We start from the raw sequence: 72,089 nt of genomic DNA on the forward strand, positions 1-72,089 counted from the left end.
ACAAGAGGCCCCATAGGCTCAGGTACGCCTCAGTGCGGCAGCAGGTGGAGGCGGAGCAGCGCGGCAGAGCGACGACAAGAGGCTCCATAGGCTCAGGTAGGTCTCAGTGCGGCAGCGGGTGGAGGTGGAGCAGCGCGGCAGTGAGACTACAAGAGGGCCCAGAGGCTCACGTTGGCCTCACCAATCTTCAATCTCAGGCAAGGAGAGAGGTAAAAAGTATTCAAAGTGAGACGTCACCACAAAACAGGTAGGTGATTGGTTGGAGTATTTCTCTCGTTTTAAAACTTTAAGTCTGTGGTTTACAGATTTTAAGGTTGCTGTGGTGTACCAAGGCCTTTCTGGTGTAGAGTGACTGTTGGTAAACCATTTAACTGGTGTAACTAGAGGGATTGATTTAATTTAAATCCAATTAATGAAAGGGGATACGAGCATCTAAAATCGGGCAGAGGGTGTCCATAACTAACAATAAAAAATTTAATTAATTACATAGAATGGAGCAGGTGATCTGTTACTGTTGCGAGATGTGGGAGCCGGTGAACACCTATTGAGGCTCACGGTGATTACGTCTCTGACAAGTGTCTGCTGCTCAAGGAAGTCCAGCTCCGTATTGATGAGCTGGAGTCTGATCTTCAGACACTGTGACACATCAGGGAGGGGGTGAAGTACCTGGACACTGTGGATCAGGAGGTGGTCACACCTATGAAGTTAAGTAATTCAGATGTAGCCCATGGTCAGGGACAGGACGGGGTGACTACGAGTGAGGCAGGTACGGGGACCCAGGAGGTAGAGCTGGTGGAGCCGCAGCCCTTGCTCTTGACCAACAGGTTCGAGGTTCTTACTCCCTGTGGGGGTGGGAGCAGGGACTGCAGGTAGGATGAGCAACCTGGCCACAGCACCATGGAACGGGGGGCCATTCAAGAGGGGGGAGTAACTCGGAATGTTGTAGTGGTGGGGGATAGTATTATTAGGGGGATAGATAGAGTTCTCTGCAGCCGAGAGCGCGAGTCCCGAAGGCTGTGTTGCCTACCCGGTGCCAGGGTTAAGGACATCTCCTCTGGGCTGGAAAGAAACTTGCAATGGGAGGGGGTGGATCCAGTTGTCGTGGTCAATGTTGGTACAAACGACGTAGATAGGACTCGTAAGCCGGTTCTGTTAAAGGAGTATGAGCAGCTAGGTGTCAAATTAAAAAAGAGAACCTCAAGGATAATAATCTCTGGATTATTTCCTGAGACACGAGCGAATTTGGCTAGGACAAATAAAATTAAAGAGTTAAATGCGTGGCTCAAATACTGGTGTGGGAGAAATGGGTTTTGCTTCCTGGGACACTGGCACCAGTACTTGGGCAGGAGGGAGCTGTTCCGTTAGGTTGGGCTTCACTTGGCCAGTGCTGGGACTTGAGTCCTGGCAGATCATATAACTAGGGCTGTAAAGAGGGCTTTAAACTAACTAGTGGGGGGGAGTTTCCTAGAGAGCAAACAATAAAAATGAAAACAAAGAAGGTCATAGATTAGGTAGCAGTGGGGAAATTAAAAACCAGAGCGTGTCAGGAAGGGGCAGAAGGCATGGAGTAAAAGGTGAAGTAATAAAAAGGGCAAAAGCAGGAACTAAGTGTCACAAAACATATTTGAAAGTTCTCTATCTGAATGCACGTAGCATTCGTAACAAAATAGACGAGTAAATGGCACAAATAACTACATATGGCAATGCTCATGTGGCCATTACAGAAACATGGCTGCAGGGTGACAATGCCTGGGAATTAAACATACCAGGTTATTTAACGAACAGGAAGGACAGGCAGTAAGGAAGGGGAGGTGGGATGGCTATGTTAATAAAGGAAGGAATTACTGTAATACAGAGAAATTATATTGGGTCAAAGGATCAGGATAATGAAACAGTTTGGTTGGAGGTAAGGAATAATAAGGGGAAAAAACACTAGTTGGCGTAGTCTATTGGCCTCCGAACAGTTGCAACTCTGTTGGACGGAGTATCAATCAGGAAATAGTTTAGGCTTGTAATAAGGGATCATCTATAATTATGGGAGATTTTAACTATCATATTAAATGGACAAATCAAATTGGGCAGGGCTGCCTTGAGGATGAGTTCATTGAGTGTATTAGGGATGGGTTTCTTGAGCAGTATGTAACTGAACCGGCCAGGGGGCAAGCAAGCTTAGATCTGGTCCTGTGTAACGAGACAGGATTAATTTAAAATGTCCTAGTAAAGGATCCCCTTGGAATGAGTGACCATAACATGGTTGAATTCCATATTCAATTAGAGGGTGAGAAGCTTGGATCTCAAACAAGCGTGCTAAGCTTGAATAAAGGAGACTATGAAGGTATGAGAGAGGAATTGAGTAGAGTGGATTGGGACAATAGATTAAAGGGTCAGACGACACATGATCAGTGGTGTACATTTAACGAGTTATTTTACGACATCCAAAAAAAAATATTCCACTGAGAAGAAAAGGGTGTAAAAGAAAAGACAGCCATCCGTGGCTAAGTAAAGCAATTAAGGATAGTATTCGACTAAAAACAAGAGCATATAAGGTAGCCAAATCTAGTGAGAGGATAGAGGATTGGGAAAGCTTTAAAAGACAGCAAAAAATTACAAAAAGATTGATTAAGAAAGGGAAGATAGATTATGAAAGTAAATTAGCAAAAAATATAAAAACAGATGGTAAGAGTTATTATCGTTATATAAAAAGAAAAAGGGTAGCTAAAGTAAATGTTGGTCCCTTAGAGGATGAGACCGGGAAATTAATGGTGGGAAATATGGAGATTGCAAAAACACTGAATGAATATTTTGTATCAGTCTTTACAGTAGAAGACACTAAGAATATCCGAACACTGGACAAACAGGGGGCTATAGGGGAGGAGGAGCTAAACACGATCAAAATCAGTAAGGAAGTGCTACTCAGTAAAATAATGGGACTCAAGGCGGATAATCACGTGGACCTGATGGCTTACATCCTAGGGTCTTGAGGGAAGTGGCGGTAGGGATTGTGGATGCATTGGTAATAATTTTCCAAAACTCCCTGGATTCAGCAAAGTTCACTGCTAATGTAACACCCTTATTTAAAAAGGGCTGTAGACAGACGGCGGGAAACTATAAACCGGTTAGCCTAACATCTGTGGTAGGTAAAATATTGGAGTCCATTATTAAGGAGACAGTAACAGGACATTTGAATAATCATAATTTAAAAGGACAAAGTCAGCATGGTTTTATGAAGGGGAAGTCATGTTTGACAAATTTGCTGGAGTTCTTTGAGGAAGTAACATATAGGGTTGATAAAGGGGAACCAGTGGACGTAGTGTATTTAGAATTCCAACAGGCATTTGACAAGGTGCCACACAAAAGATTATTGCTTAAGATAAAAAATCATGGGATTGGGGGTAATATTCTGGCATGGATAGAGGATTGGATATCTAACAGAAGGCAGAGAGTTGGGTTAAATGATTCATTCTCGGACTGGCAATCAGTAACTAGTGGTGTTCCACAGGGGTCAGTGCTGGGTTCCCAACTCTTTACAATCTATATTAACGATTTGGAGGAGGGGACCGAGTGTAATATATCAAAGTTTGCAGATGACACTAAGATGGGAGGGAAAGTAGTGAGTGAGGAGGACATAAAAACCCTGCAATGGGACATAGACAGGCTAAATAAGTGGGCAGAGATTTGGCAGATGGAATACAATACTGGAAAGTGTGAGGTTATGCACTTTGGCAGGAATAATCACAGAGCAAGTTATTATCTTAATGGCAAGAAACTGGAAAGTACTGAAGTACAAAGGGATCTGGGGGTCCTGGTGCACGAAACACAATAGGTTAGTATGCAGGTGCAGCAAATGATTAAGAAGGCCAATGGAATGTTGGCTTTCATTGCTAGGGGGATAGAATATAGAAATAGGGAGGTATTACTTCAGTTGTACAAGGTATTGGTGAGACCGCACCTGGAATACTGCATACAGTTTTGGTGTCCTACTTAAGAAAAGACATACTTGCTCTCGAGTCAGTACAAAGAAGGTTCACTCAGTTAATCCCGGGGTTGAGGGGATAGACATATGAGGAGAGGTTGAGTCGATTGGGACTCTACTCATTGGAGTTCAGAAGAATGAGATGCGATCTTATTGAAACATATAAGATTGTGAAGGGGTTGGATCGGGTAGATGCGTGGAGGATGTTCCCGATGATGGGTGAAACTAGAACTAGGGGGCATAGTCTTAGAATAAGGGGCTGCTCTTTCAAAACTGAGATGAGGAGGATCTACTTCACTCAGAGGGTGGTAGGTCCATTGAATATGCTGCCCCAAAAAGCTGTAGAAGCTACATCATTGCATAAATTTAAATCAGAAATAGACAGTTTCCGAGAAGTAAAGGGAACAATGGGTTATGGGGAGCGGGCAGGAATTTGGACATGAGTCTAGGTTCGGAACGTTCCTGGCCCTGTGGATAGCGGAGCGGGCCCAGGGGCCGTGTAGCCTGATCCTGCTCCTATTTCGTGTGTCTAATTCTGTTAGATTCAGGAGATTGTTATGTGATAGTAGATTGGCGGTTTGGATCAGATCAGCCATGATCTTATTGAATTGCGGTACAGGCTCGAGGGGCCAATTGGCCTAATCCTGCTCCTATTTCTTATATTCTTATGTAAAACGGCCCCATAAAATCACAAATTACATCCTCTGTGACTTTGACCTTGGTGAATTGTTTTTCCTCGTCCATCTCAACCAGACTGCAGCCTTTGACATGGTTGGCCACTCCATCCACCTCCAACGACTCCCCACTGTTGTCCAGCGGGGTGGGACTGCCCTCTCCTGGTACTACCCTTACTACCTAATTGGAGCCGGTGAATCGCCTGTAATGGCTTCTCGTCCCACTCCAGCACCGTCACCTCAGGTGTCCCCCAAGGATCTATTCTTGGCCCCCTGCTAGTTCTCATCTACATGCTGCCCCTCGGAGAAATCATTCGAAAACACATCATCCTTTTCCACATGTACGCTGATATCACCACCACCTCTCTCGACCACTCCACTGCCTATGATTTGTCACGTTGACATCCAGTTCTGTCTGTGGAGAAACTTCGTCCTGTTAAATATTGGGGGGAAAAATGCCATTGTCCTCGGTCCCCGCCACACACTCTCTTCACTCGCTTCGGACGCCAGCTCTCCCCCTGGCCACTGACTGAGGCTGATCCACACTCTTCGCAGCCTCAGTGTTCTATTCAAGCCGAAGGTGAACTTCCGACCAAAATCTTACATCGCCCGACTCTGCCCCCACCTCAGCTTATCTGCTGCTGAAACCCTCATCCATGACTTTGTTACTTCTAGACTCGCCTATTCCAATGCTCTCCTTGCCGGCCTCCCATCTTCCACCCTCCGTAAAATTCAGCTGTTGTCCGTATCCTGACTGGCACCAAATCCCGTTCACGCATCACCCCCCTGCACTCGATGATTTACGTTGGCTCTCCGTCTGGCATCTCCTCGATTTTCGAATTATCTTTCTTGTGTTCAAATCCCTCTTACCTCCCTATCTCTGTAACTAGCTCCAGCACTCTGACTCTTGCAAACCTATCCGCTGCAGGCCTCTGTTCATCCCACTATTGGCGGCCATGCCTTCAGCCACCTAGGGCCCACACTCTGGGATCCCCTACGCCTCTACATCACCCGTTCCTCCTCTAAAACCCACCGCTTTAAACACAGCCTTCTGTCTCCCCTCCTCATATCTACTTCGACTGGGCTCTGATCTAATTTGTCTGCTTACTGCCTGGGGTCGTTTCGCTGTGTTCAAACCGTTGCAGACATCGAATTTCTTATTGTGGAGCCGTGGTGATTCTGGGCGGATCTCGAAGTGAGGGTGGGTATTTTGCCCTTGCAGCGCATTCCTATGCAGAGCTAGACAGGTAGCTAACAACTTGATATCTTCCCATAAAAATCACAAGGCTTGACTTTTCTTATAAAATTTACTGAAAGATTCTTATTGTGCAACTGAAATACAATACAGAAATGGAAGCACACATTAGTACACAAGCACATAACTGATATGCATACACAAATTTAGGTACGCCTGAGCAACACAGTACATTTGGCATGTAACTTAACAAAATGCGTGGAAACACAGCTTCCTGTGAATTTTCATTTAGCAAACTGAAAGACATTCTCTTACATTCACCTAAAGGAAGGCAGCACAGTGGGTGAGCAGGATATCGATAAGCAGGTTATTAGCCAGATTAACAGTGTGTGAATTATTGGTGAGCGGTTTAAGATTGATGATATTATTGATGATTTCTTCCATCACTTTACTATGGATTGGGAGTGGAATGATTGGGCAATGATTTATTCCTTTTATGTGGATTGGACATACCCGGGTAATCAGCCACGTTGTGGGGTAGATGAATCCCTGCCCTTCTGACTCAGAGGCAAGTGTGCGACCCACCAGCCACGGTTGACACTTGAGGTAATTTATTCAACAACGGATGAAGCGGCAAATGACTAGTCTGGATATAACACACCCGTGTATCCTTATCATAGAATCATCGAAATTTACAGCACAGAAGGAGGCCATTCGGCTCATCCTGTCTGTGCCAGGCGACAAGAGCTATCCAATCTAATCCCACATTCCAGCTCTTGGTCCATAGCCCTGTAGGTTATGGCACTTCAGGTGCACATCCATGTATTTTTAATGGTGATGAGGGTTTCTGCCTCGACCACCTTTTGAGGCAGTGAGTTCCAGATTCTGGGTGAAAATATTTCACCTCAGCTCCCCTCTCAACCTCCGACCATTTACTTTAAAACTATGCCCCCTGGTTATTGGCCCTCCTGCTAAGGGAAATAAATCCTTCCTATCCAATCTATCTAGGCCCCTCATAATTTTATACAGCTCAATTAGGTCTCCGTTCGGCCTCCTCTGTTCCAAAGAAAACAAACCCAGCCTATCCAATCGTTCCTCATAGCTAAATTTCCCCAGCCCAAGCAACATCCTCGTAAATCTCCTCCGCACCTTTCATAGTGCAATCACATCCTTCCTTTAATGTGGTGACCTGAACGGCACACAGTATTCTCGCTATGGTGTAACTAGTGTTTTATACAGTTCAAGCATAACCTCCCTGCTCTTATATTCTATGCCTCGGCTAATAACGGAAAGTATGCCCTATGCCTTCTTAACCACCTTATCTACCTGTCCTGCTACTTTCAGGGATATGTGGACCTGCTCTCCAAGGTCCCTCTGATCTTCTGTACTTCTCAGTGTCCTACCATTTAATGTGTATCCCTTTGCATTGTTAGCACTCCCCAAATGCATTACCTCACACTTCTACGAATTGAATTGCATTTGTCTCTGTTCTGCCCACCCGACCAGTCCATTGATAAATTCCTGCAGCCTGAAGCCTTGTACTGCCCACCCTCCTGTCCAGCATCTCGAAAGGGACACGGCACAATTCAAACACTGAACAATTTTATAAATATCGAGGCAGGGCCTCTTGCGACTGCGAGCCATGCGTGAGCCACGCTGTAACATTCCCGTCCCGAGATCCCATGGGATCATCGCTGGTCTCCTGCAGTCACTCCGGCAGAAAGTGCAGCGACACTGACGGGGAATGGATGGAGAGACCAGCGGGTGGGACTTCCAAACTGGACTCCGTGATTCACCAGCCAGTAACAATGGGAACGTGTTTAAGAACGCCCCAAGGTTTATTACGCTTGTGGCATATGATGTCTGGATTGAGTCAGTTGCGGCTCAGTGGGTCGGAATCTCGTTTCTGAGTCAGAAGGTTGTGGGTTCATAGTCCCACTTCGGAGACTTAAACATAAAAATCCAGGCTGACACTGCCAGTGCAGTACCGAGGGAACGCTGCACTGTTGGAAGGGCAGTACAGAGAGAGGGCTGCACTGTCGGCGGGGCGGTACTGAGGGAGCACTGCACTGTCGGAGGGGTGGTTCTCAGGGAGCGCTGCAATGTTGGAGGGGTGGATCTGAAGGAGCGCTGCACTGTTGGAGGGGCTGTACTGAGGGAGCACTGCACTGTCAGGGTGGCTGTGCTAAGCGATTGCCACACTGTCGGAGGGGCAGAACTGAGGGAGTGCTGCAATGTCGGAGGGGCTGTACTGAGGGGCTGCTGCACTCTCGGATGGGCAATAACATGGGAGCGCTGCACTGTTAGAGGGACACTACTGAGGGAGTGCTGCAATGTCATGGGACAGTACTGAGGGAGCGATGCACTTTCAGACGGGCAGTGCAGAGGGAGCGCTGCATTGTTGGAGGGGCCGTACTGAGGGAGCGCTGCACTGTCGGAGGGGCAGTACTGAGGGAGCACTGCATTTTCGGGGGCAGTACTGAGGGAGTGTTTCACTGTTGGAGGGGCAGTACTGACGGAACTCTGCACTGTCGGATGGGAAGTAGTACTGAGAGAGCGCTGCACTGTCGAACGGAACGTACTGAGTGAGCACTGCGCTATCGGAGTTGCAGTACTGAGGGTGCGCTGCACTGTTGGGGGGTCAGTACTGAGGGATAGCCACACTGTTGGAGGGGCAGTACTGAGGGTGCGATGCACTGCTGGAGGGCCAGTACTGAGGGCGCACTGCACTATTGTGTCTGTACTGAGGGAACACATCAATGTCGGAGGGTCTGCACTGAGGGAGTGCCGCACTGTCGGAGGGGCAGTACTGAGGGAGCGCTGTACTGTCAGAGGGGCAGTACTGAGGGAGCGCTGCACTATTGGAGGTCAGTACTGAGGGAGCGCTGCAGTTTCGGTGTGTCAGTACTGAGGGAGCGCTGCACTGTTGGAGGTGCAGGACTGAGGGAGCGCAGCACTCTCGGACGGACAGGACTGTGGGAGTGCTGCACAGTTGGAGGGTCTGTACTGATGGAGTGCTGCACTATCGGAGGCGAAGTACTGAGGCACCACTGCACCGTCGGAAGTGAGGGAGTGCCGCACTGTAGGAGGTGCCATCTTTCTGATGGGACATTAAACTGAGGCATTAGTCTGTTCTCTCAGGTGGATGTAAACAATCCCACGGCCACTATTCGAAAGAGAGTAGGATCATTCTCCCTGGTGTCCTGGGCCAATATTTATCCCTCAATCAACATGACTAAAGAACAGTTTAACTGGCCATATCACATTGCTGTTAGTGGGAGCTAGCTGTGCGCGAACTGTCTTCCATGTGTCCTACATTACAACAGTGACTGCATTTCAAAAAGTACATCATTGGCTGTGAAGAGTTTTGGAAGTCCTGAGGTGGTGAATGGTGGTATAGAAATGCAAGTCTTTTAAAATGATTTTGTAACATAGTGATGGGTGTGTGGATTTCAGTATCATATTCCTCATTTTCAGTCAATGCTGCTACCCGCTGGTGTCCGATAGACAGAGCAGTGCTATAAATGTACAGGGGCTGAGGGCACTGGTTCTCTCCTGCCTCTGTCAGCAGTGCCAGTGCCCGCTAAATCATTGCCTTGGGCTCATTTATCTTCTGCAGTCTCGGCAGCCTTTCCTCCAGTCTTGGGACCCCACAGATGTGGAAGCCGGGCTGGTGAGCTGCCGCCCAATTGCTCGGTCCTCGATGGGCTGTATGTTCTTAATCTGTAGCTGACTCGCTGTGCATCAGTCTGGAGGGCCATATTCCAGGGGTGGGCGAGGACAGCACACAACTGTCTGAGGAAAGCCCTGGGGCTGACAGCGTGCTTCATTCCACAGAGAACCGTGGTTATCAGGCATTACCTGTAATCACCATCCAACCAGGGGTATCCGGGTATCACCTGTAATCAGTGTTCCACCAGGGGTAACTGGGCATTACCTGTAATCACCATCACACCAGGGGTATCTGGGCATTACCTGTAATCACCATCCCACCAGAGGTATCTGGGCATTACATGCAATCACTGTCGCACCAGGAGTATCTGGGCATTAACTGTCTTCATTGTCCCACCAGGGGTATCTGGTCATTAGCTGTAATGACTCTCCCACCAGGATTATCCGGGCATTACCAGTAATCATCTTCACGCCAGTGATATCTGGGCATTACCAGTAATCACGGTCCAACAAGAGGTATCCGGGCATTATCTGTAATCACTGTCCCACCAGCGGTATCTGTGCATTACCTGTAATCACTGTCCCATCAGGGGTATCTGGGCATTACCTGTAATCACCATTCCACCAGGAGTATCTGGGCATTACCTGTAATCACCATCCCAATCCCACCAGGGGTATCTGGGCATTACCTGCAATCACTGTCCCAGCAGTGGTACCTGGGCATTAACTATATTCACTGTCCCACCCGGGGTATCTGAGCATTAGCTGTAATGACTCTCCCACCAGGATTATCCGGGCATTACCAGTAATCACCTTCAAACCAGTGGTATGTGGGCATTACCAGTAATCACAGTCCAACAAGGGGTATCCGGGCATTACCTTCAATCACTGTCCCACCAAGGGTATCTGTGCATTACCTGTAATCACCTTCCCACCAGGGGCATCTGGGCATGACCTGTAATCGCTGTCCCACCAGCGGTATCTGGCCATTACCTGTAATCACTGTCCCACCAGTGGTATCTGGGCATTACCTGTATATACCGTCCCACCAGGGGTATCCGGGCATTACCTGTAATCAATGTCCCACCAGCGGTATCTGGGAATTACCTTCAATCACCTTCACACCAGGGGTTTCCAGGTATCACCTGTAATCACTGTCCCATCAGGGGTATCTCGGCATCACCTGGAATACCCTTCACACCAGGGATATCTGGTCATTTTCTGTAATCACTGTCCCAGCAGTGGTATCGGGCATTACCTGTAATCACCTTCACAACAGTTGTATCCAGGCATTACCTGTAATCAGCAACACACAAGTGGTATCTGGGCGTTTCCTATAATCACCGTCCAACCAGGGGTATCTGGGACTTACCAGTAATCACTGTCACACCAGGAGTATCTGGGCATTACCTGTAATCATCGTCACACCAGGTGTATCCTGGCATTACCAGTAATCACTGTCCCACCAGGGTTATCTGGGAATTACCTGTATTCATCATCACACCAGGGGTATCTGGGCATTACCTGCAATCACTGTCCCAACAGGGGTGTCTGGGCATTTCCAGTATTCACCGTCCCACCAGGGCTATACGGGCATTAACTGTAATCAACGTCCCACCAGTGGCATCCGGGATTTGCCTGTATTCGCTGTCCCACCAGGGGTTTCTGGGCATTACCTATAATCACCTTCACATGAGTGGTATCCAGGAATTACCTGTAAGCACCGTCCCAACAGGGGTACCTGGGCCTTACCTGTAATGACAGTCCCACCAGGGGTATCCGGCATTACCTGTAATCACTGTCCCACCAGGGTTATCTCGGCATTACCTGTAAGCACTGTCCCACCAGGGGTATCTGGGCATTACCTGTTAGCACTGTCCCACCAGGGGTATGAGGGCATTACCTGTAATCACTGCCCCACCAGGGGTATCTGGGCATTACGTCTAAGCACTGTCACACCAGGGGTATCTGGGCATTACATGTAACCACCGTCCAACAATGAGTATCCGGGCATTACCTGTAATCACCGTCCCACCAGGGGTATCCTTGCATTACCAGTAATCATTGTCCCACCAGGGGTGGCTGGGCATTACCTGTAATCACGTTCCGGCCAGGTATATCCTGGAATTACCTGCAATGGATAGCAGCAGGGCTATCCTGTCATGGCAGCAAGTATTTATCAAAATTAGCAGATAATATGAAAGGTTTGTTAGCTAGATTTATCACACTGGCCAATCCTGAGGCCACTGGGAATGTCACTGAGATCTACTGTTGGGCTCCAGTGTGGACAGTCTTGTGCTGTGGATTAATGTCCACCAGTGTCAGATTACCACGGACCGAGGAGTCGTTCACGCCATCAGCCTGGCCCAGATTCAAGCAGATGTTGGATGGAAAGACGACAGTGAGCCGACTTGTGGGGCCAGATGATTAAGGCTTTACTCTGTGCTTATATTGTGTGTCTGTACCTTGGCCTTATCCTGGGTCAATAGCAGCAATGACAGGATTAACGATGAGGAGGGACTGTGTCAGAGGTGGATGGAAGCTCGTGGCAGTGGGTTCCGAGATGAGTGGGAGCCCTGCCATTAGAAACAAAGGGGCTTTGAGGAACATGGGCCAGGAAATCGGATATGGCCCGAAAACTGGCGGAGTAATGGCTCAGCACTACTTAGCTGTGTCTGGACAAACTATTCTAAGTAGCACGCAAAATTCATGCTGAGTGCGCTTTCACATGATTATAGTGATGATCTCTGCACTAAATCCGCTGCTCATTGGTTTACCGCTCAACAGATGGGCCAATATCGGGTGCAGTCTAACTGCAAGTCATGTTTGGCATCTGCTTTTAGCACTACTTAAATGGGAGATTCTTTAATGCAGCAGCACCTCATTATAATTCCATTTGTTGCGCCACTTGGAAGGTCTCGCTATATCAGAGCGCTCTCTTGCAACTTCAGCTTGCTGCCACCCACACTCAGACTGCTGCCACCATGGCTGTGTTTACCAGTGTCGAACGGGGCTTGCAGGGTGTCACAGCCGCTCAGCCATCTGGTCTCCAACAGATTGCTAGGAATGTTGATGCACCGCCCCGGGGGGAGCAGCAGTGGGTCTGGGGAGCAGGAACCTGCTGCCCTCTCGCAGGATGACAGCATTCCTACTTCCACCTCTGCCCCTTCTCCATTGCCCTTGCTGCTGCCTGTCAGCCAGCCTAGGCTGCTGCCGCCCATGCCAAGGTGGTGCAGTCTCAGCCAGGCCTAGGGCCAGAGCTGCTCGAGGTCGTCCTGCAAAGCCATTTGCAATCTCGCCCACTGAATGTCAGCAGCCTTCCACCGGCCATTATGCAGCCACTGGGGGAGTTGTTCACAATTAACACAGGGCGGTAAGTTAAGCGGCGAACTCCAAAACACGTGGGAAGTGCGGCGGCCACCATGTTTCCCTGACTCGGGCCTTAAGGGCCTGCGGTAAGACTGCGGATTTCTAGGCCTTGAAGCTTAACATTCAGCAGCGGGATTCCTCTCCTTGGCCCAGTTGGAGCCTTTAATCGCTTTTCTCACTTTGACCCAAAACAGTTTTTGAGCTTCGACGTCTGATGGCCACTGGATGTTGGTCTTGCTTTTCATGACCATTCTCATCTTGTGGTAGGTTGAGAGTTCAGCATCTGGAATCTTCTCCAAGAAGATCAGGATGATGATATCTTTCAGCTCGTGGAAGAGCCTGGAGCTCGCTAGCTGCAGTTCCATGGAGCACCACTCGCTGTACAGGTAGTTGCGGCACATCACACAGATGGTCTTCCTGCTCTGGCAGATGCTGTCCACGATGTTGTCGATAATATATTTGCCCAGCTCAAAATCTCTGTGGTGGAGGCAGAGTTTGAAGCATTGAGGTCCTCTCGTTTCCAGGTTTGGCACCAACACTTGCAGAACCCAGTCTACGTCCTGAGAATTATAGGAGATAAATGCATCATACCTGTAGGACTGCTGACTCTCTCCTCTCCCTCTGTGGTCATTCAACCACGATCGGAAAATATAAAACCCATACTTGATGTGCCAGTACCCTTTGCTGTAGAATATAGGGATGAACATGAACAAGATCAAGACCGGCACAGTTATATGGAACATGATCTGCCCAATGTCCAAGTAACAAACGCGAGTATCAAACTTGTACAAGTATTCGGTTGGCCAATCTGCACAGGTTTGGTTGTAAAAATAGATAAGCTGCACCCTGGGGTTGGACAGGGACCAGTTTTGGAACCAACTGATGTCACAGGTGCAGGGGAACCGGTTCTTCCGTAGATCCAGGAAGGTCAGGGAGGGCAGGTGTTCCACAACCGTGCTATTGATGATCTGAATGGCGTTTTTCCCCCAAGAACAATGTCCTGAGGTTGGAAATGTTTCCAAAGACGTGAAAAGACATGGATTGGAGGCCGACATTTTCAAGGTTGAGTCTCTCTAGACTCTGGAGATTCTTGAAGATCCCTGGATTCAGACTGTGGATCCCATTGCAAGCATCGGGCATGGAGAGGATTCTCAAATTGATCAGGTCTTCAAATCCGTCTTTGGACAGTGACATTTTATTCCCTCCTATATACAGGTCTCTTAAAGAGATGAGGCCATTGAAAAACTTTGGAGGAATAATGATGATGCCGTAGGGTTGCTGGGCTTTTAGTTTGAGAATGTAGAGCTTTGTGAGGTTAACAAAGGGAGATGCTTCAATCAGGCCAGTGTTGAATCTGATCCGGTTGCTGGCAAAGTCCAACACTCCTAATGATGGGAGGATGTCGAAGATATCCTTGCTGATACAGGTTATACAGTTCCTATCGAGATAAACTTGGTCAGGTTATGTAATCCACAGAAAGACTGGCTGGTCAGGCTTCGAATTTTGCTCCCTTCCAGGTCCAATGTGTTCAGGTTATTGAGATTTGCAAACACCTTGCTGAAATCAATTGAGATCTTGTTGTTTCTGAGATTGAGATTCCTGAGACTCCCAAGGTTGCTGAAGCTGTGTTCATAGAGTCATAGAGTTATACAGCACAGAATGAGGCCCTTCGGCCCATCGTGTCTGCGCCATCCATCAATCGCTGTCCAGTCTAATCCCATTTTCCAGCATTTGGCCCATAGCCTTGTATGCAATGGCATTTCAAGTGCTCATCCAAATGCTTCTTGAATGTTGTGAGGGTTCCTGCCTCTACCACCCTTTCAGGCAGTGAGTTCCAGATTCCAACCACCCTCTGGGTGAAAAAGTTCCTCCTCCAATCCCCTCTAAACCTCCTGCCCCTTACCTTGAATCTATGCCCCCTTGTTATTGACCCCCCTACTAAGGGGAAAAGTTCCTCTTTGTCTACCCTATCTATGCCCCTCATCATTTTGTATACCTCAATCAGGTCCCCCCTCAGCCTTCTTTGCTCCAAGGAAAACAACCCCAGCCTGTTTAGTCTTTCTTCATAGCTGAGGCGCTCCATCCCAGATAACATCCTGGTGAATCTTCTCTGCACCCTCTCCAAAGCAATCACATCCTTCCTATAGTGAGGCGACCAGAACTGCACACAGTACTCCAGCTGTGGCCTCACCAGCGTTTTGTACAGCTCCATCATAACCTCCCTGCTCTTATATTCTATGCCTCGGCTAATGAAGGCAAGTATCCCATATGCCTTTTTAACCACCTTATCTACCTGTTCCGCTGCCTTCAGGGATCTATGTACATGTACACCAAGGTCCCTCTGACCCTCTGTACTTCCTAGGATCCTACCACTCATTGGGTATTCCCTTGCCTTATTTGTGCGTCCAAAATGCATCACCTCGCACTTTTCAGGGTTAAATTCCATTTGCCACTTTTCCGCCCATCTGACCAACCCGTTTATATCGTCCTGTAGCCTAAGGATTTCCTCCTCGCAATTGACCACCCCACCAATTTTCGTGTCATCTGCGAACTTGCTGATCATACCTTTTACATTCTCATCCAAATCATTTATGCAGATCACAAACAACAAGGGACCCAGCACCGATCCCTGAGGTACCCCACTGGACACAGGCTTCCAGTCACAAAAGCAACCTTCGACCATCACACCCTGCCTCCTGCCACTCAGCCAGTTTAGGATCCAATGCGCCAAGGCACCCTGGATCCCATGGGCTCTTACCTTCTTAACCAGTCTCCTATGCGGGACTTTGTCAAAGGCTTTACTGAAGTCCATGTAAACCACATCCACAGCATTTCCCTCATCCACCCCCCTAGTCACCCCCTCGAAAAATTCAATCAGATTTGTCAGACATGATGTACCCTTGACAAAGCCATGCTGGCTATCCCCGATTAATCCTTGCCTCTCCAAGTGGAGACTAATTTTGTCCCTCAGAATTTTTTCCAATAATTTCCCTACCACAGATGTTAGGCTCACTGGCCTGTAATTCCCTGGTTTATCCCTGCTACCCTTCTTGTATAATGGTACTCCAACAATAGATATTTACAGAGCAGAGGAGACCATTCGACCCACTGTGTTAATTCTGGGCCTTTGCCACAGCAATACTAAACTAAACCCACTGAACCACTATCTCCCCATAGACCTGTATCAATCGACAATTAATCCCACTGCCCCACTCTCTCCCCAAAGCCCTGTAACAATCCCAAACTAATCCCACTGTCCCGCTCTCTCCCCAAAGCCCTGTAACAATCCCAAACTAATCCCACTGACCCGCTATCTCCCCATTGCCCTGTATCAAACCCCAAACTAATCCCACTGCCCCGCTCACACCCCATAGACCTGTATCAATCCCAAACTAATCCCACTGCCCCGCTCTCTCCCCAAAGCCCTGTAACAATCCCAAACTAATCCCACTGACCCGCTATCTCCCCATAGCCCTGTATCAATCCCCAAACAAATCACACTGCCCCACACACACCCCATAGACCTGTATCAAACACAAACTAATCCCACTGCCCCGCTCTCACCCCATAGCCCTGAATCTATCCCAAACTAATCCCACTGCCCCGCTCACACCCCATAGACCTGTATCAATCACAAACTAATCCCACTGGTCCGCTCTCACCCCATAGCCCTGAATCAATCCTAAACTAATCCCACTGCCCCGCTCACACCCCATAGACCTGTATCAATCACAAACTAATCCCACTGCCCCGCTCTCACCCCATAGCCCTGAATCAATCCCAAACTATTCACACTGCCCCACTCACACCCCATAGACCTGTATCAATCCCAAAAAATCCCAGTGCCCCACTCTCTCCCCATAGCCCTGCACCGGCACTTTGAAAGAGCTCTGCAATTAATTTCATTCACCTGCCCTTTCCCCATAGCCCTGTAATGTTTTTCCTTCAAGTATTTATTCAACTGCCTTTTGAAAGTTACTATTGAATCTGCTTCCACCGCCCTTTCAGGCAGTGCATTCCAGATCACAACAACGTGCTGCTTAAAAAAAATGTTTCCTCATGTCACCTCTGGTTCTTTTGCCAATCACCATAAATCTGTGTCCTCTGGTTACCGAACCTTCTGCCAGTGGAAACACCTACTTCTTATTTACGCTATCAAAACTATTCATAAGTTTGAAAATCTCTATCAAATCTCCTCTTAACCCTCTCTGCTCTAAGGAGAACAATCCCAGCTTCTCCAGTCTCTCCACATAATTGAATTCCCTCATCCCTGGTACCATTCTGGTAAATCTCCTCTGCACCCTCTCTAAGACCTTGACATCCTGTGTTGACTTTAACAACATAGCACTGATTTGACACGTTCCTGTGAAAGATCATTGATCATTAAGAGATTGTAAATCTCACCTGCTTGCTGCTGGGGTTTGCCGATGTTGAGCTGAGACTGTAAGTGCAATGGTTTTGAAATGACAATCAGTGGGGATGTGGTTTAGACGTCACTTGAATAAAATGACAGTTTCATCTTAAAAAGGAGATGTGTAAGTGAAGGCAGTCCACGAGGAGGCTGGATTGGCTCGTGTGTGTCATGGGCTGTGGTAACCCACTGTCCAAACTACCTACTGTGGGCAGCAGCAGCTGTCACAGCTGAGAGTCCCTTTCTTTATCTTTACAACTTCCCTTCTCCACCTCTCCCCTCCTGCTGACACCCATCACAACTGGTCCTCTGCTCAGCCATTGCCCACAGCCAGCAGGGCGAGTGGACAAGAAGCCAGGCTCATTCACCCTCTCTCTAACACAGGGCCACAGACACCAATTGCAACCGCTGCCCAGGCTCAGGTCAGCTCCCTCAGCACAGGCCGGGGATGAAGCCTGGGCCTTTCCAAATGCAAGGAAGCAAGAAACAAATACTGGCCAGGAAAGGCTCAGCGAGTTCGAGAAATCTGTGAGTTTGTTTGATTGAAACCAAAACAGCTTCGAACCCAAGGATGCTTCATATAGGTGGAGAAATTCAGTTCACTTTTTCGACACAATTCAAATCAGCAGAAGCAATGAACACGTTGAAACCGGCAAATATGAACACATCTATCACTAGCAACAATAGATTAAGGAGCATATGGCACAGAAAACGAAGAAATGAAAGAAAGATTCAAAGAAAGAAAGAAAGTACAAGGACTTGGGGTTTTATACACTGGCACTGTGTTTCTTCCTGCGCCGGGACAGCAGAGGGCACAATCGGAACACCAGACACTTCAGTGCCTGAAACATGGTTCAATAGGATCAGGAGGTGGCCATTCAGCCCCTCAAGCCTGTCAAACCAGAACTGGCGGAGGCCATTCAGCCCCTCGAGCCTGTCAAACCGGAACAGGAGGAGTCCATTCAGTCCATTGAGCCTGTCGAACAGGAACAGGAGGAGGCCATTCAGTCCCTCGAGCCTGTTACACAGGAACAGGAGGAGGCCATTCAGCCCCTCGAGCCTGTCAAACAGGAACAGGAGGAGGCCATTCAGTCCCTCGAGCCTGTTACACAGGAACAGGAGGAGGCCATTCAGCCCCTTGAGCCTGTCAAACAGGAACAGGAGGAGGCCATTCAGCCCCTTGAGCCTGTCAAACCGGAACAGGAGGAGGCCATTCAGCCCCTCCAGCCTGTCAAACAGGAACAGGAGGAGGCCATTCAGCCCCTCGAGCCTGTCAAACCGGAACAGGAGGAGGCCATTCAGCCCCTTGAGCCTGTCAAACAGGAACAGGAGGAGGCCATTCAGCCGCTCGAGCCTTTCAAACCGGAACTGGAGGAGGCCATTCAGCCCCTCGAGCCTGTCAAACCGGACCATGAGGAGGTCATTCAGCCCCCGAGCCTATCGAACAGGAACAGGAGGAGGCCATTCAGCCCCTCGAGCCTGTCAAACAGGAACAGGAGGAGGCCATTCAGCCCCTCGAGCCTGTCAAACAGGAACAGGAGGAGGCCATTCAGCCCCTTGAGCCCGTTACACTGGAACAGGAGGCCATTCAGCCCCTCGAGCCTGTTACACAGGAGGAGGCCATTCAGCCCCTCGAGCCTTTTTCACAGGAACAGGAGGAGGCCATTCAGTCCCTCGAGCATGTTGCACAGGAACAGGAGCAGGCCATTCAGCCCCTCGAGCCTGTCAAAGCGGAACAGAAGGAGGCCATTCAGTCCCTTGAGCCTGTCAAACCAGAACTGGCGGAGGCCATTCAGCACCTCGAGCCTGTCAAACCGGAACAGGAGGAGTCCATTCAGCCCCTCGAGCCTGTCAAACCGGAACAGGAGGAGGCCATTCAGTCCCTCGAGCCTGTCAAACCGGGACAGGAGGAGACCATTCAGCCCCTTGAGCCTGTTGAGCAGGAACAGGAGGAGGCCATTCAGTCCCTTGAGCCTGTTACACAGGAACAGGAGGAGGCCATTCAGCCCCTCGAGCCTGTCAAACCGGGACAGGAGGAGACCATTCAGCCCCTTGAGCCTGTCGAACAGGAACAGGAGGAGGCCATTCAGTCCCTCGAGCCTGTTACACAGGAACAGGAGGAGGCCATTCAGCCCCTTGAGCCTGTCAAACAGGAACAGGAGGAGGCCATTCAGCACCTTGAGCCTGTCAAACAGGAACAGGAGGAGGCCATTCAGCCGCTCGAGCCTGTCAAACCGGAACTGGAGGAGGCCATTCAGCCCCTCGAGCCTGTCAAACCGGAACAGCAGGAGGCCATTCAGCCTCTCGAGCCTGTCGAACAGGAACAGGAGGAGGCCATTCAGCCCCTCGAGCCTGTCAAACAGGAACAGGAGGAGGCCATTCAGCCCCTTGAGCCTGTCAAACAGGAACAGGAGGAGGCCATTCAGTCCCTCACGCCCGTTACACTGGAACAGGAGGCCATTCAGCCCCTCGAGCCTGTTACACAGGAACAGGAGGAGGCCATTCAGCCCCTCGAACCTGTTACACAGGAACAGGAGGAGGCCATTCAGCCCCTCAAGCCTGTTACACTGGAACAGGAGGCCATTCAGCCCCTCGAGCCTGTTACAATGGAGCAGGAGGACATTCAGCCCCTCAAGCCTGTTACACAGGAACAGGTGGAGGCCATTCATTCCCTTGATCCAGTTACACAGGAACAGCTAATTTATTATTGATGTTTCATGTGATGTGTTTGCTCTGAAATAAATTGTTAAAAATGCTAACCTGCATTGGCCGGGAATCGAACCCGGGTCTCCCATATGGCAGGCGAGAATGCTACCCCTGAACCACGAATGCTCACAGTGACAGCAAGGCTCATTTTCCGTTAGCTACAATTTATTTTTGACTTTTGTTAATAGAAGCGACGACACTGCGGTAAAACAAAAAGCGAAATGCAGCAGATGCTGGATCTGAAATTGTTCATTAAATGTTGGAAATATTCCACAGGTCAGGGAACATCTGTGCACAGAAAAACACAGGGTTAACCTTTCAGGTCCATGAACTCTCGGTAGAACTAAGATTTTGCAGCTTTGTAGGTCCCGTATGAGTTTCCTTCCAAACTTTTTAAACTTTTAAACTGCTCAAATATTACAAAATTAAGAAACTAACCTTCCCTCGAAAAATAAATGGCCCGTACGGTGATCGAACCCGCGACCTTGGCGTTATTGCCACCACGCACTAACCAACTGAGCTAACCAGCCCATCTATAAAGCTCACTTATAGAACCGTCCCTGTTTCTGGTCTTTGCCAGCTAAGTCACTTTGTCTTGGAAGGCTGTAAAAGAAAGACTTGCATTTCTGCAGGCCTTTCACGACCTCAGGACATCCTAAAGTGCTTTACAGCCAATGAAAACTTTTTGAACTTTTTGCATCTGTGACAGGTAGATTGGTCAGGAGGAGGTCAAGAAGGTTTTCCACTCGTGTTGGTTCCCTCACCACCTGCCGCAGGCCCATTCTGGCAGCCATATCTTCAGGACTCGACCAGCTCGGTCAGTAGTGCTGCTACCGAGCCACTCTTGGTGATGGGCATTGAGGTCCCCACCTAGAGTACATTCTGTGCGCTTGCTGCCTTCAGTGCTTCTTCCAAGTGGTGTTCAACATGGAGGAGCACTGATTCATTAGCTGAGGGAGGGTGGTAGGTGGTAATCAGCAGGAGGTTTCCTTGCCCATGATGTTCCTGTGTAACAGGCTTGAGGGGCTGAAAGGCTTCCTCCTTTTCCTGCATAACAGGCTGAATAGCCTCCTCCTGTTCCTGCGTAACAGGCTCGAGGGGCTGAATGGCCTCCTCCTGTTCCTGTATGATAGGCTCGATGGGCTGAATGGCCTCTTCCTGTTTATGTGTAACATACCCGAGGAGCTGATTGGCCTACTCCTGTTCCTTTATAACAGACTCGAAGGGCTGAATGGCCTCCTCCTGTTCCTGTATAACAGACTCAAGGGGCTGAATGGCCTCCTCCTGTTCCTGTGTAACAGGCTCAAGGGGCTGAATGGCATCCTCCTGTGCATGTATAACAGGCTTGAAGGGCTGAATGGCCTCCTCCTGTTCATGTATAACGGGCTTGAGGGGCGGAATGGCCTCCTCCTATTCCTGTGTAACCGGCTCGAGGGGCTGAATGGCCTCCTCCTGTTCCTGTCTAACAGGCTTGAGGGGCTGAATGGCTTCCTCCTTTTCCTGTATAACAAGTTCGAGAGGCTGAATAGCCTCCTCCTGTTCCTGTATAACAGGCTCGTGTGTCTGAATTGTCTCCTCCTGTGCATGTATAACAGGCTCGAGGGGCTGAATGGCCTCCTCCTGTTCATGTATAACAGGCTTGAGGGGCTGAATGGCCTCCTCCTGTTCCCGTATAACAGACTCGTGTGTTTGAATTGCCTCCTCCTGTTCCAGTGTAGCAGGCTTGAGGGACTGAATGTCCTCCTCCTGTTCATGTGTGGCAGGTTTGAGGGGCTGAATGGCCTCCTGCTGTTCCTGTGAAACAGACTCGTTGGTCTGAATTGCCTTCTCCTGTTCCTTTATAACTGGATCATGGGTCTGATTTGCCTCCTCTTCATCCTATGTAACAGGTTCGAGAGGCTGAATGGAGTTCTACTGTTCTTGTACAGACCTTGTATCGCTGAACGGCTTCCTCCTGTCCAATGCAACAGGCTCGAGGCGTTAAAGGCCTCCTCTTGTCCCTGTATAACAGGCTCGAGGGGCTGAATGGCCTCCTCCTGTTCCTGTATAACAGGCTGAAGGGGCTGAATGGCCTCCTCCTGTTCCTGTGTAAAAGGGTCATGGGACTGAATGGTTTCCTCCTGTTCCTATGCAAAACGGCTATGGGACTGAATGGCCTCCTCCTGCTCCTGTGTAACTGACTCAGGGGTTGAGAGTACTCAGCGGGAAAGTGTCGGGGCGGTAGTTTCCCTTCTCTGAATTACCGATTTACTGCAAAATGTGCTGTCAGTGGAGGAACCACCGAGTCCTCGCCCAAAATCCGACTCTGGTGGGACTCGAACCCACAACCTTTGAATGCCTTAATCTATCATTCAACTAGAAGTCCAATGCGCTATCCATTGCGCCACAGAGCCAATTATGTAAAGTTCTATTCCAAAAGCAAAATAGTGTTGATGCTGGAAATCTGAAATATAAACAGATGAAATGCTGGAAACACTCTGCAGGTCAGGCAGCATTCCATGTCTGTTTAAAAGGGGTCTACTTTCAGTCCCGGATCATTCTGTGTCTGTTTAATAGGGACATGCTGTCAGTCCCGGATCATTCTGTGTCTGTTTAAAAGGGACATGCTGTCAGTCCCGGTTTATTCTGTGTCTGTTTAAAAGGGACATGCTGTCAGTCCCGGATCATTCTGTGTCTGTTTAAAAGGGACATGCTGTCAGTCCCGGTTTATTCTGTGTCTGTTTAAAAGGGACATGCTGTCAGTCCCGGATTATTCTGTGTCTGTTTAAAAGGGATGTGCTGTCAGTCCCGGGTCATTCTGTGACTGTTTAAAAGGGACATGCTTTCAGTCCCGGATTATTCTATGTCTGTTAAAAAGGGATGTGCTGTCAGTCCCGGATTATTCTGTGTCTGTTTAAAAGGGATGTGCTGTCAGTCCAGGATCACTCTGTGTCTGTTTAAAAGGGATGTGCTGTCAGTCCCGGGTCATTCTGAGTCTGCTTAAATGGGATGTGCTGTCAGTCCCGGATCATTCTGTGTCTGTTTAAAAGGGATGTGATGTCAGTCCCGGATCATTCTGTGTCTGTTTAAAAGGGATGTGCTGTAAGTCCCTGGTCATTCTGTATCTGTTTAAAAGGGATGTGCTGTCAGTCCCGGATCATTCTGTGTCTGATTAAAACGGGTGTTACATAATATTATAGAGTCTGCCCCACAGAAACAGTCCATTTGCACGAACTGGTCTCCACACGAGGCTCCTCCTTCTCTATTGCTCCTCACCCCCCAAATAAAACTAGAATCAGTAATGGTAACCATGAAACTATCGGATTGTCGTAAAAACCCATCTGGTTCACTAATGTCTTTCAGGGAAAGAAATCTGCCATCCTTACCCGGTCTGGCCTTTGTGTGACTCCAGTCCCATAGCAATGTGGTTCATTCTTAACTGCCCTCTGACATGGCCTAGCAAGCCACTCAGTTGTAACAAACCGCTATGAAACAAAATAATAAAAATGAAGCTGGACGGACCACCTGGCCTGATCCATATCAGCCTCCTCCTGAGGTCCCCACCATCACAGAAGCCAGTCTTCAGCCAATTCGATTCACTCCACGTGATATCAAGAAAAGGCTGAGCACACTGGATACAGCAATGGCTCTGGGCCCTGACAACACCCCGGCTATTATTCTGAAGACTTGTGCTCCAGCCAAGCTGTTCTAGTACAGCTACAACACTGGCATCTATCCAACAATGTGGAAGACTGCCCAGGTATGTCCTGTCCACAAAAAGCAGGACAAATCCAATCCAGCCAATTACCGCCCCATCAGTCTACTCTCTACTCTCAATCATCAGCAAAGTAATGGAAGGTATCATCCACAGTGCTGTAAAGAGGCACTTACTGACCAATAACCTGCTCATTGATGCCCGGTTTGGGTTCTGCCAAGAGCACTCGGCTCCCGACTTCATTAAAACCTTGGTCCAACATGAACAAAGGAGCTGACCACCAACATCCTGGGTGTTACCATTGAACATAAATACTGTGACAACAAGAGAAGGTCAGAGGCTAGGCATTCTGCGTCCGGTGTCTCACCTCCTGACTCCCCAAAGCCTTTCTACCATCTAGACGGCACAAGTAAGGAGTGTGATGGAATACTCTCCACTTGCCTGGATGAGTGCAGCTCCAACAACACTCAAGAAGTTCGACACCTTCCAGGACAATGCAGCCCGCTTGATTGGCACCCCATCCACCACCTTAACCATTCACTCCCTCCACCACCGGCGCACCGTGGCTGCAGTGCGTACCATCTACAAGATGCACTGCAGCAACTCACCAAGGCTTCTTCAGCAGCACCTGCCAAACACGCAACCTCTTCCACCTAGAAGGACCCGTGCAGCAGGCGCATGGGAACACCCCCACCTCCAAGTTCCCCTCCAAGTCACAAACCATTCTGACTTAGAAGTATATTGCCGATCCTTCATCGTCGCTGGGTCAAAATCCTGGAACTCCCTCCCTAACAGCACTGTGGGAGCACCTTCACCACACGGACTGCAGTGGTTCAAGAAGGCGGCTCACCACCACCTTCTCAAGGGGCAATTGGGGATGGTCATTTAATGCTGGCCTTGCCAGCGCACCCACAAACCTTAAACGAATTTAAAAAATCCTATCAGCATATCCTTCTATTCCTTTCTCCCTTCCTCTTAAATGCTTCTAGTAGTATTCACCTCAACTATTGCATTCTCAGCACTCTTTGGCCAAAGAAGTTAATCCTGAATTCCCTGCTGGATTTATCGGTGAGTATTTATGAGCTGTCTTCTCTGAGCTAGTTCCTGACTCACTCACAGTAGGAAGCATTTTTGCTTGCTAATATGCAGCTGCGATGGCCGAGTGGTTAAGGCGTTGGACTCGAAATCCAATGGGGTTTTCCCGCGCAGGTTCGAACCCTGCTCGCAGCGACTTTGATACAAATGTTTTATTTCATCGGCTCCCTGTGGCGATCACTCGCCCCGAAATTGATCAGAATTCCCTCCACTGCACTTTATTACACTGATTAACCCAAAGTTCCAATTGAAGCACTAATAATTTATCGGCATCAATTAGATATTGTGGATTTGTTGGGAACGAGTGAGCAATACACACACAAAGCAGCATCAAAAATACTAATTATAAAGAGCCCTGCAGTGTTTGTTATGGAATCACCTTCAGCTACGAAGTGGGAACACGGTTTGGTTTTGTAAAACTGAACACGAATTAAAAAGTGTGTAAAAAGACCGTGGCAGGACTCGAACCTGCGATATCCTAATATCCTCAGAAATTAATACCGAAGTCTGACACCTTATCCATTAGGCCACGCGACCAGGAGGAGTAATTTGTAGATCAGCGCCATCTGTGGACAGATAGACACAGGGTCAACCTTTTAGTTCCTTGAGCTCTCTGCAGAACTAAGGTTTTGCAGCTTTGCTTCAAAGTATTGCAGCTCCAATCTTTTCAGCAAACAGCAAAATTAAGAAACTACCCACACCATCAGAAAGTAAATGGCCCGTATGGGGATCGAACCCACGACCTTGGCATTATTAGCTCTACGTTCATAACCTACTGAGCTAACCGACCTGCCTTAACTCCATTTGCTGTTAAATTCAATTTATGTTGATTTTTGGTTTTTGTCAGTTGTCAGTGCTCCGGTTTCCTCCCACAGTCCAAAGATGTGCGGGTTAGGTTGATTGGCTGTGAACAATTGACCCTTAGTGTTAGGGGGATTAAATACGTGGGTTACGGGGATAGGGTGGGATATGTGTTGGTGTAGGGGTTACGGGGATCGGGTGGGATATGTGTCGGTGCAGGCTCGATGGGCCGAAATGGCCTCTATCTGCACTGTGGGGTTTCTGTGATTCTGTGACTTCGAAGGCTGTAAAAGAAAGACTCTGATTTCTGCAGCGCCTTTCACCTGAGGACGTCTCAAAGCGCTTTACAGGCAATGTAGCTGTAGTCACTGTTGTAATGTAGGAAAAAGAGCAGCAGCCAATTTGTGCACAGCAAGCTCCCACAATGTGATAATCGAGGATAACCTGTTTTAGTGATGGTGATTTGAGGATAAATATTGGCGACAGGACACCGGGGTAAACCTCACCACCCCCTGCTCTTCTTACAATTGTGCCATGGGATCTGTTATGTCCACCCGAGAGGGCAGAGGGGGCCTCAGTTTTGGAATTGTATTCCACCACAATCTGTAACCTGATGGACCGGTGTATTCCTCACACTACCATTCGCATCAAGACAGGGGACCAGCCCTGGTTCAATGAGGAGTGTAGAAGAGCATTTCAGGAGCAGCACCAGGCGTACCTAAAATGAGGTGCCAACCTCATGAAGCTACAACACAGCACTACACACATGCTAAGCTATGGAAACCGCATGTGTAGACAGAGCTAAGCGATCCAACAACCAACGGATCAGATCAAAGCTCTGCAATCCTTCCACATCAAGTCGTGACAATTTTAATTTAATTTAATTTGTTCCTAGGACTTGGGCATCGCTGGCAAGGCCAGCATTAATTGCCCATCCCTAATTGCCCTTGAGAAGGTGGTAGTGAGAAGCCCTCTTGGCCCGCTGCAGTCAATAAGGTGAAGGTCCTCCAATAGTACTGTTAGGGAGGGATTTCCAGGATTTTGACCTAGCGACGATGAAGTTATGGTGATATATTTTCACGTCGGAATGGTGTGTAACTTGGAGGGGAACTTGGAGGTGATGGTGTTCCTATGCACCTGCTGCCCTTATAAGAATATTGGAACATAAGAAATAGGAGCAGGAGTAGGCCATTCAGCCCCTCGCACCTGCTCCACCATTCAATAAGGTCATTGCTGATCTGATCTTGGCCTTAACTCCCCTTTTCTGCCTGTTCCCCCTTAACCCTTGACGCTCCGATAGTTCAACAATCTGTCTATCTCAGCCATGAATATAATCAATGATTCAGGCTCCACAGCTCTCTGGGGTAGATAATTCCAAAGATTCACAACCCTCTGAGAGAAGAAATTCCTCCTCATCTGCGTCTTAAATGGACAAACCCTTATTCTTAAACTATGCCACCTGATTCTAGATTCCCCCATGAGGGAAAACACCCCCTCAGCATCTACCCTGTCAAGACCCCTGGGGATTTATCCATTCCATTCTATTCCATTCTCCCAGTTTCTCTGTCTCCGTTGCATCTGTTCTGATGATGCCACCTTCCATACCAGTGCTTCCGGTATGTCTTTCATTTTCCTCAACTGAGGATCCCCCTCTACCATGGTCGACATGACACTCGACCGTGTCTGTTCCATTTCCCGCACTACTGCTCTCATCCCTTCCGCTCACTCCCAGAAACATGATAGGGTTCCCCCCTTGTCCTCACCTTTCACCCCACCCGCCTCCACATTCAACGGATCATCCTGCGCCATTTCCACCACCTCCAGCATCAAACACATCTTCCCCTCCTCCCTTTCAGCATTTCGAAGGGACCGCTCTCTCCATGGCAGCCTGGTCCACTCCTCTATCACCCCAACACCCCTTCTCCTTCACCCGGCACCATCCCATGCAAGTGCAGGAGATGCAACACCTGCCCTTTTAACTCCTTCCTTCCCATCGCCCAGGGCACCAAACACTCCTTCCAGGTGAATCAGCGATTTCCTGTACTTCTTACAATTTAGTTACTGTATTCGCTGAATCTACATTGTGACACCAAATTCTGATTGGGTGCCCGCTTTGCAGAACAGTTGGCAAGTGTGACCCCGAGCTTCCGGTCACCTGTCACTATAATTATCTGCTCCACTCCCTCTCTGATCTCTCCTTCCTTGGCCTGTTGCACTGTTCCAATGAAGCTCTACGTAAGCTCGAGGAACAGCACCTCATCTTTCTATTATGCACTTTACAGCCTTCTGGACTTCACACCGAGTTCAACAATTTCAGGCTATAAATTGGCCCCTGTATTTCTTTTATTTTTTTAATTTGTTCCCATGTTTCCTCACATGACATTTGTTAATGTTTCTGCCATAATCATTCACACCTCATCTTGAGCCATCTTTTGATCGTTAACTTGTCCTATTACCTCTCCTTTTGCCTTGCACCATCATCCCTTTTGTAAGACAATCTCTCCTGCCTTCCATTCTATCACAGACATTCCGTTTATTCTTACCTCGCCTCCACCCACCCCTGCTTAAAAATCCCTCTTCCCTAACCTTTTCCGGTTCTGACGAAGGGTTCGACCTGAAAGATTAACTCTGTTTCTGCCTCACTCGATGCTGCCTGACCTGTTGAGTGTTTCCAGCATTCTCTGTTGTTATTGAAATGAACACAGTGACGGAGTTTCATCACTCATTATTAGGATTTGTTTAGCTTTCTTTTGTGTGGCCGCGTGGCCTAATGGGTAAGGCGTCTGACTTCGGTCTAAATTCTGATGCCATCAGAAGATTGCAGGTTCGAGTCCTGCCGTGGTCGTTTTGCACACTTTATAATTCATGTTCAACTTTAGAAAAGCAAACCGCGTTTCCACTCTTTTCCTTCCAAACATTGCAGGGTTCTTTATTAAATGGAATTTTTACGTGCTGCCTTATGTGTAAATTTCTCACTGATCTTTGCCAACAGTTTGAAACAAATCCACAATTTCTAATTGATGACAAATTAGTGTTTCCAATTGGAACAACAGCTTTGGGTTAATCAGTGTAATAACGTGCAGTGGAGAGAATTCTGATCAGTTTCGGGGCCAGTGATCTCCACAGTGAACCGATGAAATAAAGTAAAGAAATTGCAGTAGAATCGCTGTGAGCAGGGTTCAAACCTGTGCGGGGATTGGGTTTTAAGTCCAACGCCTTAACCACTCGGCCACCGCAGTTGCGCAAATGCAACCTTTCAACAGTGAAATGACCTGTGCAAACTATTAGACAACTGCCCTGCACAATGTAAATGGAAGGAAGTTGTGTGACAGATTTACAGAGGCCTGGTTAGGCCACTGTGTATAGTTCTGCGCACTGCACCTTAGAAAGGATATATTGACCTTGGAGGGAGTGCGGTGCAGATTCACGAGTGTGTTACCAAGACTCCAAGGGTTAGGCTATGAGCAGAGATCACATAATCTAGGTTGTATTCCCTGGAATATTGAAGATTAAGGGCAGAGATCATAGAAATACAGAAATTTACGCCAGAGAAGGAGGCCATTCGGCCCATCGTGTCTTTGCCAGACGAAAAAGAGATATTTTGCCTAATCCCACTTTCCAGCTCTGGGTCTGTAGCCCTGTAGGTTGCAGCACTTCAGGTACATATCCATAGTGCTTTCTATTAATGTGATCGGTAGTGACTTCCAGATTCCCTCCACTCTCTGTGTGAAAATGGTTGTTGTCAACTCCTCTTTCACCATTTTACCAGTTACTTTAAATCGACGCCCCTGATCATTGACATTTCTGCTAAGGGAAATAGGTCCTTCCTATCCACTGTATCTTGGCACCTCAGAATTTTATGCACCTCAATTATGTCTCCCCTCCACCTCCTCTGCTCCAAAGATAACAAGCCAACCCTATCCAATCTTTACTTATAGCTAATATTTTCCAGTCCTGTCAACATCCTAGTAAATCTCCTCTGTACCCTCTCTAGTGCAATCACATCTTTCCTGTACTGTGGTGACCAAAACTGTCTTCAGTACTCTAGCTGCGGCCTAACTAGTGATTTATACTGTTCAAGCATAATCTCCCTGTTCTTGAATTCTATGCCTTGGCTAATAGAAACATAGAAACATAGAAGATAGGAGCAGGAGTAGGCCGTTCGGCCCCACGAGACTGCTCCACCATTCAATGCGATCATGGCTGATCATCCAAATTCAGTATCCGGTTCCTGATTTCTCCCCATAATCGTTGATCCCTTTAGCCCTAAGAAATATATCCAACTCCTTCTTGAATATATTTAATGTATTGGCCTCTGCTGCCTTCTGTGGTAGAGAATTCCAGAGGTTCACCACTCGCTGGATGAAGAAATTCGTCCTCATCTCTGTCCTAAATGGCTTACCCCTTATCCTTAGTCTGTGACCCCTGGTTCTGGATTCACCGACCATCGAGAACATCGATCCTGCATCTAGTCAGTCCAGTCCTGTCAGAATTTTATACGTTTCAATTAGATCCCCTCTCATTCTTCTAAACTCCAGTGAGTAGAAGCCCAATCGACACAATCTCCCCTCATACATCATTCCTGCAATCCCAGCTATCTGCCTGGTGAGTCTTTGCAGAAGTCCTTCCATGGCAAAACATCCTTCCTCAGAAAAGGCGGCCAAAACTGCACATAATACTCAAGATGTGGTCTCACCAAGGCCCTGTACAACTGCAGCAAGACATCCCTGTTCCTGTGCTCAAACCCTCTCGCTATGAAGGCCAAGATACCGTTTGCCTTCTTAACCACCTGCCGCCTAATAAAGGAAAATATTCCCTAACACTTTTTAACCAATAAAAAAACAGAAACTGCTGGAAATATTCAGCAGCTCATCTGAAATAAAAACAGAAAATGCTGGAAATATTCAGCAGGCAATCTGAAATAATGACCTGCTGAATATTGCCAGCTCTTTTTGTTTTTATTTCAGATTCCAGCATCCGCAGTCTTTTGCTATTGCCTTCTTAACCACCTTATCTATCTGTTCTGCTACGTTCATGGACCTGTGGACATGCTCTCCAATGTCCCTCTGATCTTTTACACTTCTCCATATCCTACCATTTATTGTGTATTCCTTTGTCCTGTTAGGCCTCTCCTAATGCATTACCTCTCACTTCCACGAATTGAATTCCATTTGCCACTTTTCTGCCCACCTGACCAATTCATTGATAACGTCCTGCAGTCTGGAGCTTTCTTCCTCACTAACAACCACATGGACAATGTTTATATAACATCGGCAAACTTCTTATTCCTGCATTGAAGTCTAAATCAGTGAGATATAACACAAAATGCACGGGACCTAGTACTGAGCTCTCTCGAGTCCCACTGAACAGCCTTCCAGTCACAAAAACTCCTATCGACCACTACCCTTTGCTTCCAACTTGTCACTTTCCTTGGATCCTTTGGGCGTTTACCTGTCTTACCAGTCTGCCATGTGGGCAGATTCTGATTTTTAGGGTATTGAAGGTAATTGATAGAGTAGACAGAGGGAAACGTTTTCCGCTGGGGCGAGGAATGGGGGTGGGGGGGGAGGTGCCGGGGGCGGGGGGGGAGGTAGAGTCTAGGTCAAGTGGACCAAACCTTAAAACAGGAACCAGGCCGTTCAAGAGAGAAATTAGGAAACATTTCTTCATTAAAAGAAAGGTCGAACTATGGAACTCATCCCACAAAAGGCAGTTATTGCTAGATCATTTAATGATTGTATATCTGAGATCGATAGACTTTTGTTAGACCGGGGTATTAGGGGAAAATAATAGACTTGTTTAACAAAAATTGCTATTTATATAAGTATACTTTAAAAATGATGGCGAATGTGCCCCACCTGGTGGGTTAACAGGCACGGTGCATGTAAGCAATTCTGCAGTGTAAGTAAAGGCGAGTGTGCGCCCTGGTGGGTGAATGTGAACGCTGCATGTTAGAAAGTCTGTTTATTTACAGACAACTGAAGGCTGTCTGTCAATCCCGGATCATTCTGTGTCTGTTTAAAAGGGATGTGCTGTCAGTTCCGGATCATTCTGTGTCTGTTTAAAAGGGATGTGCTGTCAATCCCGGATCATTCTGTGTCTGTTTAAAAGGGATGTGCTGTCAGTTCTGGATCTTTCTGTGTCTGTTTAAAAGGGATGTACTGTCAGCCCCGGATCATTCTGTGCCTGTTTAAACGGGATGTGCTGTTTCTACAGATCATGTCAGTCCCGGTCCATTTCAAAATCATGAGCGGTCTAGTCAGAGCAGGTAATGGCTCGAAGGACCAAATGGCCTAGTTCTGCTCCTATTCCTTATGTTCTTATGTCAGAAGGGTCGAGAGCCGGAGGGCACAGATGTAATGTGATTTGCAGAAGAACCAAATGCGACACGTGGAAAAACTTTTTTACGCAGTGAGTGGTTAGTAACTGGGAAGGGTGGCAGAGGCAAATTCAATCATATCCTTCAAAAGCGACTTGGATAAGTACCTGAATGAGCAGAAATTGCAGAGCTGTGGGGCACGGGCAGGTGTGCGGGTGGGACTAGCTGAAGTGCTCGTGCAGAGAGCCAGCACGGGCTTGATGGACCGAATGGCCCCCTTCTGTGCTGTAACCATTCTATGATTCTATGCTCAGTCTGTATCTGTGCCTGTTTCAAAGAGATGTATTTTTAGCTGCGATATCTGATTGGTTGCGGCGTTGGTCTCAGAGTTCATTGTGAATTAGGCGCATTGGTTTGAACCCTGTTCGAAGCAGATCTGTTCATTAATTTGAAATATCAAAACCCTTCATAATTTAAAAGAATTTTAAAGGTCACCTCTCAGCCTCCTGTTTCCATAGAAAAGAGCGCCAGCCTGTTCAGACTATCCTGATATTTATACCCTCTCAGTTCTGGCATCATTCTCCTCAATCTTCTTTGCACCTTCGCCAGTCCTCTATATTTTTTTGTAAAATGGAGACCACAACACTGCACAGTAATCTAAGTGCCGTCTAACCATGGTTCTATATAAATTTAACATAACCTCTCTGCTTATGAATGGACAAGTTTACCTGTGCTGTGTGCTGTTTGCTGCCGGACTTTAGGACAGAGAGACAGAGAGAGAGAGAGAGAGAGAGAGTGAGTGAAAAAGCAAGAGAGGGAGAGAGCGAGTGAAAGAGCGAGAGAGCGAGAGAGAGAGAGAGAGCGAGAGAGAGAGAGAGAGACAGAGGGTGAGAGAGAGTGACACAGAGAGAGAGAGAGACAGAGACAGAGAGAGAACGAGAGAGAGAGAGACAGAGACAGAGAGAGGCAGAGAGAGAGTGAGAGAGAGTGAGAGAGAGTGAGAGAGAGAGAGACAGACAGCCAGAGTGAGAGACAGAGAGAGAGACAGAGAGAGAGACAGAGCAAGCGAGAGAGAGAGTGAAAGAGGGAGAGAGCGAGCGAGAGAGAGAGAGTGAGAGAAAGAGAGCGAGCGAGACAGAGAGTGAAAGAGGGAGAGAGCGAGAGAGAGAGAGACAGACAGAGAGACAGAGAGCGAGAGAGAGCGAGAGAGAGAGAGAGAGCGAGAGAGGGAGAGAGCGAGTGAATGAGGGAGAGAGAGAGAGAGAGAGAGAGAGACAGAGAGAGAGACAGAGAGAGAGAGACAGAGACAGAGAGAGAACGAGAGAGAGAGAGACAGAGACAGAGAGAGAGTGAGAGGGAGTGAGAGAGAGTGAGAGAGAGAGAGAGAGAGAGAGAGAGAGAGACAGACAGACAGAGAAAGAGACAGAGAGAGAGACAGAGAGAGAGAGAGAGCGAGAGAGAGAGTGAAAGAGGGATAGAGCGAGAGAGAGAGACAGACAGAGAGACAGAGAGCGAGAGAGAGAGAGAGAGCGAGAGAGAGCGACAGAGATACAGAGAGAGAGGTAGAGACAGAGACAGAGACAGAGGACAGAGAGAGAGAGCGAGACAGAGACTGAGACAGAGAAAGAGAGAGAGAGACAGAGACAGAGAGAGAAAGAGAGAGAGAGAGACAGAGACAGAGAGAGACAGAGACAGAAAGAGTGACAGAGAGAGACAGAGAGAGAGACAGAGAGACAGAGAGAGAGAGAGACAGACAGACAGAGAGAGAGGGAGCGAGACAGAGACAGAGGCAGAGCGACAGAGAGACAGACAGAGAGAGAGAGACAGAGAGAGAAAGACAGAGAGAGTGAGAGAGAGAGAGAGAGAGAGAGAGAGAGAGGGTTGTCATTTTGGTCAGGGTTCGCTGGAGAAATGGTGCCGCAAACCCATGTGATTTGGGATTGATGGGATTAATTTACATGTCAAGTTCAATCATACTGTCACAGTGTGAGACAGCGCAGAGGGAGGCCATTTGGCCCATTGTGCCTGTGACAGCTCTTTGGTGGAGTTATCCAGTTAGTAATACTCCCCTGCTCTTTCCCCAAAGCCATCTACATTTTCCCATCAAGTATTTATCCAATCCCTTTTGAAAGTTACTATTGAATCTGCTTCCACCACCCATTCCAGATCATAACAACTCGCTGCTTAAAAATATATTTCCACATGTCGCCTCTGGTTCTTTTGCCAATCACCTTAAATTTGTGAGCTCTGGTTACCAACACTTCTACCACTGCAAACAGTTTCTCCACATTTACTCGATCAAATCCGACATGATTTTGAACAACTCTTGATCTCTCTGCTCTAAGAAGAAGAATCCCGAATAAGGGGGAGAGGGCAGGGGGCTCAGGTAAGGGCAAGGTTATAATCCAAGGAGAAAAGTCAAGGCTGTAGAACAGAATAGCGATTGGGGTAAAATCAAGCAGATTCTGTCAGGAAGGGACCGAGAGTTTAAAAGCTGTAATAGGGCAGTACTGCCAAAAACCACATTAGGGTAAAATAATAAAAAGTTATAACTAATGTCGCACGAAACAGTCATTCCACAACAGATGAATTAATGGCACAAATGGAAATAATTGTCTTTGATCCAGTAGCCATTACTGGGACGTGGTTTTAGGGTAACCAAGGTTGGGAGCAAAATATTCCAGGGTACTTGACTTTTAGAAACATTAGGCAAAATGGAAAAGGAGGCGGGTAGCCAGATAATAAAGGGTGAGATAAAGCCAGTAGTGAGAAAATCCCAGAAAATCAGAATGTAGAATCAGTATGGGCGGAGCTCAGGAATAACAAATGGTAGAAAGCAGTGGTGGGAGTAGTTTAAAGCCCCCCTAACAGTGATCATGATGTTGGACAGATTTTACATCAGGAAATTAGAGGAGCATGGAACAAGGGTAAGGCAATAATCATAGGAGACATTACTGTTCATGTAAACTGGACAAAGAAAATTGACAGAAGTAGCATAGCGGACGAGTTCATTTCATTCGAGACAGTTTTCTACAACAATATTTCGCGGAAAGAACTAGGGAACAGGTTAATTTAGATCTTGTATTGTGCAATAAGACAGAGTTATTTAGTAACCTTATCATAAAGGATCCTCTGGAGAAGATTGGTCATAATATGATAGAATTTCATATTACGTTTGTTAATGATGCCGTTAAGTCAGAAACTAGGGGCTTAAATTTAAACAAAGTGAATTACGGAGTTATATAGGGCGAGTTGGCTAAGGTAGGTTGTGAAATTAGTTACAATATATAAGCAATGGCAAACATTTAAAGAAATAATTCAGAATTCTCAACGAATATACATTCCGTTGAGGAATAATAACGACACTGAAAAAGTGGTACAAGCATGGCTAACTGGAGAAGTTCGTGATAATTTTAGATTAAAAAAAGAGGTTTACAATGTTACAAAAAATAGTAGTAAGCCTGAGGATTGGGCATGTTTTGAAAATCAGCAAAAGATGACCAAGTGACTGATAAAGAGGGAGAAAATAGAATTAGAGTAAATTAGCAAGAAACTTAAAAACAGATTGTAAGAGCTTTAAGTGTGTAAAAAGGAAGAGATAAGTGAAATTAAAGGTGGGTCCATTAGAGGCAGAGACAGACGAAATTATAATGTGGAATAAGGAAATGGCATGACGTGGATCAAACATGTAAAGTCCACGCCTCAATAATACACGGACTTCGGGAGAACAGTTTAACAGGTACTTTACTGAACAAGAAGCAGCTTGAAACTGAAACTACAGAAGCCTGCTAGGGCCTTCTATACAGGGGTGGTCACTGCTGGTACTGCAGTCTAAGACCAGTTATTCCCTTAAAGGTACATACAAAACAATTGCTCCCCTTTTAGATAAACAGTACATAACATTCTTTTAACTACTAAATAATAACTAATTACAATTACAATTTTCTCAGTAATATATACATCAACTGAAATAGTCAATTATAAGTTCAGTCTTTGAGGAGGCTTCCTGATCCGGACTGGATAGCGCCTTTCTCGAGTATCCTGTTCTGGTGGTGGAGTCAATTCTGGCTCATTGTCATTGATTGGTTCGTCAGCTTCCAATACCCCTGCTTCTGAGGTAGACGCAAACTGTACTTTGGGCTCATTACCAGGAGCACATGCTTGTGGTACAGCTTTGGCTTGTTCCTGCGCCTCTAGAATCTGGTCAGCATGGCATCTCACGATGCTCTCTCCAACGTCCACTGTGTACATTAGTGGTCCCTGCTGTGTGCATATCGTGCCTGTATGCCATTTTCTGTTCGGTAGTCGCGGGCCAAGACTGGTCGCCCTATCTTGATGCTACTGGTTGGCTTCTCATTTATGTGCTGGAACTGCTTATCCTCAACATCTCGTCTTATGTTTGTTTTGAGCAAATCCAAGCGACATCTTAGTCTCCGGTTGAAAAACAGTACGGCTGGAGTTTGGCAAACAGGAAGTTATCCACCTTGTGTTTCAGTGGTATGTCGTCATTATACATTGCTCTTATGGCCTTTTTAAAAGTCTGAACAAACCTCTCAGCCAATCCATTTGTGGCTGGATGATATGGGGCAGATGTGTAATGTTTCACCCCATTATTCTTCAGGAACCTCCGGAAATCCTCAGACTCAAACTGTGGGCCATTGTCGGACCAGATCTGTTCTGGCAACCCATTCCTGGCGAAGATGGTCCTTAGGACTGCAATAGTTTTCTCCGTGGTGGTGGAGGACATTATAATGACCTCTGGCCATTTCGAATGTGCGTCCACAGCGATTAAAACATTGAGTCCATAAATGGACCAGCGAAATCAATGTGTACCCGTTGCCATGGAGATGAGGGCCACTCCCATGGATGTAGCGGGGCCTGTGGTGGAGCGTTTTGGACCTTCTGGCATCCTGTGCATCTCTTGGTCATATCCTCGATTTCTTTATCGATTCCCGGCCACCACACAAACGCCCTGGCTAGGCTCTTCATTTTTACCCCTCCTAGATGACCCTCATGAAGCTAATTGAGTAATCTGTCACTCAACTTGAGTGGAATTACCACTCGGGATCCACACATCAAGGTTCGCCGGCACACTGACAGCTGTTCCCTCCTTGGCGAGAATGCTGGCAACAGTGAGTCGCCATATGCTGGCCAACCCTTCACCGTCAAATCATAGACCCGAGAGAGTTTCGGGTCATTTCGGGGTTCCTTCTCAATACTTGCGTTTGTAACAGGTAAGCATTCGGCTATGGTCGCATGGAATATCTCCACCGGGTCCACTGCAGGTGCTTCTTCCACCGTAGGCAACGGTAGGCGTGACAGCCCATCAGCGTTTCCATGTTGTTTCGTACCTTTGTACTCTATGTCATACTGATGTGCCCCTAGAAAAAGTGACCATCTTTACAGCCGTTGCGCCGTCATCACCGGAACGCCCTTCTTTGGGTTAAAAATTGAGACCAGGTGTTGATGATCAGTCAGTAGGGTGAATTTCTGCCCGTGCAGATAGTGATTGAACTTCTTCACCCCCCACACCAGGCTGAGGGCCTCCCTGTCAATCTGGGCATAGTTACGCACTGCTGAGGTTAGCGAGCGCGATGCAAAGGCTATTGGCCTCTCTGAACTGTCACGGAATTTGTGTGACAGCACCGCTCCAATGCCGTATGGTGACGCATCACATGCCAACCGAATCGGTAGTGTTGGGTTGTAGTGGGCCAATACTTCTTTTGAAGTGATTTGGCATTTACATTCCTAAAAGGCGCGCTTAAACTCATCACTCCATTTCCATGTTACACCAGTTTGAAGGAGGGCGTTCAGTGGGTGCAGAATTGTAGATAAATTCGGCAAGAACTTATGGTAGTAGTTCACCAACCCGAGGAACGACCTCAGTTGCGACACATTTTCTGGTGCTGGAGCCTTGACTGCAGCCTCAATCTTGTCCGGCGACTTATGCAACCCTTGCTCATCAATCATTTGGCCACAATACGAGATTTGTCTCCTGAAGAATTTGTATTTGGGACGGTTGGCTCGTAGCCCATATTCCTGCAATCTCGTGAGCACCTGCTCATGGTTGGCAAGGTGTTCATTGTCATTTTCGCCAGTAACCAGGATGTCGTCCAAATAACACTGGGTCCCCGAGATCCCTTGCAGGACTTGTTCCATTGCCCTCTGGCACATAGCCGGGGCTGATGCTACCCCAAATACCAGTCGATTGTACTGTTAAAGGCCTTTGTGAGTTTTTATCATGAGGTATTTCCTAGATGCTTCTTCCACCTCCATTTGTAGATACGCTTGAGCCAGGTCAATCTTTGTAAAACGTTTCCCTCCAGATAGTGAGGCGAAAATATCTTCTATCCGTGGAAGCGGATACTCTACTGTGTGCAGGACTGGGTTCACAGTCACCTTGAAGTCTCCACAGATGCGAACCTTCCTTGGCTCCCCAGGCGTGCTGCTCAATGCTTTCTTCATTACAGGAACGATGGGTGTGGCCCACACACTCCAGTCCACCTTAGACAGCACCCCCGAATGCTCCAGACTCTCCAGTTCAGCTTCCACAGCTGGGCGTATCGCGTAAGGCACCAGTCTGGCCTTGAAAAATGTTGGGGTTGCGTTATCCTCAATCTTTATGGTTGCCTTTACTCCTTTTAGAGTCCCAAGCCCTTGTTAGAATTTGTGACAGACGTCCAGGTGCGACGTCATCATCTTTTGTGTCAGTCACAGTTAGTGCCAGAATGGATTGCCAATCCAATTGTAGTCTTCGGATCCATTCACGTCCCAATAATGGTGGTCCTCCATCTCGTAGTATATACATGTATAGTTTCTGTGTTTCCTTTCCGTTATATTCAACTGGCACCCTTATTTTTCCTCTGGGGTAGACCTTTTGCCCCGTGTATGTCTTCAATACAATGGACGTGTCCTTTAAGGGTATGTGTGAGAATAGCCGCTCATAGTCTCATCGATTCATGACAGCTAGGGGTGATCCTGTGTCCAATTCCATCTTCACTAGGGACCCTGCTATCATGAGAGTGGCCCAAATGGTTCGGTGATCTTCTTTTGCGATCACGTTGTGTAACTTTAAACAACTTAGTCGCCTGCTCCTGGAGTCCTTATCACTCTCCTGATCTTCTGAACTACTATCTGTCAGTTTCTTTACTTTCCTGTACTGTTCCTTAATAGTTCTTGTCGTGTTGGTCTTCTTTCCCAACTTGCAGACTCTTGCTATATGTCCAATTTTCCCGCATTGCCTGCATATTTTGTCTTTAAACCAGCAGTCCTTCTGCTCATGGGTTGTTCTGCCGCAGCGATATCAATTTTCTGCTTCATACGCCATTTCGTTAGCGCTGTATTCTTGTGATTTCTGTTGTATTTCTGTAGCTCCCCGTGCTGCTGCTTCGTAGGATACTGCCATGCTAAAAGCCTGTTCTAGCGTCAGGTCCTTTTTTGAAAGTAGTCGTTTCTGGGTTCAATCACTCTGGAGCCCGCAGACAAACTTATCCCGTAAGGTGTCTGCCAGTCCTGCTCTGAACTGGCAGTGCTTTGATAACTTCCGTAGTTCCGTAAGATAGTCAGCATTGCTCTCATCTTTGTGCTGGTTTCTTTTATGGAACTTGAATCTTTCTGCTATCAGCAGTGGTGTAGGGCTTAGATGTTCCTGTAAGGTATGAACAATCTCCTCAAAACTTTTCTCCGCAATAAGCCGTACATACTCGCACCCATCAGATTTAATAATACCGACGCCCTCTTTCCATCAGCCACCTCCAGCCACCTCATTTGCCTTGCAGTACATTTCAATTCTTTCCACATACGTGGTCCAGTCTTCTACCTTGTTGTCGAAAGCAGTGATACTGCCACTTTTCGGCATCTTGGGCGATTTAAAATGGCGCCTCCCACGCTTTTGCTTCTTCCCCAATGGAATAAAATGGCGCCTCCCGCGCTTTTGCTTCTTCCCCAACGGGATAAAATGGCGCCTCCCGCGCGCTTGTTTCTTCCCCTTACTGCCATGCTGATCCTAGGGTTCTTCGGGGTAATGACGGTGACCCGTAGCTTCGGTGCATCTTGCTTTCCTTCCCCCCCGTTTAGTTTCTCTCCGCTGTCCTGTTCTCGAGCACCGACTGCACCCTGCGTGCTCCACCCTCTCTCTCTTGTTTTCTTTTCGCGGCGATGCTGCGCGGCCCGATTTGTAGAGCCGCTCGATCGAGCTTGAGCCCGCCGCAGTCCGGAAGAGTCAGCGTGCTACCTGCTACCAGCACGATTCGCTGGAACCACAGTCTCTCCCGCAATTCTCCAAACACCGATGGATTCTTTGGGCGGTTGCCCTCGGTCGACACCCATTGCTCAGACTACGACCTTCCAGGACCTTCCTTTCAGGCGAGATCCCCGTGAGATGATGCCACACTGCAGGTGAGTTCGAACTTACTCGTTGCCACTTTAAAGTGCGCGCCTCAATAATACACGGACTTCGGGAGAACAGTTTAAAAGGTACTTTACTGAACAAGAGGCAGCTTGAAACTGAAACTATGGAAGCCTGCTAGGGCCTTTTATACAGGGGTGGTCACTGCCGGTACTGCAGTCTAAGACCAGTTATTCCCTTAAAGGTACATACACAACAAACCATATTGTATCTGTCATTGCAGTAGACGACACAAAGAACATACCTCAAATTACGTGGAACCAAGTGACGAATTAGATCGAGGAACTTAAAGTAATTTATATTAGTAAAGTAAAAGTCCTGGAGAAATTAATGTGACAGAAAGCAGACAAAAACCCGGGACTTGATGGCCTTCATCCTTTGGTTTTATAACAGGTGGCTGCAGAGAGTGCGTGCATTGGGTTTGATCCTCCTGAATCCACTAGATTCTAGAACGGTCCCCGTGGACTGGAAGGTAGCAAATGTGACCCCGCTGTTCAGGAAAGGAGGGAGAGAGAAAAAAGAGAACACAGAAACATAGAAGCATAGAAGATAGGAGCAGGAGCAGGTCATTCGGCCCCTCAAGCCTGCTCCGCCATTCAATGAGATCAAGGCTGATCATCCTATTTAAGTACCCTGTGCCTGCTTTCTCCCCTTTAGGCCGGTTAGCCTGACATCATTAGCAGGGAAAATGCTGGAATCCAATATTAAGGACGTGGTAGGAGGGCACTTGGAAAATCAGAAAATATTAGATGGAGACATAAATGTTTTGTGAAAGAGAAATCGTGTTTCACAAAGGTATCAGAATTTTTTGAGGGTGTAACTATTAGTGTAGACAAGGGGGAACCAGTGGATGTAGTGTATTTGGATTTTCAGAAGGCTTTCAATAAGGTGCCACACTGTAGGTTGTTACAGAAGATTAGTGCTCATTGGATTGGGGGGTAATATAGTAGCGTGGATTGAGGATTGGTTAACGGACAGAATGCAGAGAGCAGGAATAAATGTGTGATTTTCGGAATGGCAGGTTGCAACTTGTGGAGTGCTGAAAGATCAGTGCTTGACCCTCAGCCATTTACAATCTATATCAATTAAGTAGATGAGGGGCCGTTTGTAATGTATCCAAGTTTGCTGATGGTACAAAGTCAAGTGGGCAAGGATGCTGTGAGGAGAACGCAATAGGCTGCAAAGGAATATAGACTGGTTAAGTGAGTGAGCAAGAAGTTGTCAGATGAAGTATAATGTGGGGAAGTGTGAAATTATCCACTTTGCTAGGAAGAATGGAAACACAGAAGATTTTATATAATGGTGAGAAAGTAGTGAGTTTTCAGATTCAGAGGTATTTGGATGTCCTTCTGCAAGAATCACAGGGCGGTAACATTCAGCTACAGCAAGCAATTAGGAACGTAAAGGGGATTTTAGCCTTTAGAACAAGGGGGTTGCAGTATGAGAGTAAGGATGTAATGCTGCAATTATTTAGGGCTTTTTTGAGAAGACATCTGGAGTACTATGTACACTTTTTGTTAAACTTACCGAAGGAAGGATATAGTTGCCTTGGAGGGGGTGGAATGAATGTTCACCAGATTGATTTCTGGGAAGGGAGCGCTGCCAAATGAGGAGAAATTGAGTAGAATGTGCCTATTTTTACTGGAGTTTACAAGAATGAGAGATGATCTCATTGAAACGTGTATAATTCTTAAAGGGCTTGACAGCGTTGATGCTGAGCTGCTGTTTGCCCTGACTGGAGAGTCAAGAACTAGGGGGCAGAGTCTCAGGATAAGGGGTCGGCCATTTGGGACTGAGATGGGGAGACATTTCTTCACCCAGAGGGATTTGAATGGTTAGAATTATCTAACCCAGAGGGCTGAGAATGTTCAGTCAATGAATATATTCAAGACTGACATCGATAGGTTTAGGGCACTAAGGGAAGCATGGGACAGGGGGTAGGGCGGGAAAGTGGCATTGATGTATAAGTTCAGCCATGATCGTATTGAATGGCGGTGCAGGCTGCACGGAGCTTATCACCTACTCCTGCTCCTCTTTATTATATGGTTGTGTTCCGTGACTCACAGCACACCAATTTTCAACAGGCACGGGATGATCCGGGACTGAGAGCTAACCCATTGTAAGAAGACAGAGAATGATCGAGAATGACAGTAAACCCATGTCAAGCAGATTCAGAATGTTCCGTGACTGACAGCAAACAGCTTTAAAGCAGACACGGAATGATCAAAGAATGATTCACTTAATGTGACCTGAGACAAATAAGTCGTTTGCAGCTGTCAATCAAAAAACATTTGGAAGGAACATTCTACATTTAATGAACCAGAAACAGCCTTCAGCTGTCAATCAACCCTGCGCCGCCCACACCACCCGCAGCATTCAGAGAGACAGAGACTGTCAGAGAACTTCCAGCATTCAGTGCTGACCCTGTTAAACTCACCAGCGCCTCACACAGAACCCTGGTGTCATAAACACTGAGCATTTTTACTGAACCCCTTAAAATACAGTCTATAAATTGAGAAAAGCCTCAAAGTTCATAACAATTCTGCTGAATGGCAGAAAAGTTAATAATGTTTTCACCATCACTCGGTAACCCACTTAGACATTCATTCCGCCCATAGAATAAATTATCTGCTTTAAGAATTGCTCATTTTTTCCCTCTGAGTTGAATTATTTCAGTGTCAGGAACTTAATATCTTCATAAACATTTTATAAAAAAATAAATATCAAACACAAGCACGTTAACGATTGATGGCATCACACTTTCTGCAATGAACACCCAGAGTGCGCTCTCGCATTCGCACATACACTGCAGACCGACTAACGTGCACCGTGCATCTTAAACCAGCAGGGGTCACAAACTTGCTATTACTTATACAGCAGACCGGCTAACATGCACCGTGCACCTTATAAATGCAGGCGGCGCACATTCGCCGTTACTTTTACTGTAGACCGGCTAACGTGCACCGCGAGCATTTGATCAGCAGGGAGCGCACACTCACCGTTACTTATATGGCAGACCTGTTAACATGCACCTTGTGCATTAGACCGGCAGGAAGCGCACACTATCCATTACCAATACTGCAGACCTGCTAACTTGCACCGCGCACCTTAGGCCAGCAGGGGGCGCACTCTTGCCGTTACTTATACTGCAGACCTGCTAACATGCAGCGTGATCCTTAGTCCAGCAGAGGGCGCACACTCGCCGTTAATTATACTGCAGAACGGTTTACGTGCACCATGTTTATTAGACCAGCAGAGGGCACACACTCACTGTTACTTATAATGCAGTCTTGTTAACATGCACCGTGCACTCTAGACCAGCAGGAGGCGCACTCTTGCAGTTACTTATACCGCAGAACTGCTAACATGCACCGTGCACGTTCCACCAGCAGGAGGCGCACGCTGCCATTGCATATACTACAGACCGGCTAACGTGCACCATGCGCATAAGACCAGCAGGGGGTACACTATTGCCGTTACTTTTCATGCAGTCCTTTGAACATGCATCGTGCACCCTAGACCTGCATGTTCACTCACACTTGCCGTTACTTGTATTGCTGACCTGCAAATTTGCATCATGAGCATGCAACCTCCAAGGGCGCACACTAGCAATTGCTGCTAATTTGGTCTAATAAGAAAGCTAAACATTGTGGATTCTGGCAATCTGAAATAATAAGCTGAAAATGCTGGAAATACTCAGCAGGTCATGCAACATCCGTGGCTAATGATAAAAAGTTAACGTTTCTGGTCGATGAACTTTCTTCAAAATGGGAAAAAGTTAGAGATGTAACAGGTTATAAGAACATAAGAAATAAGAGCAGGAGTGGATATTGGGCCCTTCACACGACTCCCTAAGATCATGGTTGATCATCGATCTCGATGCCACTTTTCCGCCCGATTTCCATACTCCTAAGTTACTCTAGAGTCCAAAAATCTATCTATCTCAGCCTTGAATATACTCAATGAATCAGCATCCACAGGCCTCTGGTGCAGAGAATTCCGAAGATTCAAAACCCTCAGATTGATGAATATCCTCCTAATCACAGTCTTAGTGGCCTCGCCCTTATCCTGAGAATATGTCACCTATTTAAAGACACTCCAGCCAAGAGAAACGACCTCTCAGCATCTAAGCTGTCATTCCCCTTCAGAATCTTGTATGTTTCAATGAGATCCCTTTAATTCTTCTAAACTCCAGAGAGTATAGGCCCATTCTACACAATCTCTCATCATAGGACAACCCTCTCATCCCAGGAATCAATCTAGTGAACCTTCGTTGCACTGCCTCCAAGGCAAATATATCCTTCCTTAGATATGGAGAACCAAACTGTGCACAATTCTCCAGGTGTGGCCTCACCAAGGCCCTGCACAATTGTAGCAAGACGCCCTTATTCTTATATTCCAACCCCTTTGCAATAAAGGCCAGCACGCCATTTGCCTTCCTTATTGCTTGCTGTACCTGAATGCTAGCTTTCAGTGCTCCTTTCACGAGGAGTCCCAAATCTCACTGAGCAACAACATTTGAAAGTTCCTCACAATTTAAAAAATATTCTGCTTCTCTAGTCTTCATACCAAAGTGAATAAACTCTCATTTCCCTACATTACTCCATCTGCCACCTTACCAGCCCACTCACTTAGTCTATCGATATCCCTTTGCAGACTCTTTGTGTTCTCCTCACTGCTCACGGTTCCAACTTGGAGGTTAGCAGTTCTGCAGTACAAGTAAATGCGATTGACTGCCCCCTGGTGGTTTAATGTACATGGTGCCTGTTAGCGGTTCCGCAGTATGAGTGCCGGCTTGTACACGGCCCCTGGTAGTATAATGTGCATGGTACATGTCTGCAGTTCCTTAGTGATTAGCATTTACTTTATTAAATTTAGTGTCCCGTATTCGCCGCTCTGAATGCGTCTCCTTTACATTGGGGGACCAAACGTTGGTCTCCACAGCAATGTGGCTCACTTTTAGTAGCCGTCTGAAATGGACTAACAAGGCACTCAGTTGTAAGAAACTGCTACGAAAACAATAAGGATAAAACCAGATGGAGCTTCCAGCATCGTCCTCGTCACACACAGCCCAGTCGACACTGCAAATTCCTCTTCACCAGCATCTGGGGAATTGTGCCAAAATTGATAGAGCTGTCCCACAGAATAGTCAAACGTCAGCCTGACATAGTGATTCTCACAGAATCATTATTTTCAGCTTTCAGCCAATGTCCCAAAATCCTCCATCACCATCGCTGTGCATGACCTATCCCACCAGCAGGGCAGACCCACGGGGGTTGGCGGCACAGTGGTGTACTCTTGGGTAGGAGAGGCTCTGGGTGTCCGCAACATTGACGTCGGACCCCATGAGCTCTCAGGGCTTCAGATCAAGCATGGGCAAGGAAACCTCCTGCTGATTACCGCCTACCGCACTTCCTCAGCTGAAAATCAATACTCCCCCCTGTTGAACACCAATTGGAAGAAGCACGGTGAGTGGCTACTGCTCAGAATATACTCTGGGTGGGGGACTTCAATGTCCATCACCAAGAGTGGTTCGGTAGCACCACTACTGACCGAGCTGTCCGAGTCCTCAAGGACATAGCTGCCAGTCTGGGCCTGAAACAGGTGGTGTGAGGATCAACAGGAGGGAAAAACCTACTTTTCCTTGTCCTCACCAATCTACCTGTTGTGGATGCATCTCTCCATGACAGGTTTGTAGCAGTGACCACCGCAGTTATTGTGGAGACGAAGGCCGGTCTGCACACTGAGGACACTATCCATCGTGTTGTGTGACACTAACACTGTGCTTAATGGGATAAATTGAGAACAGATCTAGCAGCTCAAGACTGGGTATTCATGAGGCGCTGTGGGCCATCAGCAGCAGAAGAATTGTATTCAACCACAATCTGTAACGTCATGGCCTGGCATATTCCTCAATCTACCATTACCATCAGGCCAGTGGCCCAAAGTTGGTTAAATTAGGAGTGTTTTCCTTATTCGTATATGGGATGTAGGCGTCGCATTTATTTTTGCCCATCTCCATTTGCCCTTGAGAAGGTAACAATGAGCCGCCTTATCGAACCACTCCAGTCCTTGCGGTGAAGGTACTCCCACAGCGCTGTTCAGAAGGGAGTTCCAGGATTTTGACCCAGCGACGATGAAGGATCCGCGATATACTTCAAAGTCAGAATGGTGTGTGAATTGGAGGGGAACTTGGAGGTGGTGGGGTTCCCAGGCGCCTGCTGCCTTTGTACTTCCAGGTTGAAGAGGTCACTGGTTTGTGAAATGCTGCCGAAGAAGCCTTGGCGAGTTGCTGCATTGCATCTTGTGGATGGTACACACTGCAGCCACGGTACGCCAGTGGTGGAGGGACTGAATGTTTAAGGTGGTGGATGGGGTGCCAATCAATTGGGCTGCTTTGTCCTGCATGGAGCCGAGCATATTGTGTGTTGTTGGCGCAGCACACATCCAGACAAGTGGAGAGTGTGGAAGAGCATGTCAAGAACAGCACCAGGCCAACCGAAAAATGATGGGCCAATCTGGGGAGCTGGAACACAGGACTACTTGCATGCTAAAAAGCGGAAGCAGCATTCTATAGACAGGGCGAATCAATCGCACAATCAATGGGTCATTCAAAGCTCTGCAGTCCTGGCAAATCCAGCCGTGAATGGTGGTGGACCATTAAACAACTAACGAGATGAGGAGGCTCCATGAATATCCCCATCCTCAATGATGATGAGCCCAGCACGTGAGTGCAAAAGACAAGGCTGAAGCATTTGCAGCCATCTTCAGCCAGTAGTGCCCCGTGGATTATCCATATCGGCCTACTCCTGAGGTCCCCAACAAAACAAATCATTTCCTCAGCCAATCCTATTTACTCCACGTGATATCCAGAAACGGCTGAGCGCGCTGGATACAGCAAAGGCTGTGGGCCCCGAAAACATCTCAGCTTTCATGCTGAAGACGTGTGCTCCAGAACTAGCCGTGCCTCAAGCCAAGCTGTTCGAGTGCAGCTACAAAACTGGCATTTAACCGACAATGTGGAAAAATGACCAGGTGCGGCACTTACTCACCAATAACCTGCTCACGGATGCACAGTTTGGGTTCCGCAATGACCACTCGGCTCCCGACGTCACAACAGCCTCGGTCCAAACATGGACAAAGGAGCTGAATTCCAGAGAGGAGGAGAGAATGACTGCCCTTGACATCTACGGATTGAATTCCATTTGTCACTGTTCTGCCGACCTGACGAATTTATTGATACCTTCCCGGAGTCTACAGCTTCCTTCTTCAGTTTCAACCACACAGCCGATTTTAGGATCATCTGCAAACTTCATAAACATACCCGCTATATTCAAGTCCAGATCATTCATATATACCACAAAAAGCAAGTGACCTAACACTCAGCCCTGCGGAACCCCAGGTCCTAGGCCCAACCATCATCAGCTGCTTCATCAATGAAGTTCCCTCCAACATAAGATCAGAAATAGAGAAGTTCGCTGATTACTGCACAGTATTCAGTGCCATTCACAACTCAGATAAGGAAGCAGTCCATTCCCGCAAGTAACAAGACCTGGACAACATTCAGGCTTCGGCTGATAAGTGGCAGGTAATATTCGCACCATAGAAGTAACAAGCAATGACTATCTCCAACAAACAAGAGTGTAACCACCTCCACTTGACAGTCAACGGTATTACCATCGCCGAATGCCCCTCCATCAACACCTTGGAAGTCATCATTGACCAGAAACTTAACTGGACTAGCAACATAAATAACGTGGCAGTAGGAGCAGGAGAGACGCTAGGTATTCTATGGCGAGTGTCTCCCCTCCTGACTCCCCAAAGACTTTCCACCATCTACAAGGCACAAGTAAGGAGTGTGATGGAATACTCTTCACTTGCCTGGATGAGTGCAGCTCCGACAACTCTCAAGAAGCTCGACACCATTCACGACAAAGCAGTCCTCTTGATCGGCACCCCAGCCAAACACTTAAACATTCACTCCCTCCACCACTGGCGCACTGTGGTTGAAGTGTGTACCATCTACAAGGTGTACTGCAGCAACTCGCCAAGGCTTCTTCGGCAGCACCTCCCAAACCCGCAACCTCTTCCACCTAGAAGGACAAGGGCAGCAAGCGCATGGGAATACGACCACCTCCAATTTGCCCTCCAAGTCACACACCATTCTGACTTAGAAGTATATCGCCGATCCTTCATCGTCTCTGGGTCAAAATCCTGGAAGTCCCTACCTAACAGCACTGTGGGAGCACCTTCACCACACGGACTGCAGCGGTTCAAGAAGGCGGCTCACCACCACTTTATCCAGGGCAATTAGTGATGGGCAATAAATGCTAGCCCTGCCAGCGACGCTCGCATCCCATAAACGATTATAAATAACTCACTCTGCCAACTTCTTGCCCAATCACATAACATGTCTATATAAATTTGTAGTCTCTTTAGGTTCTCCTCACAAATTATTTTCCCACCGAGCATTGTATCATCAACAATCCTGGAAATATTACACACGGCTCCTCATCTAATTCATTGATATAGATTGTGAATAGCTGAGGGTCAAGAACTGCCCATTCAGCACTCCACTAGTCACTCCATTATCTGACATTGCAAAAATCATCCGTTTATTCCAGCTCTCTGCTTTCTGTCAGTTTGCCAATCCCCAGTACATACCAATATATTACACCCAATACAATGAGCACTAATCCTGTGTAACAACCCCTTGTTTAGCACCTTATCGAATGACTTCCGAAAATCCAAATATACTACATCCACTGGTCCCCCCTTAGCTACCCTGCTAGTTGCACCCTCAAAAAACTGTAACAGGTGTGTCAAACACGATTTCCCTTTCATAAAAGCGTGTTGACTCTGCCTAGTCATATTCTGATTTTCCAACTGCCTTGCTACTGCGTCCTTAATGACAGATCCTAGCATTGTTCCAACGCCTGATATCAGGATAACTGGCCTCTATTTCCCTGCTTTCTCTTTCCATCCTTTCTTGAAAAGCGGGGTAACATTTCCTGCCTTCCAAGGCAGGGGGACCGTTCTAGAATCTGGGGATTTCTGGAAGATCCAAACCATCCTCTGCTAACCGTTGCTTTATGTCAGCTGTGGCTCAGTTGGTAGCACCCTCGCACCTAAGTCAGAAAGCTGTGAATTCATAGTCGCACACCAGAGACTTAAGGACAATAATCTAGGCTGACCCGCCAGTGCAATACTGAGGGAGTGCTGCACTGTCGGAAGTGCCGTCTTTCAAATGAGTTGTCAAACACTTGGCCCGTCTCTTTCTCTCAGTAGGATGTAAAAGTTCCCATCCAACTATTTCGAAGAAGGGGAATTATCCCCAGTGTCCTCACCAATCATCACTACAACAGATGGTCTAGTTATTATCACATGGCAGTTTGTGGAAGCTTGCTGTGCGAAAATTAGCTGCTGCCTTTCCTACACTACAAGTGACTACACTTCAAAAAGTACTTCATAGGCTGTAAAGTTCTACTGCACTATATCTGCAGCCACTCCATTTAAAACCAAAGGATATAGGCCATCAGGTCAGGGGATTTGTCTGCTTTTAGTCCCATTAATTTCTCCATTACTTTTTCTTCAATAATATTAATTCCTTTAAGTTCCTCATGATCTTTAGTCCTTTTTGTTATCCACAATTTCTGGTGTTTCATTTGAGCCTTCTCTGTTTAGAGAGATGCAAAATAGTTGTTTAACTTCCATGCAATTTTCTTGTCCACCATTATAAATTCTGCTCTCTCGGCCTCTGAGGGACCCACGTTTACTTGCGCTAATCGTTTCATTTTTACATACTTAAAAAGTTTACAATTTGTTTTTATATTTCTTTCTAGTTGATTCTCATATTGTACTTTCTCCCCCTTTTTCAATTTCTTGACTATCCTTAGCTGAATTTTAAAAGTCTCCTAATCCATAGGATTACTACTCTTTTTGTCAACATTTTAAGACTCTGCTTTTAATCTAATACTACCCTTAACATCTCTAGTTAGCCATGGTTGGAAAACTTTTCCAGTGGAGTGTTTTAATTCCTCTAGGGATTTTACATTCGTTGAGAATTATGAATTATTCATTTAAATGTTTGCCATTGCTTTCTTACCATCATATCTTTTAATCCCATTTATCAATCTACGTTGGACAAGTCTCCCCTCAAACCCCTGTAATTGCATTTGTTTAAATTATGACCCTAGCTTCTGACTTAACCACATCATTCAGAAACTTAATATGACATTTCATCATATTATGGTCACTCTTACCCACATGACCCTTTACTATAAAATTACTAATTAACGCTATTTCATTACACAGTACTAAATCTAAAATAGCATGTTCCCCAGTTGGCTTGAAATATTGTTCTAGACAACTGTCTCGAAGCATTCCATGAACTCATCCTCCAAAACATTCTGCCAATTTTGTTTGCAGACTTTATGCAGATTATAGACCCCTTGTATATTGCATTACCCTTGATATATGCTACACTAATTTGCTGATTTATACACTGTGCAACAAAATGATTACAATTAGCGTTCCTATAAACTATTGTTATCTGCCCTTTGTTATGTCTTACCCCCACCCATACTGGATCTGCATTCTGATTTACTGGTCTAAGTTCTTTTCTCAAAACTGCCTTTATCTCATCCTTTTTAATTAGGGCTACCCGCCTCATTTTCCATTATGCCTATCGTTTCTAATCTTCAAGCACCCGGGAATATTTTTTCCCAAATTTGGTCACCCTGAAACCACGTCTCAGTATTGGCTACTGGATCAAACGTATTTATCGCTATTTGTATCATTAATGTATCTCTCTTGTTATGAATGCATTGTGCATTCAGATAGAGCGCCTTTAACATTAACTGCTCTACAACCTGACTTATCTCTTGGGATTATACATTTTCCCTTAACTGAACCCTTATTAGGGATGGTTTTCCTTGGAGCAGCGAAGATTAAGAGGTGTTCAGAATCATGAAGGTTTTGATAGAGTAAATGAGGAGTGCTTGCTTCCAGTGACAGAAGGTTTGGTAAATAGAAGGCACCGATTTAAAATGATTGGTAAAAGAACCAGAGGCGACATGCAGAATTAAGTTTTTTCAGCAGCGAGCTGTTATGATGTGGAATGCACGGCGGAAGCCGATTCAATAGTAACATTCATAACAGAATTGGACAAATACTTTAAGGGAACATGTACATGGCTATGGGGAAAGAGCAGGGGAGTAGTGCTAACTGGATGGATCCAGCAAAGATCCGTCACAGGCACTTTCTCTCGCTCCTTCACTCTCTCTCTCTCTCTCTCTCTCTCTCTCTCTCTCTCTCTCTCTCTCTCCCTCTTAATCAAACAAGGCTAAATGTATTTAATATTCAAGCCTCCACGGCTCTCTGGGGCAGAGAATTCCATAGATTTACGACCCTCTGAGAGAAGATACTCCTCATCATCTCAGTTCTAAAAGGGCGAGCATTTATTCTGAGCCTATGCCCCCGAGTTCTAGATTTCCTCACTAGGGGAAACATCCTCTCTGCATCTACCTTGTCCAGCGTCATCAGTACCTTATATATTTCAATAAGATCACATCTCATTCTACTAAATTCCAATGAGTATCAGCCCAACATGCTCAACCTTTCTTCATAAGTCAACACCTCATCTCAGGAATCAACCGAGTGAATCGTCTCGGGACTGCCTCCAATGCAGATATATCAGTCCTTAAATAAGGAGACCAAAACTGTACGCAGTACTCAAGTTGTGGCCCCACCAATACCCTGTACAGTTGTAGCAGGATTGCCCTGCTTTTTATCTCCAACACCTTTGCAATAAAGATCAACATTCAATTTGCCTTTTTGATTACTTACTGTACCTGCATGCTAACATTTTGTGTTTCATGCACAAGGACCCCGAGGTCCCTCTGAACTGTAGCATTTTGTAATCTGTCTCCATTTAAATAATAATTTGTTTTTTTATTTTGCCTGCCAAAGTGGGTAACCTCGCACTTTCCCTTATTATACTCCATCTGCCAAATGTTTGTTTACTCAGTTAGCCTGTCTATATCCCTTTGCAGATTATTTAAGTCCTCTGCACAACTTGCTTTCCCACCCATCCGAAAACTTGGCTACATTACACTCGGTCACTTCATCCAATTCATTAATGTAGATTGTAAATAGTTGAGGCCCCAGCACCGATTCCTGTGGAACCCCACTAGTTACCATAAGGACCCATTTATCCCGATTCTCTGCTTTCTGTTAGTTAGCCAATTCGCTATCCATGCTAATATATTATGCCCAACTCCACGAGCTCTTATCTTATGCAGTAACCTTTTATGTGGCACATTATCGAATGCCTTCTGGAAATCCTAATACACCACATCCACTGGCTGACCTTTGTCAACCCTTCTCAGCACATCCTCAAATAACTCCAGCAAAGCTGTTAAACATGATTTCCCGCTCATAAAACCATGCTGACTCTGCTTGGCTGCGTTTTGATTTTCCAAATACCCTGCTACTGCTTCCTTAATGAAGGATTCCAGCATTTTCCAAACGACAGCTGTTAGGTTGACTGGTCTATAATTTCCAGCTTTCTGCCCCGTATGGGCCATTTACATTTTTTGGTGGGGAGGGTGGTTTCTTATTGTTATTATTTTGAGCTGCTTATAATGTTTGGAAGGAAACTCACACGGCACCTGCAATATTTTGTTGCAAACCTGCAAAAGCTCAGCTCTGCTGAGAGCTCATGGACCTGATAGGTTAACCCTGTGTTTCTCTGTCCACAGATGTTCCCGAACCTGCGGAGTGTTGCCAGCATTTAATGAACAACTCCACATCCAGCATCTGCTGCATTTTGCTTTTTATTTTACTGTAATCTCACCGCTTGTTTTAAGAAATTGAAATGTTATGGTTAGGATCTGGAATGCATTGCCTGAAAGGGTGTTGCAGTCTGAAACAATAGTGGCTTTCAAAGGGGAATTGTCAACTACCTGAAGGGAATATAATTGCAGGGCTACAGGGAAAGGGCGGGGGAGTGGGACAAGCTGTAGTGCTCTTGCAGGGAGCCAGCACAGGCTCGATGGGCCAAATGGCCTCCTTCTGATCACCTCGAGCCTCTTCGTAGGGAGCAAGTGGAAGCCAAGCGCAAGCAGCAGAAGGAGCGGACATCAACCTAAGCAGCCCAACCACCCAACATTTCAATCACCGTCTGCCCCACCTGTGACAGAGACTGGAGGTCCCGCATTGGACTCATCAGTCACCTGAGAACTCATTTTTAACGTGGAAGCAAGTCATCCTCGGTTCCGAGGCACTGCCTAAGAAGAAGAACCAGTCTATGCTTCTATGAAAGACTCCATATAAATAGAGACTTCTGAGAAAAACTGACTGATCTGACAAATAAACAGCAATGAACCATAAGTTAAACTTAACAAGTTGGTTCAGTTAGTTCGAGCGTAATGCTAATAACGCCTAGGTCACGGGTTTGATTCCTGTAGGAGATGTTTGATTATGGTGAGGAGGGTAGGTTCTTAATTTTGTTATTTGTTAAAAAGTTTGGATTGTAATTCACGGGGGACCTGCAATACTTGGAAGCAAAGCTGGAGATCCTGAGTTCTGATCTGTGGAATGCTTCCAGCATTAAATGTACAATTCCACATCCATCGGTACTTCTCGTATTACAATCAATGAATGGCTCACAGCCGCTGATTGGTTTGGACTGCAAAGAATTGAACTGAAATAAATACAATCCCGGCGTTTAATCACTCATTATTACCATACTGCACAGAAACAAGCCATTCAGTCCATGCCTGAGTGTATGCTCCACTCGAGCCTCCTCCCATCTTTCCTCATCTAAATCTATCAGCATAACCCTCTATTCCCTTCTCCCTCATGTGCTTGTCTAGCCTCCCCTTAAATGCACCTAAACTATTCGCTTCAACCACTCCCTGTGGTAGTGAGCTCCACATTCTCACCACTCTTTGGGTAAAGAAGTTTCTACTGAATTCCCGATTGTATTTCTTGGTGACTATCTTATATTGATGTTCTCTAGTTATGCTCTTCCCCACAAGTGGAAATATTCGCTCTGTATACAGTCTGTCAAAACCTTTCATAATTTTATTGATCTCTCTTAGGTGGCTCCTCCGCCTTCTTTTTTCAAGAGAACAGAGACCCAGCCTATTCACCCTTTCCTGATACATATATCCTCGCATTTCTGGTATCATCCTTGTAAATCTTCTCTGTACCCTTGGTCAAACCAATGTTCGATACAGGTTTAGCATAACTTCCCTACTTTGAAATTCTATCCCTCTAGAAATCAACCCTAGTGCTTCAATTTATTTTTTAGGGCCTTGTGATTTAGTGATTTGTGTATTTTTACTCCGAGGTCCCTTTATTCCTCTATTCCACCAAGACTCGCACCCTCCAAGTGATAAGTGACCTCCCTATTCTTCTTACCATAATGTAATACATCACATTTATCTGTGTTGAACTTCATTTTCCGATTATATGCCCATTCTGCAAGTTTATTAATGTCCTCCTGTAATTTGTTGCAATCCTCCTCAGTGTTGACTACCCCCCCAATTTGGTGTCATCTGCAAATTTATAAATTGTGTTTTTGATTCCTAAATCTGAATCGTTAATATAAATTGCAAACAGCAGTGGTTCCAGCACTGTTTCTTGTGGAGCATAACTACCCACTTTTTGCCACTGTGAATAAGCTACAATTTACTACAACACTCTGCCTTCTGTCCTGAAGCCAGCCAGCCATTCATTCTGCTACTTGTCCCCTGACTGCATTATCTGACCTTGTTCATCAGTCTAATATGGGTAACATTATCCAAGGCCTGTTGAATATCCAGATACATTACATCTACTGCATTATCATTCTCTGTTGGCTATGGATTGCAAAGAATGGGACTGAAATGAAAGCGGCCATCTCTAGTTCCCTGTTCCCTGCTCCCCTCACTCTGTCCAACTTACCTCCCTATGAACTTGCAGCACTCCGTTCTCTCCGATCCAACCCTAACATTGTCATTAAACCTACTGACAAGGGTGATGCTGTTGTTGTTTGGCGAACCGACCTCTACCGTGCAGAGGCTGAATGGCAACTTTCTGACACCGCCTCCTACCTACCCCGCTGGACAATGCCCCCACTACAGAACATCAAGCAATCTTTTCCAAGACTGTCACTGACCTCATCTCCTCTGGAGATCTTCTCGCCATGGCCGCCAACCTCAACACCACACAGCCCACTGCTGCCTCCTTCCCAAGATCCACAAACAGGACTGCCCTGGTAAACCAATCTTTGCAGCCGATTCTTGCCCCACAAAATTGATTTCTCCCTATCTCGACTCTATTTTTTCTCGGATTGTCCAGTCTCTTTCCACCTACATTCGTGACTCTTCCGACACCCTCTGCCACTTCAACAGTTTCCAGTATCCCGGCCTGAATCATCTTCTTTTCATTATGAAAGTCCAATCCTTCTACACATCCACCCCCACCAGGACGGCCTTAAGCCGCTCCACTTCTTCCTTGAACAGACGCCCAGCCAATCCTCATCCACCACCGCCCTCCTCCACTTAGCTGAACTTGTTCTCACATTGAACAACTTCTCCTTTGACTCCACTCAATTCCTCCAAATTAAAGGTGTTGCTATGGGCACCCACATGGGCCCTATCTATGCCTGCCTTTTCATGTGATATGTGGAACATTCTTTGTACTGGTCCTACTCAGTTCCCCTCCCTCACCTCTTCTTCCAGTACATTGATTACTGTATTGGTGCCGTTTCTTGCTCTCGCCCTGAACTAGATCATTTGTTTCACTTTTGTTCCAATTTCCACCCGTCCCTCACCTTCAGATATTCCATCTCTGACTCTTCCCTTCTCTTCCTCGAATTCTCTGTCTCCATTTCTGTGAAGAGGCTATCGACCAATATCGACACTTCTGCTTCTTAGGCAGTCCCTCGGGACTGAGGATTATTTGATTCTACATTAAAAATGAGTTCTCAGGATATTGAGTCTAATGCGGGACCTACAGTCTCTGTCACAGCTGGGGAAGACGGTGTTTGAAGGGGCTGATGGGTGTGATGTTTGGGTTGACGTGCGCTCCTTGCGCAGCTTGCGCATGTCTTCCACTTGCTCCTGCCAAAGTGCCTCAAGCTGTTAGCCATGATAATAAATTGGCCCTTAGTGTTAGGGGGGATTAAATACGTGGGGTTACGGGGATAGGGCTTGGGTGGGATGACTGTCGGTGTAGGGACCGGGTGCGAGGATTTGGATGATCAGCCATGATCTCATTGAATGGCAGAGCAGGCTCGAAGGGCCGAATGGCCTACTCCTGCTGCTATCTTCTATGTTTCTATGTTTCTATGTTCGGTGCATTCCCGGATGTTTCTCCTCCACTTTGTGTGATTTTGGGCCAGGGATTCCGAGGTGTCAGTGGGGATGTGACACTTTTTCAAGGAGGCTTTAAGAGTGTCCTTGAAGTTTTCCTCTGCCCACTGTCGAAGTCTCGACTCCCGAGTAAGACTCTTAAACACAAAGTATCATTAAAGACAGGCTTTATTTGCTTGCAAGGGAAGAAGGTCTACATCAGACCTCTTCAAAGTAATACAGAAATTGTAACATATTTATACAGTAAAAAGCAAAACAGGCTTTCTATGCCACATGACCTAGTATTGAATCATAACTGATTACAAAGGCACAGACCTTGCGAATTATTGAAACAACGTATTCCGGGCTGCGTTAGAATAACGAACAGAAATTCCTTTGGGATAAGATTAATTAATCCTTTATTATGGGATCTCTCTGTTCCTTCTGTTCTCTCACTGTACCAACTGGGCCCGTGGGCCGATATTTAACTTATCATGTCCTTGGCTGTTTGTTTGGTAACTGAGGCTCCTTGTTTAGCTTGTCACAGATAAGGAGTATGTATGTCTCATCCCCTTGCCTTTAGTGAATCATGCTGTCGGACATTTGAGTTTTTATTCTATGCCTAGGAAGCCATTTTGTGTCTAAGTGAGAAACTGTACTTCCACATTCTTCCCTTTTGTCCTTACTAGGACAACATAACTGAAATTAACCTCTTCTTATCGGTCCTCATACTAAATTTAAATTTTAGCCAAGGATACCGACTTCTTTTCCATTTGGAACCATCCCCGGGATTTACCTGTATTGATGGTTGACCTTGTTTAAGATCGTCTTTCTTCTCTGTCTATTCTTAGTGTTTGGGCGTGTGTTTTTGTAGGGTTTAATTATGTTTGATTTGATTTCAGGTTTATGCCTTTGTATTTCTGCAGCTTATATTAGCCTGCAGTGTTCTAATTTCCCTGCAGCTTATATTAGCCTGCAGTTCTAATTTTCCCTGCAGCTTATATTAGCCTGCAGTTCTACTGCCACTATGCACTTTCTAAAAGACAGGGAACAGCGGTTTATAGAGGAGGACTAATTCATGGCCCACACAGATTATAACTAACCTGTGGGGTTCTCCCCATGCACAAGTGCTTCTATATAAGCCCCCAAAGTGCGGACCAAGTGATAAACAAAGTCGACGACACTGGCTTGTTGTTGAAAGAAGTCCTCTCTCTTTTCCTAGCCTGCAGTTCCCATTTAAATGGAAAATGTGTTTTGCAGAAAGAGGAGAGCATGTGGAGTCTATATATGTATATATTTGTCTAAGTTTTCTAATCCCTATAATTGTATTTTACTCAATCGTCTCAGTTCCTCATCTAGGGGACCATTCTTTTCCTCTACTGACTTTACTTCTCTCTGTATCATCATATTCATCGCAGGCAAGACTGCCTTGCCCAACCTATTGCAACAACACTTAATCGTTGTGACAAACAGAGCAATGCATACAATCAGCGCTATCACTATTACTAGTCCATGCAATAATATTTGTCCTACTGATCCCAGCCATCCTCCCAATATCCAGTCAGCCCAGCCTTGGTTCTTTGGGTTTTCATACTGACTTACTGCGTCTAGCATATTCGTAAGACATGTACAAAAAGTATTCACGTGTAATTCTCGTTTCTTTCGGGATCTTTCCCCATCTCCTTGGCATTTTAGACTCAGTAGTCCGATTAGTATACAAAATATAAGTAACGCCTTCATTGTTAGAGTCTTTCAAAAAATCAATTGTCTTTATTCGGCGCCTTCTTGCAGTGGGCTGCGTGAATCCAGGAAGATCTTTCCTTGACTTTTATGGCTGTGTTTGTTGTTAGGAGCACTTGATATGGTCCTTCGAAGCGTGGTTGCAGACCGTTCTTTCTTTTAAAAACCTTCACATAGACGTCGTCTCCTGGTTCCAAGTCGTGGCACTTTCCCTCTGCTGGACTCGTTTGAGCTTCCTTTACCTGTTGGTGAAAGCTGGAAATACATTTAGTTAATGCAATGCAATAGTTTAGCATAGCCTCGTCCATTTTATGAATGTCCATTTGTTTCACCGTAAATGGTGCTGAGAATGGCAGTCTTAGGGGTCGTCCCATAACAATCTCATGTGGAGACAGTCCATTTGACCTGTTAGTTGCTGCTCGCATTATCATCAATGCTAAGGGTAATCGTTCGACCCATAGTCCCGTTTCATTGCAAAGTTTAGAAAGTTTATTCTTCAGCACTCCATTATGTCTTTCCACCAGTCCTGCGGATTGTGGATGATAACTGCAGTGAAGATGCTGGTTAATCTGCAAAGCTTTACATAGTCCTTTTATAATTGCTCCAGTGAAGTGCGATCCTCTGTCGCTTGAAAGCTGCATAGGTATTCCAAACCTTGGTATGATTTCTTTTAACAAGCACTTTGCTACTGTTACAGCATTATTCTTTTTACATGGGAAAGCTTTGACCCATCTTGAAAACATATCTGTAATTACTAACACATATTTAAATCCTAAACATGGAGGTAATTCAATAAAATCCATTTGTAAATGTACGAAAGGGCCTGATGGATTTGGGTGGGAGGCAGCCTGTACTTTCTCTGTCTTGCCTGGATTCATTTCCTGGCAAATGGTGCACCTTTCACTAATTTGTTTTGCAATTGCCGAAATACCTGGTGCATACCATGTTTGATTAACATAGTCTGCCATCCCCCCTTTGTCCGCATGCGTGAAAACATGAATGCATCGGGCAATCCATGGAAGTAAAGACTTTGGAGCCACCATGCGGCCGTCATGGTGAACTCATACTCCTTCAGGCATTTTAAAGCAAAAATCCTTTGCCCAACTTAACACTTCGTCCGAGTTAGTCTGTGACTGAAAGGCTAAAACATCATGAATAGAAGGTGGGTCATTATCTGATTTCTGTTGACGCAAAACAAAGGCTGAGACCTGTGGCCCTGTATCTGACAGAGTGGCTGATTTAGCAGCTCTATCTGATCGCTCATTACCCAAGGATATCTGATCCTGACTACCTGTATGAGCCTGACATTTAATAACTGAAATCTTAGTGGGAAACACTAGAGCCTTCAAAGATTCTTGATTTGTTCAGCATTCTTAATGGTTGATCCTGAGGAAGTTAGAAATCCCCTTAATTTCCAGATCTGTCCATAATCGTGAGCAACTCCAAAAGCATACCTGGAGTCGGTATAAATGTTAACAGTTTGATGAGTAGCCAATATACAAGCTCTGGTAAGAGCGAAGAGTTCTGCTTGTTGCGCTGAAAATGATTGAGGTAGTGAGAGCCCTTCCACAACTAAATGATCATCAGAAACGGCATTCCCAGCCCTAGGTGATCCCTTGTCATCCCTAAGGGCCGATCCATCTACGTAGAATACCAAGTCACTATTAGGAACAGGAGTTTCAGATAGATCTGTTCGGGGCTTGGTAGCTAACTGGGTAACCGTGTCACAGCAGTGTGGGATTCCATCCTCTTCTGTTGGGAGCAGCGTGGCTGGATTCAAAACTGAGCATCTTTGAATTATGAGATTGGAGTTGGATAACAGTTCAACCTCATATTTGCTGCTACGGGCTGATGTTAGATGCTGAGTGGCGTATTTTGATAACAGAACTTCTACTGAATGTAGTACAAACAAAACAGTTCGGTGATTAAGCGTGATGCCTTGAGCCTGTTGTACAGCGTAATAGGCAGCAGCTAAAATTGGCAGGCATCCAGGCAGGCCGCATGCAACGGGATCCAATTGAGTAACTGTCTATTACCACAGACCACAGAATCTACAGTGCAGATAGAGGCCATTTCGGCCCATCGAGCCTGCACCGACACATATCCCACCCCATCCCCGTAACCCCACGTATTTAATCCCCTAACACTAAGGGTCAATTTATCATAGCCAAATCAACCTAACCTGCACAACCTAGTCGTGTCTATTCCCGTGCCTTCATAAAAGGCAGTGCAATGCAGATTCATGGGCCAGCTGTTCTGGTAAAAGGCACATAGTACATCTATCGGTTGGAACGTGTATCTGCAGTCCCTTTTCTGGACAAATTATTGTTGCCTGCATTTTGCACAACAAGTCTCTCCCTAAAAGGTTCATGGGGGCGTCGTCTGATAACAAAAAATCATGTTGGCCAGAAAAATTATCTGCTCATATTTATATCGGTTGTGACCATGTCAGAGTCTGTGAGACACCAGAAAAAATCCTATGCAGGTATCATCCTTGTCAGTGCATGGAATTCCTGTAGCGTATTGTTTTGTCAATAGTGAGGTTGTGGCTCCTGTGTCGACAAGAAAAGGTGCTTTCTTGCCTTGCATATTTATGGATAGATATGGCTCATCTCTAGAATTTAGTGATACTAAGGGTAAGTGCAGGAGGTGGGTAACGTCTGAGGCTGCGTCTCTGCATCATGCTGAATAATTTTGCACTGGCATTCCGGATTGTCCTTCTGTATTTTGAGTTTCCCAGGGGTTCCCTGTTGTAAAACCTGCCTGTGGACGAGTGTGAACCTGGGATTGGGTATTTACATTGTTTGGGGCACCTCCCCATTCTTGATTCTGCTGCTTGGGGAACGGGCAGTCGGACTTCCAGTGTCCGATCTGACCACAATTAAAACATGAGCTTGTATTTCCTCCTCCGTTCCACTGGCCCCTGCCACCACCTCCTCTACCCCTGCCTCAGAATCTGCCTCTGTTATACCCTCTACCTCGTGCCCTGTTTTGACCCTGGTAGTAAATAGTAGTCTGGGCGGTCGGGGCTGGAGAAGCTGCCTGCTCCATTAAGAAAAAAAAAATGTTACTCTTTTGATCTTTATTCCTTTCCTGTATTCCTTCCAAGATTTGTGTCAATTCAGGAATGGTTTTATGTCTCCAGTCAAGGCAAACTAAAGTCAACGGTTCCTTAAGTTCTGTTCTGAGGCCCTTTACAAGGGCATTAATTAAAGGGATTTGGTAATTTTCTTTTGTCATACCCGAATGCTGTTCCATAACTGCTTCCATTCTTTCTATATAATCCTCAACGTCTTCATCCCTTTTCTGAGTTGTCTCAATTATATTATCTAGTGTTGATTATATTCTCCTGACTTACAGCACTGGGGTCGGGTGATTCACCACCCGCTGCGCCTTGTTGTTGCACTTCGTATTCAGGAGGCGGGGCTGGTCTTCTGAACCATCCCTGATCCTCGTCTTATTTTTGTTCTCAATTTTACTAGCTAATATGCTGCGTTCCTTACGTTTTTCTGCTTCCCTTTTCCAATCTGAGATGGCAGACCAATTTACTGACTTTGCACCCCTTCTCCTTGGGTCTCTGCCTGCTAGGCAGTTTTCTAGGCACGTGATTCTGTCTAGATTAAATGTACCATCCACGGGGAAAGGGTGTCTGTCTTTCTTGGTCCATCTAGCCCACTTAGGTAAATCATTTATGGATATCTGACCATAGTAGGTAAAGACATAAGAAGCGGGAGTTCCTTTTTTTTCTGGGATGATGCTCTGTGCAGCTCCCATCTTAGTTTGTATGTTTTTTTTTTAACTAGGCTCTCTTCTTCTAGATCGCAAGTTTCACCCCTTACCCCCTTACGACTATTACTGACTGTCCAAAGGACCATAAGTGATGAAAAATAACAAGTAATAACAACAGTCAAAGAAATGATAAGCAATGCAGCTGGCCAAACAGGCAAACAGACCAAATATTCAGACATTTATCTTATACTTTAAACTAAACAAATAGTCAATTCTCAGTTTGCGTTGTACGCCACTACAATCTGAGTCCTTAACGTTTAACTTATACTTTATGTGAGAGTTTTAAAACAATATAGAATCCTTCTGCTTTAATGCGAGGGGCTTGAACCCTTGTAGAAGGTATCTCAACGGAGAATAATCCTGAGCCTGATAATACAGATCTTAAAAAATTACAGTGACAATTCTCAAACGATACTTTCTGCCGCGGGACTCAGCCCCGGCTCAAGGGACCCACCCTTGATCAAGGGACCCACCCTTGATACTGCAGTTTTAACTTCGTATCTTATCTGTCTGGGACTCAGCCCTGTCGACTTTCCTCTTGCCTTCTTTGCCCGATACTTTTTCTTTAAAGACTTGAGTTGCCAGTATTCTCCTCCTTTCAGTGGTCAACAATAAAAGAAGCAAAAGTTACAGGATTCAACTCAAGTCTAAAACATGAGTCTTAACTAGATCGCAGTACTCCCGTCGGAAGAAACAGACCACACCAACTTAATATCTAATGAAAAATCCTTTTATGTGATAAAGCTTCACTGTGGCCATTCAGGATCTATCATTAGAGATTCACGATGTCCTTGTCCGTGACATACCAAAAGGCAGCAAGCGATCTCGGTGGAACCTCCAAGTAATACTGTCAAAGTCTCGACTCCCGAGTAAGACTCTTAAACACAAAGTATCGTTAAAGGCAGGCTTTATTTGCTTGCAAGGGAAGAGTTGTGTAGACAAGGGCTACATCAGACCTCTTCAAAGTAATACAGAAATTGTAACATATTTATACAGTAAAAAGCAAAACAGGCTTTCTATGCCACATGACATAGTATTGAATCATAACTGATTACAAAGGCACAGACCTTGCGAATTATTGAAGCAACCTATTCCGGGCTGCGTTAGAAAAACGAACAGAAATACCTTTGGGAAAGATTAATGAATCCTTTATTATGGGATCTCTCTGTTCCTTCTGTTCTCTCACTGTACCAACTGGGCCCGTGGGCTGATGTTTACCTTATCATGTCCTTGGCTGTTTGTTTGGTAACTGAGGCTCCTTGTTAAGCTTGTCACAGATAAGGAGTATGTATGTCTCATCCCCTTGCCTTTAGTGAATCATGCTGTCGGCCATTTGAGTTTTTGTTCTATGCCTAGGAAGCCATTTTGTGTCTAATTGAGAAACTGTACTTCCACACCACCTGGGGCTCTCTTGCCATGTTGCAGCTCTTGAGTAGAGCACTTGTTGTCAGAGCCTCGTATTGGGCATGCGGACAATGTGACCCATCCATCGGATCTGATCGAGCGTGGTCAAAGCTTTGATGCTTGGGATGTTGACCTGAGCGAGAACAATGACACTATAAGCCCACTGACTCCCACTGCCACCTTGAATTTACTTCCTCCCACCCCGCTTCCTATAAAGACTGTATTCCATTCTCCCACTTTTTCCATATCCGCCATTGGTGTGACGATACAACCTTCCATACTAGTGGAAGCTTCTGGTATGTCTACATTTTTTCTCAACCGAGGATTCCCCTCTACCATGGTTGACATGGCCCTCGACCATGTCCATTCCATTTTCCGCACTTCCGCTCTCACACCTTCCCCTCCCTCGCAGAACCATGATAGGGGTCACGTTGTCCTCACCTGTCACCCCAGCAGCATCCACATTCAATGGATCATCTGCCGCCCTTCTGCCACGTCCAGCATGATCCCACCAACAAACACATCTTCCCCATCCCAACACTTTCAGCATTCTGAAGGGACCACACCCTGCCCAACACCCTGGTCCACTCCTCTATCACCCCAACACCCCTTCCCCTTCGCCCGGTACCTTACCATGCAAGCGCAGGAGATGCAACACCTGCCCTTTTACCTCCTCACTTCCCACCGTCCATCGCCCAAAACATTCCTTCCAGGTGAATCAGCGATTTCCTTGTACTTCTTACAATTAATTAGTGTATTCACTGCTCACGATGTGGTCGCCTCTACATTTGTGACCAAAGCAGATTGGGTGACAGTTTTGCGGAATACCTAGAATCATAGATCATAGAATCATAGAAAGTTACAGCACGAAAGGAGGTCATTTTGGCTCATCGGGTCCGCGCCGGCCAACAAGGAGCTATCCAACCCAATCCAACTTCCGAGCTCTTGGACCATTGCCCTGCAGGTCAGAGCATCCCAAATAAACATCCAGGTAGTTTTAAATATGGTGAGGGTTCCTGCATCAACCACCCTTTCATGCAGTGAGTTCCAGACACCCACAATCGTCTGGGTGAAGAAATTTCCCCTCAAATCCCCACTAAACCTTCCACCAATTACTTTAAATCTGTGCCCCCTGGTTTTTGACCACCCTGCTAAGGGAAATAGGTCCTTTCTATCCACTTTATCTGGGCTCCTCATAATATTATACACCTCAATAAGGTCTACCCTCAGCCTTCTCTGTTCCAAGGAAAACAGACGTAGCCTAACCAGTCTTTCATCATAACTAAGATTCTCTACTCCCGGCAACATCCTTATAAATCTCCTGTGTATCCTCTCTAGTGCAGTCACATCTTTCCTGTAATGTGGTGATCAGAACTGCACGCAGTACTCTAGATGAAGCTTAACTAGTGTTTTTTTTAATTCGGAGCACAAACCCCCTGGTCTTATATTCTATGCCACGGACAATAAATTCAAGCATTCCGCATGTCTTCTTAACCACCTTCTCTACCTGGCCTGCTACCTTCAGGGATCAGTTGACCTGCTCTCCAAGGTCACTTTGTTCTTCTACACAACTCAGTGTCCTACCATTTAATGGCCCAGTAATTCCATTCCAAATGCGTGAGTACAGTCGGGGTACTCACGCGTCTGGCCGGAGGAAACGCCGGTTTTCAGCATGCACAGCGCATGCGGGGAAAACCGGCATTTCCTATCCTCTGAACGAAGGGGTTCAGAGGCACAGCACTTGCGACTGCACAGGCAGCGCGTGCACAGTGAACTTCGTCGATTTCATTCATGGATTCAGTGAGGGTAAGTCCTGACAACTTGGAAATGAAAAAAGCAGGAGTAAAGCTATCGAGAAGCTGTGGAGGAAGAAGTCTGTAATCGTGGAGCTTCTAAAAGTCATTCTATTCCTGTTTGGGAAAGGGAGGAAAGTTGTTTTAAGAAAGGCTGAGGTAAGTTTAAAAATTTTTTTTGTTTAAAACTGTTTTTCAGTAATGTAGGTAAAAGGAGCAATTGTGGCTGTTGTGGACAAGGCCTCATTGAATTTATTTTTATAAAATGTGAAATTTACTGTTTTAAAAATAATAAAATGCTTAATAAATGAAATTGTCATCAGTAATATTTATTAAGTATGTATGTATGATTGTATGTATGTCTGTATATATTCCTTTAAGGATGTGCATTTATGTATGTATTCCTTTCAGTACGTGGATGAATGTATTTATGTAATGATGAATTTCTGCAAATGTAATTTATTAGAAAAGGATCTAGGCCTGTGATATTCATCAGGTGGGAAGGATGTGTTTGCAAGCCGTTAAAGCATGCTTCCTGGCATCGGCCGAGTTGATGTTATAGGCACTCAGTTTATTAAAATAACTGTAACAACTATTTCCATTTACTCTGAACAGCTACATCTGTGTGAGGAGTAGTCCTGTGATACAACCATGCACATGCGTCAACACGTCAAGTGGTGGAGAGGACAATAGGAGTTCTGAAATAACGCTTTTGGTGTCTGGATAGGTCAGGGGGGACCTTGCAGTACTCTCATCAGAAAGTGGCAAGGATTGTGCTGGCCTGTTGTGCTTTGCACAACCTTGCCCTGCAGGAAGGACTGACCCTTAACAATGAGGAACAGCTGCCTGTTGAAATGGAGGAAGAAGGCGATGTCAATGTGTATGCTGCCAGGCCTCATGGTGAGGAGCCCAGTGCCGCCGAATCTAAGGCTGCTCGCGAACTGCTGGTAGCCAACACCTTCAGGCAGTACTTACGCCCTGTAACTACCCCTCCCCCCGCAAGGCAAATACAGAAGCAGACACAAATTGAAGTGAAACTGTGACCTTTTATTGCATAATCAAAAACTTTTCAGATTCAGTTTCAATGTATAAAGTGAACAACTTGTAAATTTTAAGTAACAGTTATGAACTTTAAAAACATTTATGGACAGGAACTGTGAGGAAGTGTTATTGGAAAGAGTTCACTTTTACTTGTCTTTCTTTCTTTGTTCAACGATGTTAATGACCTATTTTATGCAATTTAAAAATGTTAACGTTAACAATTTTGAAATCACTTTGTAAACAGGTTTAACTCATTTGTGTTTGATTCTTAGTGAAATTACAAAAATTAAGATGCTCACTACCTCTTTTACCGTTTTCAAACATGTGCAAAATGGTGACTGTTAGAAAAGAAAGTGTAAACATTTTACAGTAACTTTTACTTTCTTACTGCAATACAGACAATCAAAGTGCAAACTAGCTATTTTATAATTTTGTAACATTTGTTGTAAAAGTTTTTGAAGTTAAATAAATGTTTAAATTCTTTCAACATTGATAACTGGGTGTACTGCTGAAACGATATGGTTACCTATCCTGTCCTTCGTAAATAAACACTTGAATTTAAATATGTAAGAACCATTTAACATTTAAATAAAGTGAAAAATATAACTATTTAACGATTTGCCAACTGGCCTGTGCGACTGAGGGTTGAAGGTGGCGGAGTGAGCTGAAGGTGACACTCTAACGTTTCCTGCGCCTTTTCACTGCCCGTGACTGGAGCCCTCCAGATCTATTTGCAAGGGCCCTGTCAGATTGTTCCTGCTCTTCAGCAGCGGCTTGAGGAAAGGGTTGTTGCTGAGGCAATTCTACGCTGCCCTGCATCATGACTGGCGCAGCTGCTGGCTCCTGGGACCAAAGTGGCTCTGCACTGTGACGTTGAGGAGATTGCTGAGGTCATCATCAGTGAAGTTCTGAGTTCTTTTAATCACGTGAAATGTGCTCATTCCAGCCATTTCACTTTGCTAATTAACTGAAAAGAATTAATAGAATGTTTTCAAGGCTTTAAAAAAGGCTTAAATAGCTTCAATTCTCTTTAAAACTATCTAAGAGTCATCAAAATCATTTAAACGTTTTTAAAATTTTATAAAAGTTCACAAAACATTCATAAAATAGCAGATGACCTACTTTCCCTGCAGCTGAGTAACTACAAAGTCCTCTGCAGCTGCTTGGAAAGATTGGGGGCGTGTCCTATTACAATGAGACCTTAAGGGGCGTGTCTCAGTTGCACAGCGCGCTACAGGCTTCACGCTGGCTGCACTCCTGTGCGGCGTGACGTCATACGCTGCCCGGGATTCTTCTCTTTCAAAAAGGAATTCCAGGCGTCCCTGGAGGTGAACGGCAGGCGCGTCGGGTAAGTGCAGATCGGGGGCTTGCACGCGCGGCAAGCCCCCGATCCGAATTTCTGCCCCAATGTGTATTCCCTTTCTGAACCTCCGTTCAGTGCGCAAGCATGACCACGAGCTTCGGATCGCCTGTCACTATAATCTCTGCTCCCCTCCCACTCTGACCTCGCCTGTTACACTGTTCCAAGGAAGCTCAAAATAATTTCGAAGAACAGCACCACATCTTTCTTTTCGGCACTTTACAGCCTTCTGGATTAACATCCAGTTGAACAATTTCAGGCTGTAAATTGGCCCCTGTATTTCTTTATATTTTTTAATTTGTTCTCATGTTTCCTCGCATGGTAACTGTTCCTGCTGCTGCCATCATCATTCACACCTCATCTGGAGCCATTTCTTATTTGTTAACTTGTCCCTTTACCTCTCCTTTTGACTTTCACCATCATCCTTGTGTCAGTCAATCTCTCCTGCCTTCCATCCTATCATAGACCTTCCCTTTCTTCTTTCCTCCCCTCCTTCCACCCCTGCTTAAAAATAACTCTTTCTCTAATTGATTCCATTTCTGACGAAGGGTTCGACCCGAAATGTTGAATCTGCTTCACTCTGCTCGATGCTGCCTGCCCTGCGGAGTATGTCCAGTATTTTCTGTTGTTACTGAAATGAACACAGTCACGGTGTTTAATCACTCATTATTACGATTAGCTTGTCTTGCATCCGCGTGGCCTAATCGACAAGGAGTTCAAATCCTGATGTTATCAGAAGATTGCAGGAAGGAGTCCTGCTGCGGCCGTTTTACACACTTTTTAATTCTTGTTCAGCATATAAAACCAAACCGCGTTTCCAATCATTTCCTTCCAAACATTGCAGGGCTCTTCATTAAATGTATTATTTTTCGTGCTGTTCTGTGTGTATATTCCTCACTGGGCTTTGCAAATGTTTTCCAACAAATCCACAATATCTAATTAATGCCGATAAATTATGAGTGCTTCCCATTGGAACAACAGCTTTGCATTAATCAGTGTAATAAAGTGCAGTGGAGGGAATTCTGATCAGTTTCGGGGCCAACGATCTTTACAGGGAGCCGATGAAAGAAAATAAAGAAATTGAAGCAGAATCGCTGGGAGCATGGTTCCAATCTTCGCAGGGTTTGTAAGTCCACTGCCTAAAGCACTCGGCCGTCGCAGCGGCGCAATAGCAATGCTTCAATAGTGGAATGGCCGGTGCAAAATATCAGACAATTGCTTGCACAATATATTTGGGATGAAGTTTTGTGACAGCAAAACAGAGGCCTGGTTAGGCCACTGTGTACAGTTCTGCGCACTGCTCCCTAGAAAGGATATTTTGAACGTGGATTGCAGTGCAGATTCATCAGTGTGTTATGAGGGCTCCAAGGGTTAGTATATGAGGAGAGTTAACATAAACTAGGCTTGTATTCCCTGGGTTATTGAAGGGTAAGAGGTGAGTTCAGAGAATAATAGAATTACGGAAATTTATGGCACATTAGGAGGCCAATCGACCCATCGTGTCTTTGCCGGACGAAAAAGAGCTATTTTGCCTTATCCCACTTGCCAGCTCTGGGTCCGTAACCCTATAGGTTACAGCACTTGAAAACATAACCAAGTACTTTCTTCAATTGTGTTTGGTAGTGAGTTCTAAACCACCTGCATTCTTTTTGTAAATAAGATTCTCCTCAACACATCTCTAATCCTTCGGCCAGTTACTTTAAATCTAATCCCACTGATCATTGACATTTCTGCGAAGGAAAATAGATCCTTTCTATCCACTCCAGATTGGCCCCTCATAAATTTATACGCCTCAATTATGTCTCCCCTCAGCCTCCTCTGTTCCATAGATAACAATCCCACCCTATCCAATCTTTCCTCATAGCTAAAATTCTCCTGTCCTGGCAACATCCTCATAACCCTCCACTGTACCCACTTGTGTAATCACCTCTTTCCTGTAATGTGGCGACCAAAATTGCCCGCAGTACTCTCGCAGTAGCCTAACCCGTGTTTTGTACAGTTCAAGCATTACCTCCCTGTTCGTGTATTCTATGCCTCGCTAATAAAGCAATGTATCCCCTAGGACTTCTTAACCAATAATAAAAATATAAATTCTGGTAATATTTATCAGACAATCTGAAATAATGACCTGCTGAATATTATCAGCATCTTCCGTTTTTATATCAGATTCCAGCATCCGCAGTCCTTTGCTATTGCCATCTTAACCACCTTATCCACCTGTTCTGCTACCTTCATGGATCAGTGGCCATGCACTCCAATGTCCCTCTGTTCTTCTTCACTTCTCAATATCTTACCATTTATTGTGTATTCCTTTGCCTGTTCCCCCTCTCCAAATGCATTACCACACACTTCTACGGATTGAATTCCATTTGCCACTTTTCTGCCCATGTGACCAGTTCATTGATATCATGCTGCAGTCTACAAATTTGTTCCTCACTGTCAACCACAAGGCCATTTTTCATAACATCTGCAAATGTCTTAATCATGCCACCTACACTGAAGCCTAAATCACCGATGTATACCACAAAAAGCAAAGGGGCGAGTACTGAGCCCTTAGAACCCCACAGGAACAGCCTTCCTTTCACAAAACACCCACCGACCATTACCCTTTGCTTCGTGCCAATGAACCAATTTTGGATCCTACTTGGCACTTTCTATTGGATCCCATGGACCTTTCTTACCAGTCTACCGTGTGGGCAGATTCTGATTTTTAGGAGTTGGAAAGGAATTGCTATAGTAGATAGAGATAAACATTTTCCGCTGGTAGTGGTGTTTCTCAGTCATACAGTCACAGAGCTATACAGCACAGAAAGAGTCCCTTCAGCAGATCGTGTCTGCGCCGTCCATCAAGCCCTATCTACTCTAATCCCATTTTCCAAATCTTGGTCCGTAGCCATATATGCTATGGCGTTTCAAGTGCACATCTAAATGTTTCTTGAATGTTCTGAGGGATCCTGCCAGATTCCACCAGCCTCTGGGTGAAAAAGTCTTTCCACAAATGCCCTCTAAACCTCCTGCCCCTTAACTTGAAGTTATGCCCCTTGGTTATTGACCCCGCTACTAAGGGGAAAAGTTCCTTTCTATCTACACATCTATGCCTCTCATAATTTTGTACACCTCAATTAAGTCCCCCCTCAGACGTCTCTGCTCTAAGGAAAACAGCCTCGGCCTATCCAGTCTCCAATCATATCTGAAACGATCCAGCCACTTAAGATCCTGGTGAATCTCCTCTGCACTCTCTGTAATACAATCACATCCTTCCTATAATATGGCGACCAGAACTGCACACAGGACAAGGGGACAAAACCTTAAAATCGGATCCAGGCCGTTCAAGAGAGAAATTAGGAAACATTTCTTAAGACAAAGGGAGGTCGAAGTGTGAAACTCACTCGCAGAAAAGGCAGCAGACGTTAGAACAATTAATAATTGTTTTTCTGAGATCGATAGACTTTTGATAGACAAGGGTCTTAGGGGAATATAATAACATTGTTTAACAAAATCGCCAAAAATATAATTATACTTTAAAAGTGAAGGTGAATGTGCCCCACCTGGAGCTTGAATGTGCACGCTGCATGGTAGCAGGTGTGCAGTGTTAGTGATGGCGAGTGTGCGCCCTGGTGGGTTAATGTGCACAGTGCATGTTAGCAGGTCTGTCTCTTGATTGACAACTGACGGCTGTTTGTTATTCATCAAATGCAGGAAGATCCCAGCTAAAAGGTTTTTTGGATTGAAAAATGCAAAGGACTTGCTTGCCACAGTGATAAAGTGAATCATTCTTTGTCTGTTTAAAAGCGGTGTGCTGTCAGTCCTGGAACATTCAATGTCTGTTTAAAAGGGATGTGCTGTCAGTCCCGGATAATTCTGTGTCTGTTGAAAAGGGGTGTGCTGTCAGTCCCGGATAATTCTGTGTCTGTTTAAAAGGGGTGTGCTTTCAGTCCCGGATCATTCTGTGTCTGTTTAAAAGGGGTGTGCTGTTGATACGGATCATGTCAGTCCTGGGCCATTTCAAAATCGATAGTGGTCTGCACAGAGTACATCGAGAGAAACTGTTCACATTGGCGGAAGTTTCAAATTCCAGAGGACAGAGATTTAAGGTTACTTAAGGCAGATGAAACAAAGGCGACATGAGGAAAAACTTTATTATGCAGCGAGTATTTAGGATGTGGAAAGCACTGCCTGAAAGGTGGTGGAGGCAGATTCAATCGTGACTTTCAAAATGGATTTGGATAAGTAACTGAAGGAACAGAAATTGCCAGGCTACGGGGAAAGGACAGGAGAGTGGGAATAGCTGAAGTGCTCTTGC

General features: G+C 46.0%; 3 non-coding genes across 3 annotated transcripts; 2 read left to right on the top strand and 1 right to left on the bottom strand.

Moving 5' to 3' along the window:
- Positions 1-22,300: 22,300 nt before the first annotated feature.
- On the bottom strand, positions 22,301-22,393 carry trnar-ucu (transfer RNA arginine (anticodon UCU)). The gene is made up of 2 exons: positions 22,357-22,393; positions 22,301-22,336 (listed from the first exon to the last, which is right to left on the bottom strand). It is a non-coding gene; the product is annotated as a tRNA-Arg (tRNA).
- A 2,449-nt stretch (positions 22,394-24,842) lies between these two features.
- Positions 24,843-24,924, top strand: trnas-cga (transfer RNA serine (anticodon CGA)). The gene has a single exon. It is a non-coding gene; the product is annotated as a tRNA-Ser (tRNA).
- Positions 24,925-28,346: 3,422 nt separating this feature from the next.
- On the top strand, positions 28,347-28,435 carry trnar-ucg (transfer RNA arginine (anticodon UCG)). Its single transcript is given in 2 exon segments — positions 28,347-28,383; positions 28,400-28,435. It is a non-coding gene; the product is annotated as a tRNA-Arg (tRNA).
- The last annotated feature ends 43,654 nt before the right edge of the window (positions 28,436-72,089 follow it).

Source organism: Somniosus microcephalus, unplaced genomic scaffold, assembly GCF_052327205.1.
Source record: "Somniosus microcephalus isolate GS21.2 unplaced genomic scaffold, FLI_Smic_1.0 unresolved_chr8, whole genome shotgun sequence".
NCBI lineage: Eukaryota > Metazoa > Chordata > Chondrichthyes > Squaliformes > Somniosidae > Somniosus > Somniosus microcephalus.